This window comes from Thunnus maccoyii, chromosome 8 (genome assembly GCF_910596095.1).
Source record: "Thunnus maccoyii chromosome 8, fThuMac1.1, whole genome shotgun sequence".
NCBI classification, from domain to species: Eukaryota; Metazoa; Chordata; class Actinopteri; order Scombriformes; family Scombridae; genus Thunnus; species Thunnus maccoyii.
In genome coordinates this window covers 6,493,336-6,565,424 of record NC_056540.1, presented here as the reverse complement: position 1 = coordinate 6,565,424, position 72,089 = coordinate 6,493,336, and the positions used below count along the sequence as shown (strand labels likewise).

The window sequence follows — 72,089 nt, the reverse complement described above, 5'->3', positions numbered from 1 at the left end:
AAATTTGTAGTTAATAGAAAAAATGACAAAAGTCATTGAAAACATCTGATAGTAAAGCCTTAAAATCTCCAAAGGGACTAAAAGAATCTAGCTTGAGGGTTAGGTTCACACCTCAAAACACTCACAGAAAAATAAATCCAATCCAACAATTAGAAATAGGTAGTTGCAACTGTTGAACTGGATTTCAAGCTGACCATGTGCCACACACAGCCAACCTGCTATGCTGCTGATGCACTGCCCATTTGAAATCTCAAATCAGCATTATCACAGACCATACCTGTATCATTAGTTTAAAAGTTCTAGGGCTAAAACTACTCAACTTTTTATAACAAAGTGGTCTGGTGCTTATTGTGATGATTATCCAGGCAATAGATATAATATTGAAATATTTCCTGTGTATTATTTCAAAGAATGTGAAAAAATAAAAGGGAAAATAAGGTTCCCATTGGAGTTTTTGAGCAACACTGGGTGGTCTGGAACAATGTTTTTTGGAGTGGGTCCCCATTTTGTTTGTATAGTGCATTCGCATGAGGATGCACAAGTGCAAGCATGTGGTTGACACAAAAATGCATTCCTGACACCTGTTTCCTGCCATTCCCTTGATGGACAGTTGGTGGTGGTTACATGCAGTGAAGCACAGCAACGCACCTGCAAAGGCAGTGAGGAAGAAGACTGCTTACACGCAAACGCACACAAATATTTTTAAAAAATCAACTTTGCAAATGTTTTATGAAGAAGGAAATATATTCAAAACATTTGTTAGACCTCAAAGATGCACATAGTATATTTTGGTGAGAAACACTCAATGTAAACATAACCTTTGTTTGTTTACAAGAAACTCCATGGGGCACCTTTTAAGAAGGTCAAGCACTGCTAAAGTGACCTTTCAACTGCATTCTCACAGTTTTTCTCAGTGGATGAAATTTAAAATTGAATCAAGTGACTGTGAGGAATCAGGGTCTGTTGTTGTGACAAACCACTGATTATATTACAGTAAAACAGATGTCCTCTATATTTTGTACTTTAAAATCTATAAATACAGTATAATATAAATACATAGTAAGTGCATAATATGGATAAACATAATGTGTGTAGAGGCAAATAAACAGAAAGAAATAAAGTCAAATGAAGACTGCAATAGTCTGGGATAGTTTTGTGTCACGTTGCCAGAGCCACTCTATAGACAGACACTGTGTAGAAATCACAAGTTGTTTGTGTATTCCAGTCTGACCTTTGCTGAGTATTTGGCATCTGCAGTGTTTCCACATGCAGAGTGATCAAACAAATCTTTTCCCAGCTTCTGTCCCTGCCTGCCAGCCTGTCTATCTGCCTAGTTCGACAACACTTTAAGTGTCAACACTGCTTCCCAAAAGCAAGGCCAAGTGTTAACTTTTGACAGGGTGAGTCCAACACTGTCTACACAAGAGGCATTTCAGATGTCTTTTTTTGTAAAGAAACAGATTTGTTTCTATTTTATTCAGTATACCTGTGTGCACAGGCATTGACTATAACTTTGTTTTTAGGCTTCAAGTCTATTGACCTAAACAACAGTACTGTGCATGAATGTATCCTGTGTAGACATTGAGGGAGGACTGAAGCTGCTGCACTGCTGACATGCTGCTTTCATTACACAGCCTGTGTAGACGCTGAGTAAGGACACACTGTACTAGCTGTGGCTGTCAGACTGCAATTGTTTTACAGCTGATGGAAGGGTATACAGAAAAATAATTTACAGCATTCTGCAGAAAGTTTTGACAAAGTAAACTATATGATTACTTTAAAAAAGGGAACCTATATGGCCTGTCTGTATGGTCCTGATAAATAAAAGCTGTTCTTTAAATAAACTCATTTTAGAGTGGATCAACAAAAGGTTCAAAAGTCAACAGGAAAATTAAACACATTTTGATAAAATGGAAAGTCTAGGTGGCACCCTCAACAAATTGGTGTTTTTTGGTTGGATCCAATTTATGTAAAGGTGGTAAATACTGCAAGTATTTATTAAGTTGACCATTTGAGGGTAAGTTCCTGTGGGAGTCAATGATGACCTCCCAAATATTCATCCACTATTCATTTAGCTCTCAGTGAGCCTAAATGTATTAATTTAAAGGAGGTAAAGGTTTAGCCCACTAGACTCTGTTGCTAGGATGCTTCTTGCAAAAAGGGTTGTCCTTTAATGGGATCTAATCTATTGTTAAAAACGTGTTTGGTAGGGCTTTCAAATCCAAAAATAAATAGCTTTTAGATCTAAATGTTCTTGAATAATGTAAATTTGCCAATTTCTTAAATTGAACAACAGAAATTACATCTTGGACATTTCAGGTAAGACACATGTATCAATGTCTGAAAACTTGGAAATGTGGGTATGGATAGATAGAATAGAGACAGGATTGTTCCTTGCTGGTTGATAATATTTACAATTTGCAGAATATGGTTTTGGTCGATTGACATCTGGTTTATGGGTCAAGCATGCCTCTTCTGTACCACTCTCTCTAATTCTTATATAGAAGCACCTTTGGAGTACATGCTACATAAAGTAATCTTGCAAAAATATGACAAGTTTGGGAAAAGCTGTTCTTGGTGAGGGAACCCACAGTCAAGCCATAACATGAAACAGTTTTTGGAATTTTCATTGACATTCATTCATAAGTTTTCCCACTTTCTGCTATGGAGGGCAGTGGTGGGAATTGAAACCACACCTCCATTGAAGCTGGAACCTAAATCTATTGACTTTGAACCCATATTAACTCCGGCAGCACCTCACACAACATGGCCACACTACCTCTGCTTCTGAGGGGTAATTTTTTTGACCTGCAGTATTCTCAAGTGAAAAGGCAAAAAAATCAATCTAATGTCAATAGCACCTCTCTGTTCTCCATTGCTGGTTGTAGGGCTAATCTCCACATTCCTTGATCTCAATTATATTCATCATCTGAGCGCTTTGGGAATATATGCTAACTCATGTGAATTTGCAAAATGGAGGACCATGTTGGCAACTGCTCCTTCCAGGTAAACATATTGGGAAACAATGCTCCGAAGTGGAAAAGTTTATATCTGAACCCATGCATCCTGAGAGACCAGAGCCTTAATCCAGCACCTTAGATGACTCAGCCACATTAACTGACAGGAAATTCAATTCCACTGCTGTGGTACAGTCCTGCTATCCAACGCTATAGGGTGCAAAGTGACATAAGTAACTGTTTCACAGATGTCTCTGCTATGATGAACCATATTACTAAATCACAAAAACTCTAACATTCAACTCTAGCAAGTAGGCTAGCATTCCCTTTTGTCAGAGGTAGCGGGGCGTGTTTCCAGAGCGTGAGAGGCAACACCCCGCACTCCTTATTTGGAAGGTCCTGGATCCAAACACTGACATAAGCTGCAAATCTGGGCTTCAAACTGGCTCAAATGCAAACCAATGGGCGACGTGACACCCCGCTACATCCATCTTTATATACAGTCTATGCTCTGGAAAATTCCAGTAACAATGCATTTACATATCTAGAAAGCATAGCAGGAGAGAGAGAGAGAGAGCAAAACAGGATGTAATAAGATCTTGAAGCAGATTCACACCCACATATTGCAACTACCTGCTATGTGCTCTAGCTTGTTCAACTACCAGTAGCCTTCGTTCAGCACTTCTATCTCACAGTATAGTGGACGTGTAGCTGTGGGCGGCTTGCTAACCTTCATTTTCTGTCAACTTCAGTGAGACGAAGACGATGCACAATAGTAGGTGAGCGCAGTGCAAGGATGACTTATACCTGGGAAATGTTTGACAAAGGACACCAAATAAGGTGCTAAATATCGAGGCAGATGCCACAGGCAAAGGAAATGAAACAGGTCCCAACCCTGTTTTGTGCCTGTGTAGCCAGTCTGGCCTGACACTCCATTTTGCTATGAACTCTAGGTTGTGTTAGTGGATGATGAGGAATGAGACAAGGACGACTGCTGTCTTGCCAGCCGGAGGGGATTTATTCTCTCAGGGGCTGTGTAAAACACAATAATATCAGTACAGCAACTTCACATGACTGGGTTTCTACATGCACACTTCTACTCAGCAGGGCCTGCAGCCGACTGACTGTATGACTTGTGTGCCACTACATTTACCACATTCAGTCTTCCTTTAACTCAATAAAACATAATACGTATCATTTTGATCATATAGTTACAATTACAATGTCTGTTTAAAAACTATTTTCCCACCCACCAGCGGCAATATTTGTATTTTATGAATTAATATTAAATTTAAAATGTGAACATGAACATACATAGAAATATACACTATGTGTATGGAAAAATCGAAATGATCAATACAAAACAAATTTACATAACAAAATAACAAAGAGGGAGCTCACATAGCTGTGTAAAACACAATAATATCAGTACAGCAATTTCATATGACAGGGTTTCTACATGCACACATTTAAAGGACACAGAGAGAGACAGATCAGACCGCATGAGAAACCATCTCCACCATCCATCTCCTTGAGATTGGTAAACTAGCATGTTATACAAAAGTGCTGTACACGTTAAAAAATACATATACACACTGAAATAATTATGGCAACAAAGAACAGTATTTGAGACCTGTACAAAGTAAGAATTGCCCCTGTTTAGTGTTTTTACCTTGTTCTAATATGCTACTGACGGGAGCACTCGTATAGTCTTACCGCTCTTCAGCAGGGCCTGCAGCTGACTGAGGAGAATAGTGCGAATCTACAGGACGTAACATTGCCAATATGTAGGAAGTCACGCAACAAAAATACATTTAACAAAATAAAAGTTCTCCAAAAGAAATATACTCGGAAACAGGTATATACAAGGAAAATGATAACAAAATGTGAGCAGAAGTTGATAACGGATTATTGGTGAAATTGGTGCAATCTATATTCAATAAATACTAGCTAATGACTGATATTTGTTGACTGTGAGATGTGTTGATATAACAATGCTTGATTTTTGTTGTGTAGCATTGAAATGCCTTTTATTGTGAGGTGTTCCCCATTTAGTCAGCTCCCTATAAATATCAATATGAATATTTTACATTTCACAGGTATTTATTATTGCACCATTAATAATGGTGATTACCACACACTCACAGTTGTGTATTAATCAACCACTAGTTTTTACACAACCTGCACTACAATCACGGGTGTCTGCTGATACTGTGAAAATGTAATTAAACTCTTATGGCCACAGCTGTGTGTTTATTGGGTGTTATGCAGTTTTGAGCATAATAACTCATACAATCAGAGCAGGACTGCAACTTTTGATTTTATGTAAAACAGAAATTCCAGCAAAGAAAATTATTCAGTAGTTAACAGTCTGCTAATACAATGTGTGTGTGTGTGTATGTGTATGTGTATGTGTATGTGTGTGTGTGGTGTGTGTGTGCGTGTGTGTAAAAGTGTTGGCTGAGCCTTACACGATGATTAAATTAAACAGGACCGACACACACCCACACTCACTCACACACATACACGCACACATATACACACACACACACACACACACAAGCTGTCTTTTCTACATTGTCAGCTGTAACAGACCATTGTTAACATGGTGGAGTTGTTTTCTAATATATCACTCTAGATAAGTCTGTCACTCAGGTTATGAGTTTGGTCTCAAACGAATAACACAGAAATATGCAGCCATGAAATGATTATCTCTGTTCACTAAAGCTTGAGGCTTCTCAGTGTTGTCTACTCAAGCAACTTTCAGCCTGTAGTATATCTAATAGTCCTTTCTCACACAAATGCATGTATGACACAGAATAGAGAGCAGCCAGTGTATGATCATTGATATTAGACTGCTGGTTATTTGTAATGCTGTGCAGATGAGACCTGGGTCTGCAGTTGTACTTCAAGAAATATTGCTTCTAAACCATAGAATTATACCATCAGGACAGGTTCACCATTTTTCAACTCTGTCTTAAAACAACAGTCAGGAGTCCAAATGCACATTGAAATAGGTTTTTCTTGCCATAGGACACACACACACGCACACACACACACACACACACACACACACACACACACACACACACACACACACACACACACACACACACACATTTTTTACTTCTACTCATTACTCCTGCTTGAGTACCACAATCACATGAAATAGTAATTAGCATCTTCAATGGTCATCAACTTAGAAAATGTAAATTTGTAAATCTTGAATGTGTCTCTGCTGTATGCTGGTTGTTGAGTGTTTCCATTAAGGAAACTGAAGCAGTGACTTATTATTTATTGTTAAGCTCCATTACACACAGATCTGTCTCTTTGTTGTACACCTAAACCCCACTCATTGTTATATTTTGTCCCTCTAATGGCCTGTCAATGTTACCTCTTTCTCTTTATAGAATTTGTCTGATTTTTACGCTTAACTTGCTTATTGTTTAAAGCTTCACCGATCCTTTTTTTTAAAATATACGATGAATCGAATGACCATGTGTAAAGTAAAAGGGGCTGCTTGTAGTGACAAAACCACAGAGAATCATCACCCAAATCTGCAGCTCTGTGGAGCTTTTTAGCGTTTTTTAGCTCTTTTTTTAATGGCCCGTCCTCATCAACCATGTGTGTCTGCCAACTTGTTTTTGAGTTCTTCTGCCCCCATGTGGTCAAAAACACCAATTGCTGCAACTTTAATTCTCAACAAATAATCCTCAACAAAATTTTATTTGGGTTTTACACCCAGTTGAAACAGAAAGATGTCAATCAGTTATGTTAAGTAAGTTCATTTTTGTAATGGGATGAAACATGAACAGCAAAGGTGGTATGCCTTAAAATTCTGACAAACAGAACTGTGACCTCTCAGTCCCTAAACCAAAAATAACCAAGTTAGAAAGCGAAGCAATGATGACAAGGAGTGAAGAGTCCATCATAGTAGTTCTTGACATCCACATACCGTTGCTGTCTCTTGCCTTTGAAATTCAACCATATAAAAACCACTTTGAGATGCATTTTAACTACAAGAGGAAATGAGCTCATAAAAATAATTCCAGTCTGACACTTGAAAGCTTTGCTCTGTCATCCAATTACCATATGGTGGGGAATTTCAGTGGAAAGAGGAGGGAAAAGTAGAGAAGCTTTATAAAGAAAAGGCCTGACATGGGGAATTATTTTGGCACATGTAAATAAAAAATGCATTTCTCCATGGGGTTTATTGAGCATTATCCAAAGACTGTGAAGCAGAGCTATTCCTCTCCATTCTCCGTCAGTCTCTTCCTGTCAATCTCTTTTTCCGAGAATAATAAGGCTATGTGTCATGCTTATATTGATGAGCTTGACCTGATGAAGATCCATCATAAATTGTGCTGTTTTTAGGTGTTCAATAAAGATGTGAATGCAGTTTTGACATGCAGGGTCTACGTCAACCTTCAAAATGTCATCACAAGTGACCATTTGATCCAAGCAATGCACTATTTATGTTGAACACACACAGATCTGGTCTTTACTCATCACAGAGTGGAGTTCCTAACATGCTGATGTTAAGCAGGTAATCGGCTATTTAATATGCCAGGTTCACCACCTTACTTTAGCTTGTAAGCATTTGCTAATTAGCACTAAACACAAAGAAGAGTATGTCATTAGTTTTCTGATTGTTTGGTCATAAACCAAATTATTGGATACATTTATCTACTGTAATATACATCTACTGTAATAGATGCCAAGCTGTTTCACTAAATAGCTTTAGTAAAAACTTTGACTTGCCACTTCAGGAAGCAGTCGGAGGACCACCAACATCATTTGAATGTATTTACATATCTGTAGCTAATTTTGTGACAATCCATCCAATAGTTGACAAGATATTTCACTCTGAACCACAAATACCTACCTCATGGTGGCAAACTATAGGCAAAGTCATTGGGATTGATCAGCGTTGCTAAAAAAATGCTTGTAAACCTTTGAATCATCAAAGAGTGGGCTGTATTTATTGAAACACACACATATTCACATGCAATGAGATGAATTAAAAGTTGTATCTGTCCTTGTGAAGATGAACCACCTACATTCTTTAATTCCTCTGATGAATAACAGTTTGCACTGATACATGCACGGCAGCTAAAGAGTTTCATCTATACTGGCCAGAGTCAGCTCAGCTCTATAATTGAATTCCAAACACCAGTTCATTTGATGTTGCACAGCACTCAGTGTTATTCCTCTTCATTCTTCATAGGTTGGATATGACAAGCTTATGCTTTTTAGTATTTCAATTTTGAGAGGACTCCAACTTTCAGAGGACTGAGAATGAAATGAAGCCATTTGTGACACATTACACCAAATCCATGTCTGACATAGTGCCTGTAGCTCACTAAGCATAGCAATTTAGGTATTTGGCTCTGAAAAACCTGCTGAAATAATGTAGCTGCAGCCCCTATTGTGTGACTTCCCAAGAGGCATCATATTGATGCATTCCACTGGCTGTCAAGTGAAAGGGTACAGCATATACAAAACTGAAACACTGAATCACCACATTTATCGACTCAAATATTGAATCATACTCTTTATACTTCTATGCTAAACTTATAGAACCATGCATATGACTGGTGAGGGGCGTGCTTTTGAAGCATATGATGGAACAGGTGTATACTGTAGTCAAACAAGTGGCAGAAAAGTACAATTAGTTGTACCACTTGTCCAACTTTTTTTGCATAATATTCTTGAGTGTTTATGGGCATGGGTAAAGTGCTCTCTCTTACTCTCAAATAAGCTTGTACCACCTCTAACTCTAAACTGCTGTACAAATACCCTAAAATCAAAGCAATACTCTGCAACTTTTTCATATACAGTAAATACTTATACTGCAACTTTGTAAGTTGATTCAATACAACCTTGATTATAACATCTTTTTAAATAGTTTTTGTCTGAGCAGGAAAGCTCATTCTTGGAAATGGGAATGGTAGTTTGACAAAACAGTCTTGACTCTTTTGTAGTGCTTTCAACTATTACTCAAAGTCCTCATGAGTTTAAATTGGAATTCTTGTCTTAAATGGTGCCAGCTGTCTTGAAGACTCTGGATAGATCTCCCAGCCCAGCTACTTTGAGGGAATCGCAGATGGATGCTGAGGTTTGAAAACTCATGTCTTACACTCAACATTATGAAAACTGTGTCAGTTTGCTTTCCTTCCAGGGCTCAGTCCTCATCAGAACACAAAGTTAATGAGTTAAATTTAGAGATTGATGGACAGTGTGTTGAGATTAGCATCAACACTTTTTACAGAAGGTCTAATTTCTTAGGTACACATCAGATAAATCTGTGGGTGACCTACAGAGGTAGTTTAAAGTGTTCAAGCCTATAATTAATGTTCAATTGTAACAATCTGGGAAAAGAACATCATTCTTTCACTGGACTACTTGTAACTGTAGCAATTTGAGATTGACTATGAATGAAAAGTGCAGTACAAATTAAATGTAATTTTTTTTTTATTATATTCTTATTCAACTCATAATCATGTACAGTCTGTGACAAAACAAGAAGGTTGGCAACCATTGCTGCTGCAGGATACATAATTCTAAAGCTCTCTAATAGCCAATATGGGAATATTTTGAGGGCTCAAAAATTTGGCTTCTTCTACATTGGTAAGGACACAAGTTGAATCTGTCAAATTAGCTCTCAGATAAAACATGCTAAGCTTCATGTTTATAAAGTGGAAACTCACAAAACACAAACTGATCATTTACATTATGTAGACCATGGGCTGTGCAAGACTATCAAATATATGTATTACTTAACACAAAGGTTACATACTGTATAAGTCTAAAATACACACTTTCTCCAAGATAGTAAAACTCCTACTTTTGCCAGAGGTAGCATTATAGAGCAGAGAGCTAACAGTAAGTATTTCATACTATGTAGGAAGGAGAAATGAATAAAAACCCTATGTTATAAAAAGAATAAATATTGTCTTCAGACTCAAGCCTCCATCAGTAATTTCAAATAAGCTATTATACTGTTGTGTATTTTTAATATGGGGAAAAATGTACAGTATTTGTATCACCCTAACAAATATAGTTTGGCTGGGTTTGAGCCTTGTATTATAGGGAATGTTGGAGCTCTTTCATCCAAAGCCAGTAGTGAATTGGGAAGGAGAAGAGAACAGAGGAAAGCTGAGGGTACAGTGAATATTGCCTTTAAAGCCTGAAACATGAATCACTCTAAAAAGGCCCACCGAGACACAAAGAAATCGCTGCAACACCAGCGTGGACACACACACACACACTCAGAGTATTGGTGGGTGAAATGGTACCATAGAAGAAAAGAATGATTGTAAAAAAACAGCTAGGTTCTTTTTCCTTGTTTTCTTTATCTCTCTTCTGTACTTTCATTGTTCCTTGCCTTCTTCTTCTCTCCTCCTTATTCTCTTTTTTATTTCCTTTGCTCTGCCTTTCTCTTTCTCTCTCTAGTTCTCTGTATCACTTTGTATTTCACACACCTCATACATTCCCCAGATATCAGTACAGAGCGCTGAGCAGGATCTAATCAGAGTCGTATTTAATAAATAAGGAGTGACGTCTTTAGGAACACACTGACACACAGGAGGTGGGGTAGGTGAGGTTGTGAAGGGAGGAGGGAGCCGGGGGGGGGGGGGGGGGGGGGGGGTAGTACAGGAAGACAGGAAATTGTGGTACAAGCAGAGAGTAGAGAGTAGCTGGTGCTAACAAGCATTTCATGCCACATATCTTTAAGTCCAGCTAAAACTAAATTAAACTTTTTTTGTCTGGCTCCGTAAATCAGCTCTGTAAATCAGTGCTCAAAGAGGGCTGGTACTCACTTACCAGCAGTTCTCACAAGCTGTCGGTACTTGATTTTGTGCCGCACCACTAGTCTGACAGTTGCTAACGAGAAGGCTAGCATTGAACAAAGCATAGCTTCCAAACCCCATGCCATAAATAGCACATATTTTGTTCTATGGAGGATGGTGGAATACACAAATGGACTACACAGCAGGGACAACAATTGGTGAGTGAAACATCCATAATTAGTCTTTATTAACTTAAACCTGCAGTAAGGAACTTTTAAATATAAATGAAGCCATGAGAGTGTGCTCTATGCCTGTGTCAGGCAATCACAGCCAGGCGCCCCCCCTTTACTCTCACTTCCAGAAGGGGAGACAAAAGTCCCACACTCCAGCTTTAAATTTTGATTATGAAGAAATCAGTCAGAATATTAGATTGATCTGTTTAGCTCCATGCTTACCGCATCTTAGCACCTGTCTGTGTCACTGCCTGTAGTGTTTTATTTGAATAGGCCCTGTAATGTTGTAGACCACCATATCTATTTTATGCTTATGATATTCCTGTGTAAGAAAGACATGGTACTGAGACAGTGCACCCGGCCTGTTGCTGTCTGTTGGTGGTGGTGCTGAACCGTTCATCAGTTGATGCACGTAGCTGTCCTCGGTGCTGAAACATTTGAACACGACTGGTAACTTGTTTTCTTTTTTTGTTCTTCAGAATAAGCTTATCTGATGAAGTGGCTTCAGTGTAAGTTTTCTTAGACATAGGCTTGCTTGGCTCAGTAAGTGACAATTTGTATTTATGGATAGGATAGGATATATCAGCTATTTTACAGTTGTGGATTTTAAAATGACTTTATCAGCAGAACCCCTTGAGAATGCTCTGCCCCCTCTGTGCTGAGAGTCTAGCTCTGTCCCTGCCTAGTATCTTTTTTCACTGTATAAATTGTAATACTTAATGATTTGCTGATACTGACAGATACACACGCCAACATGTGAATAAGGCAGAGTACTGGTACCTCCACTTTTTTCCACTTCAAGCACTGCTGTAAATCACTTGTCTATCTAATCAATCAGATTTGACTAAACAATGCAAACTCAGTGAAGAGTTAGTAGTAGACCTTTAGGGCAAGTGTACCTTAGATTATTTCCAAAGTCAACAATGAGCTTTCATACTTAACTTTTACACCAACATGGACAATAAGACATAAAAGTGCTATAGAATGAATCATCTTTCATGTCATCAGATTCATCTCCATGACAAGACATTTCATTTGGTTGAAAGCACCGGAAAAAGCTTGTAAGTGGAGTTTGTGTTGTGGTTCTTTGGTCAAACTACTATTTCTAAGATCAGAAATGAACTTTGATGCTTAACATAAATGTTGACATGCATGCATATTTGTGAGGCCACACCTCATCTGTTCAAGGAGTTTTGGAAACACAAATTCTAGTGATTTGAAGTTTATATTGCAAGCCAAACATGCCATTTGTTGTACATAAATTGACCAGTAGGACATCAAGACTACAGGCTGGTTTAACATTCTGCCTCGTTGGACAATTTTTTTTCCCTGAATTCCTTTCTCTACTTTGGACAATTTTTTTATGTTATCCATTGCTATATTTTGCTGCATAAATGTGATCCCTGCTACTTTTGGCTGTGTTTTGTTTGTTCCTGGCTACTTTTTGCTGCATCTCTGTCTAAGAGAATCAAAGCATAGCATTAAAGCTCCTGAGCGTAGTGACAAGAGAGGCCTGGTATAATGCCCCCCATGCCGTAAACCATTATGCTGTCTAGTGGATTACTACTGTGCAAGCTTTGTTATAAACCTCTAAGACACACACAGAAAACACACACTGATCCAATAATAAGTGAGTGAGAGCCTACAAGACCCCAACATAGACAGAGAGGGATTGAAAAGTAAGCACTGAGGGAGGATGAGGGAGAGAGAGAGAGAGGAGGTTCATTAGCAATCTGTGTTTGTACATAACAAATACTTACATGTCCTGTTCGAAAATCCCAGAGAGAGAAAGAGGAAACAGAACCAGATAGATTAGCCTTAAAATCTATGAAGAACTAATAGCAGCTCAATGGTAAACCAGCAGGATTTTCACAGGGAGTTGGTTTTATGGAGCTGAACAGGTGTCTGCTCATGTTTTCTGCTGGGACACAAAAACTCGAGTGCCATTTTGTGCTTAGCGAGGAGGTAATGCTGTGCAGCCAGGCCAATACTCAATAGGAGCGGGGTCTAGTTTTCTGCAGAAACAAGTCAAGCATAAACTAAAAAAAATTTTTGCTTGTGACAAGGCCAAGGCCAAAATGACCATAATGTCCTCCAGGTCTTTTTGCTATAATTTAATCATTTCATGGCCTATAACTTTCTAGATACAGCATTTGTGAATGTGTATGTGAATGTATGTGGGGTGCAATAGAGTGAAGCGGGGTATGTAGCTACAGCTTTGTAAATCAACTTTGTGATAGGGAACATTAGGCCTCATTCACCAATAATAAATGCAGAATTTTTCAAATGTGTTCTTATAATGATGAATCCCATTGTCCTCCTAAGTTAAACAGAAATTGAAAAGAAAAGTTGAAAGAAGTCAAGAATGCCAAAATGAAAGTCTAAAGCAGGTGTAGTACCGGACTCCAAACATAAAAACCCTCAGTAGTGCTGAAGTGGAGGTACTGATGCAGGAAGTGAACACCAAATGAGCTGTCATATGTACTAGCGTCAGTAGTGGATATAAAATAACAAAAAAAAATTTGCATGGGATGCTATTACTCATTCAGTGAACGTTGGGCACACAGCTGATGTAGTAACACAAAATGGTTTGATCGCAAATCTGAGGCCAAACCAAATATTGCCAAACAAAGAAGAGAGCAGAGGAGCCATTACTGAAAAGACAGCAGTCTCGGGTGTGCCATAAGCTGAGCATGGGGACACAGACTTGGGCCCCATGTCAGTGGTTTCATCTCCTCGGCCATCTTCTATCTCAGTATCAGAAGTTAAGCTGGCATTTCACAATTAATACAGTTTGATAGTACATTTTATCCAAAAGCTGTAGTTGTAAAACCATGGAACATGTGATACATTTAACATGCAAACAGCGGTGTGTAAATCGTAAAAGCAGGTGATTATTTTTGTGAGTGTTTTTTTCTTTAACGTGTGTTTAAAAATTGTTACCTAAGTGCTTAATTTGTATTCAAAATTTAAACATTTGCTTCTGGAGTATAGACCAAAATTGCATAATTGAATCCCCCAAACATAAAAGGTCAGTACAATGGTTTGATTTTTATCATTTATTTACAGATGATCTCCCACTGAGGCAACCACCCTCTCAGGAGTACTGTGAGGTGAGTGAATGCAGAGGCACAGTGTGAGGGTGAGGGCGTCTTTCTATTTCACTGGCAAAAATACAGTCCAACAAACACAGAGCTGTGATGCACATAACCAGTCATTAACAAAATTTCCAATAGCCCTCTCTATAGTTAAAAACAAATTTAGGTTTCAAACACAACATCACATCAACCATGATTTTCCCTCATCACGGGTGGTCACAAAACTGTAATTTACATGTAAGAGAAAGGTAATGGGATTTGGTCTACAGGGTCATGTATATGCTCTGAACACCACATTTTTATTCCACCATGGTAATTTTTAAACCACTTAATGATGGATAAATGTTGGCTCAATTATAAGACTGGAGGTTGCGTTTGGAAAAGGAGAGGTCATATAGGCATTTATATATTCACAAAGGCAGCTATTCTTTTTTAATGGAGTGAAGAATACCAGTATAACACCAGCTCCCACAGAAAGTGTTGCATCGTGTGTTTTCTTTTAGTTAGCCTTAATGTTGCTAGGCTAATGTAATGCTTTTAGGGTGTTAGCCAAACCTACAGGAGTTTCTGACAGCCTGCGTAACTTGTCTTGGAAGAAATACATTTGTGACGAATGAAAAACGAGTCAAAATCATCCCTGGACATCTTTACTACAGAAACAGACCAGGGAACAACATCATCTGTCAAACAGCCAAGAATTACTTCTGTCACAGAAAGTCATGATAAGGAGCTCAAAAAGACAGCCTGAAAAATGCTAACTGTCAGAGAAAATCATCCTGACCACTTCCAAGAGCCAAACAGGAGAGTGTGTGAGTATGTGACTGATGGGCAAGCTGCAAAAGAGTGAGATTTACATTATGCTGAAGTATTTCATGTGTCACTTGAAAGAGAAAGGGTTCCCAAGATAACAACATTCACATCTTCAAAACATATTCCAAAAAAACCCCCAAAAACCAACAACTACAACAACAAAAAAGTGTTTTCACCAGCTAGTTGCTAACTTTGTCTGTTTGCTGTTTGGTGCTGGAAAGGTAGTGTTCAGGCAGAGTTCAACTGCAGAGTTGGTAATGGTTATCTGTGGACTCATCACATTTGACCCATTGTTCATATATAGATATTAATTAGTGCATTAATTACTGGCACTGTAGCTACCTAGCCAGCCAAAGTCAGCTTGCTATCCAGCTAGATAAAACCTTTAATACAGTAGCATTGTTTTAAACTGTAGAAAAAGAAAGTACTTGGTCAGCTCCATGATAATGTAAAAAGTTAAAAAAAAATCATGAGACATATGTGATGTGATGGTAAATGAATAGAAATGTTGTGTTTCCATGTGCTATGAGAGAACTTTGAGAAAAGTCTTTTTTCTCTTTATGCATTTATTTCACTCTGAGCTGTAATTTTGAGACCTCAGAGTGAAGTACAGAGCTTAAATGATGGTTAAATTGGTGGTAAACCATCATGTACCTCCTACTGAATACTTATTCTTGTTCAGAGCTCACTGACACTTCACTTTGACCTGAAAACTGAAAATTATATGAACACCAGTAGCTATAAGTGGCAAATCCTGCTTACAAGGTAATGTTAACTTTTTTTGAGACTGTCAAAAAAAAAGTTAAAATACAATACGACGAAACAGGCCACGAAAGCAAGCAGGAAATTCCCACTGCTTGACCGCACAAACATCTATAACAAGAACTTTACACAGAGGCAATATTCTTAACATTTTTTAGATCTGGTGATCAATACCAATCACCAAACAATTATTTGGCAAGGTGTTCAAATGTCTGGCTTTGCTCACATGTAGGTCTCAAATTGATCCAGCATGTGCTCTGTTTCCAAACACAGAGTTTCTTTGTTATTGCCAAGGTACAACTTGGGACCCAGGTCAATTGTTGGTTTGAGGAATGATCCCTCAGATTACTTCCTTAGTATCCAACAGTTTATACTGTATGAATGCATGGTTGGCTGCACCTTTCAGTTGCCTTTACCCTCTGTCTGAGTGCAGTATTCTCACCAGCACCACTGACATTGATGGCTATACATAACCTTTACTAAGGAGGAGAAAGATGTTCACCCACACCCAGTGCTTCACAACCTTGAAAGGAAAGGAAAGGTGGGGAATGTGAGGAAATAAATCAGAGGCACCTTTGGGAAAGGGAAATCAAACAGAGAGAGGAGTGAGAGTGACTAAAGGAGGAGATATTTCAAAGACTTAATCCAGTGTCTGGACATCTACCCTCAAAAAGAAGAGTAGTGAAGTAACATTAAATAAAATAGAGTGGCAGTTGTTTCAAGAACTGGCTGGATATTCTGGACATCCTGGGCAACCTTGTGCAAATGGAAATGTGCTGACGCCTGAAGTGGGTTTGAATGAGTCTTTTACTATTCTATCCTCGACATACTCAGCTATAGCTGTAGACCTCATTGTCTTTGACCTACAGAAAGTTAAGATAAGTCTCCCAGCCTAACTATCTAACTCTCTGGGCCTCTCAAATTCCCCTGCTTCCAGTTTTTGAAGGCCCCTCCACATCCACAGTTGAGGAGTTCTCCCAAATCCTAAGATGTAAGTAACAGAAGTAGTAATTCTTGTCTGTAACATTCCTGGCCAGCATCTCTAAGATCCAAAACTGCCTACAAGTTATACAACAAATATGTTGGCTAAAAAGAGACGCTTGAGCTGCCTGATGGTCTGATCCAATCAGCATTGATATATAAGACATAAACCATTGTTGTAATGAGGCTGTTAATTAAGCTACTTGATGTTTTAATAAGAAAAAAATCTGTTTCACTTAGCACATGTGGAGTACCAATATAAGCCTCCTATCTGGGAGCATTAATGACTTCAAGTAGTTTCAGTAAAATCATTCTATCCTCAGTAATAAACTCATTTATGCACGGCAGTGCCCCATAGTGTACAGTATATCAGATGATCTCCACTACGTGGTACCTGCAGTGTAAGGATGAAGCTTCTGTCATTTATTATCTGTCTGACTTACTGGTTGTATTCACAAGAATGTGTCAACAAAGACAGAGAGATGTCACCATGGCTCTATAGGAGAGAGAGAAAGAAAGAAAATACTATAACTCAACATATAAGTTAAGTTTTATCATGTAGGTGTGTGACTGAGGAAGTTCTCATCATTTAAAAGGAGAAAACTCTAAAGGGAGAAGAGACGTGAAAACCACAAATCTTTGTTAAGAGGCTGCTATCTCCAGTGTGCCTTACATAACTGGGACTATTTTTTATTGTCAAAGTTAAAGGAATACTCCACCAAAAATCTATATTTTAAGTATTAAAGGATAAGCCTAGTTATATTATATTCTTTTTTTCCCATGGAATCCTGTGCACACACCAAAAGTTATTTATCCTTTTTTGAGAAAATGAAACTATATATTTGTGATCTGCAGTAGGAACGAATGGGCTCGATGTTGCAGGTCAGGGAAGTGGCAATCAATATGTCAAGAAGTCCATTGAAACATGCATTTGACTAGCGATGTTACATTTGAAGGAGAGTACTTGACCTTTCACACAAAAGTATCGCAACAAGATGTTTCATTGCCTTGCTTCAACACACCAAAAATTACACTTGTATAAGAGAGGTGCCAGACATGTTTTGAATGTGAGGTGTGCTTCTCAATCTGCCACAGTATGTAAAAACAGAGTTATAGACTCTTTTAAAGTGATCAGTTTTAATAGTGTAGACTTTATTGAAGAAAGTATCAATAATAAAAGCAGCACGACTACTTATAATCTAACTGTTTCATCACAGTCTCAGATTTAGTCCATCCATGAAAATGCAAAACCTATAATTGCTAAGCAGATGTCCCCATTTTGACTGTATCAATTGCTTCATACTGGTTTAGTGCTTCAGAAAGATTTGTTTCCCCATCACTAACTCATAGTCAAGAATGTGTAACATGCAAAAAAATGTGACAAAAAGTCCATAGAAACTTCATCACAGTGCAATGTTGTAGTGACTTTGGTGCTGGCCTGTGCCCTCTAGAGTACATTACCAGTACCAAAGTTTGGTCACACCTTCCCATTCCCTTGAATGAGAAAGTGTGTCCGAACTTTTAACTAGTACTGTAGGTTGCGCACTCCACAAACACACAGTACTTACCTGCAAGTCTATAATTTATTCTGTCCAGCCAGCAATATATAGGCTATTGGTTCTCCTACTTGTGTAGCTAAGCTAAATTACCATCATTGCACCAATTTGTAGCCTATAGCCTCTGAGGCTAAGGTATGTAAACATAGTTTAAAACAGAGCACATTAGGCATGCTAACTGGCTAACAATTAATTTCAATCAAGTACTGAACCCACACCCACACACTACTGATCCCAACCAACCACACACACACACACACACACACACACACTGGTGGAGTTCAGTTTGGTTAGTTGGTCTGGTGGCATTGACTTGCTGGTTGAAGGAGAAAATTGGCGAAATTTGATGGCCAAAGTGGGAAAGGTTAATCAAGTGTAAAGTGGTGGAGAAAGCCAAGAAGACAGGTGAAGGGCCCTTTGTGAGAGGTGTTATATATGGTATCCCAGCAGAGGAAAAGTTAGAGGTTTTGAGGTCAAGCATAAGAGGTGGTTAAGTTATTGGCATTAAACATTTGCAAGCAAGAAGGGGTGGAGAGAGGATTGATAGTTTATAAGTGTTGCTGGGTTTCCAAGAGAGGGCGTTGCCCGATAAAGTGACAGTGGGATATACAAATTACAATGTAAGAGCGTATATCACGCCACCTTCGAAATGTTTCAAATGCCAAAAATATGGACATATGCAGCAGGGTGTAAAGGGAAACAAAAGTGTGGAAGGTGTTGAGGTGATCATGAATATGGGAATTGTGAGGACAGGGCAGAGATGAAATGTGTTGCTTGTAGAGGTGCACATAGTGTGGCCTATAGTGGCTGTGAAGAGAGAAAAAAGACAGTGGAAGTCCAGAAGCTAAGAGTAAAAATGGATATATCTTATGTAGAAGCAGTAACGGTGGTTCAGACGGAGCGTAGAGTGGAGAGGAGAGAAAAAGAAATATCAGAGAAGAACCAGTCAACTGAACAACTTGTGTCCAAAAGTCAGATGGGAGATGGAAATATATTGCTGGTAAATAAGGAGAATGTTATGTATTTCATGGCTGAAGTAATTAACTGCATGTTCCAAACAAGGGGGAGATCTGAGATGATTGAAATAATTGTAAAGAGTGCAGCAAGATATTTAAATATTCAAGGAATATCTGGGATAGATGGCTTAAAAAACAGGAACAGTTAAAGAATCATGTTCACAGGATTAGTTTGACTCATGTTAGTTCTTCAGTGTTATGCAAGGAGTCTGCTGTTGAATGGCCAAGGGGTTAGAATGTAAACTTGATATAATATATGTAGAAGAGACATGGCTAAAACCTAATTTAGATTTTGTGATTTAAGGATATGTGTGCATAAGAAGGAATGGAGAAGGGGGTAAAGCTAAAAGGAAGTATTGGAGAACATTTTGTGACTCCATAGGGAGAAACACTCTGATTAACCAAGTTTGGGGAATGATAAAGAAAATGAGGAGAGTAAGACGGGAGTGGGGGTACCCAGTATTGGAAAATGGTGAGGTGGTGGCTAGTGAAGATGAAGCAAATGTTAGCTAAGGCATTGGTTGAGGTTCATAAATGGAAATACGTCAGAAGAGGGGACAAGAGGAGGACAAAAAACAAGTGAAGGAAATAAAGAATTGCTGGAAGGAGAGGAAGAGAGGGATGATGCAATTAATGCTCCCTTCACAATAGAGGAAATGAAACTGGCTATATGTAAATCAGGGCTAACTGCTCCAGGAAAAGATCAAATCTGCTATACCATGTTGAGCCATCTGTCTGATGTAGCATTAGAGGTCATGTTACATTTATATAACAAGGTTTGATAGGAAGGAAAATTACCACAAAGTTGGAAACAAGCAGTTATAGTACCCATAAGGAAACCAGGAAAGGATCCCACCAATCCATCTAACTACAGACCGAGTGCACTGATATCCCACATGTTAAAATTATGGACTGTATGATCGTATTATTTGGAAGTAAGGAATTTTAGATCAAACATCAAAGTGAATTTAGAAAAGGAAGGGGAAGAATGGATCTGATTTTATGCCTAAAGTCAGATCGCACAAGTGAATGAGTGAATAAGGAGGTAGGGTAGCAGTATTTTTTGATGTGGAAAAAGCGTATGATTTATTGTGGAAAAAGAGGGCTTGTTAATTAAAATCAAAAAATTGAGAACATCAGGTAAAATGTTCAGATGGGTGAAGGAATTTTTGTATGGACGCTCTATAAAAGTGAGAGTGGGAAGAATTTTTTCAGCAAGCTATGTTGTGGATAATGGAACGCCAGAAGGAAGTGTTTATAAGTCCTTTGTTGTTTTCAATAATGATTGTTGATGTGTATGATAATATTGGGCAAGGTATAGGGATATCTTGGTTTGCAGGATTTAAATTTAATTTAAATTTTTGGTACACTTCTCGTCACAACTAAGAAAATTGGAGCAGAGGTCCAATTGTGTTTATATGGCAAGGAGCTGAAAAGGATAGACTCATTTAGACAAATTTTGTCTAAAAAAAGTGTGGTTTGATGTTAGGCTCACTTGGAAAGTACATATTGATAAAATTATGAATAAGTTTAAAACGGTTTTAAATGTGATGAGATGTTTAGTGGGAACAGGGGAAGCTGACAGGTCTGCTTTGAAAGCTATATACAGACGGATGACAAATTAAAGGAAAAACCGGTACAGGTCTGAATGCTTGACCCCTACAGTGAGGGGATGTAATGGCTCTGTTATGCTTGGGGAGGCATTTTGCTGGCATGGTTTGGGTCCACTTGTCCCCTTAGAGGGAAGGGTCACTGCAAATCAATACAAAGTTGTTCTGAATGATCACCTTTATCCCATGATGAAACATTTCTATCCTGATGGCAGTGGTCTTTTCCAGGATGACAATGCCCCAATTCACAGGACATGAGGGGTCACTGAATAGTTTGATGAGTATGAATATGATGTGAATCATATGTTATGGCCTTCGCAGTCACCAGATCTCAACCCAGTTGAACACCTATGGGAGATTTTGGACTGACATGTTGGGCAGCGCTCTCCACCACCATCATCAAAACACCAAATGAGGGAACATCTTTTTGAAGAGACAGCAGCAGCAGTAGTAATCCCTGAGTTTAATGTTGAGTGTGGGAAGAGACTTACTGATGATATATCTGTTTTTGCATGTGGGATGATGGCCATGGTTATTGCCTTGCAATGGGTAGAGGACGTCAGGCCACAGAGAGTGGTAATTGCATCAGATTCGTGTGCAGCATTAATGAGTTTTGCAACTCCAGGTGTAGAGAGGATTTATTGTCTGAAGTACTGCAGTCATTATTCAGAATTCACCAAATGTGATTGTCTGTTAGTTTTGTGTGGGTTCTTGCTCATATTGGAAAAGATGGGAATGGGAAGGCGGAATAAGCAGCAAAAAGGGCTTGAAGAGTGGGAGTAGTCACATTAAAGTAATTATTAGTAAGTTAGAAGCTAAAGTGGTGATTAAGGGGCTAATCAAAAAGAGGTGACAGAGTGAATAGAAGAAAGTAAAGGAAGATGTATTTTCAAAAATAAACCATTAGTTGGGAGTGCAGGGTCTGGAGGAGAATTATTAATATTAGTTATATATTTTATTTTCATGTAGTTCCCTTTTATTTATTTAATTGACTATTTTGTTTATTGTTTTGATTGTTATTTTTTGTTTGGTAGAAATAATATCTTTGTGTTTCAGAATGTTGGATGTAAAAAAACATGCAAAGTAAAGATGTCACCGTAGTGATGGGAAAATAAAACTTTCTGAAGCACTGAATCACTATGTAGCAATTGTGTTGAAAATGTTTCATAGCTTGGACACGTGTGATACAGTCAGCATGGTGACATCGGGGTCACCATTGATATAGCTTTTGTTTGAAAGCATTCAGAGCAAGACGTCATTAAAAGGTCATCTATGATATTTGAAATATAGGTTTATATATAACAAAAACCATGTCTGTACATCAACATACAAAGATGCATCAACTCCTGATCAATGAGCAACAGTAAACTCTGTTGTATGGGCTGTTAATGATGGTGGTTTATGTTTTATATTGTGCTACAATATAAGAATAGACAAGTATGTGCAGGGAGTTCAAATATTTTTTAAAACAAAATCATTTCAAAGATTTACACTTCAGACTTCTCCTCTTCCTGCTCAGTAGCTCTCCAGCTTTGGAGAAGACCTGTTTGCATGGCACTGACATAGCTGGCATGTGAAGATACCTTGTAGCCAGTTTACAAAGATTTGGGTACACTGTTGCCCATGTTGCCCAGTCATTTAATGAGTCTTCTCCTTTGGAGAGGTAGGGCTCTGCCAAATATCTGGACTTCCACCATGGCTTCAGCTGTGGTATCTGTAATCCTTTGTGTTGAGCCTGCATGGGACCACAAAAGAGAGAAGTTATAAAATTGTGGGCTCTTTTTTCCTTGAATTGTTTCTGTAAGCCTGTGCAGCTTACCAACTCAACTGTCCAACAGGTTCCACAGGTTGTCAGATGCCTCTTCCCTTGAAAGCCCAAGTGCTTCCTCTGTTGAAGGTGACTGAAAAAACAACTTTTAAGTAACTCAGATGTTTGATATAGCCTTTAAATGAACAACAGAGATCTAACAAAGGCACCTGTGACATAAATTTGGTGGTCTGTTCCACTCTTATGGATCCAGCACATTCTGTTGTTACCTTGGCGGCCACATCTTGTGCATGTGTTTGATTACCAAAGGTGAGAGTTTGAAATTTAGGGTCAACAATTGTTGTCAGTGCAAGGACACTGCATCTGGCATTTAGGTAGTGCTGCAGGTTTTGGCCCAGAAGAATCACTATTGGTTGTGTCAGGGCTGAACATTTAACTGAAAGCTTATCTTGGACTATTCATATTATGGGAATGACCTTTGAGGTGGACACCTTCTTTTCCTCTGATTGCTTGGTTGATGCTCAAATGAAGGGTCCTAGAACCTTGAGGTACTCTGTGATGGTGTCATAGTCAGCACTGCTTAGAGGCATGTTAGCAATGCTACTGCTGCTCCCACTGGCTCATGCTGTTCATGTCTTCATGCTGCTCATGTTACAATCTGTTGTAACATCATGTATGGTGAGTTCCATCATGTTTCTACCTCCTGAATGAGTTTGTGTGGAGCTTTCCCCAGCTATTCCTGAATCTGACAGTTCCTCCTTGGCTATCTCTTCCAGCTCTAGGGTTTGTTCCAGTGCCTTTCCTACAACTAGATTCAAATTGTGAACAAACCAAGGTACATTTCTTACTTTGAGTAACATAGCTCACACCATCATATTTGCTACGTTCTCCGTGATGAGACAGTGGATTTTCTGTTCGAAGCCCTATTCATTAATCAGAAGCTCCTTTGCATCCCTCAAGTTTTCTTGTAACATTTCTGAATCCAGTAATGTGAAACCAAAAGCAAACCTCGTAAGGGCAACAGTAACAGGCAAAAAGTTCTTTACTTGGTAACAAGCAGAGGTCAGCAACAGGCAATCAGTCAGTGATGGCAAACAGAAAAGGCTGGCAGGAACAGGCTGGGGTAAATAACAGGGAGGAAGAAAACAGCAATGTCTGCTGGAATGCTATGACTAAAAAGTACATAAGTTGATCTAGCAAACTACTGATGGAAAGGGGCTGGTGTATGTACTGAGGAAGTGATGAGGGAATGGGGAGCAGGTCTGCATGTGGGTGGGGCAGTCAGGTGATGGAAATGGCAGGAAATGGCAGGTTAGTGGTGGAGAAAATGGAAAATTTGTAATGCTAAGAGAATTGATGAAAGCTGAAGTTCCTGATTTATATAATGCCAAGTGATGTCCACATGTCTGCTGTCAAGTGCCTCACTCTTTTTCAGCTCTGCTATGTCCTTCTCTTTGGCTTCATTATATTTTTTCTCTACCATAGTCTTCAAGGTTTGTGTATACAGTGTATACAGTGCCAGTCAAAAGTTTGGACACACCTTCCCATTCCCTTGAATGAGGCACAGCTTGTTGAAAAAAGGCTTTGAAGCCTTTATCAACCACCACAGAAAATAGCTGGGCATCCAAATAATCAAATCAACCAAGGCTTTATCCAGCCCAGCTTGCCATCCTTAAGAAAATATGGAAAAACTATGCATACATACACATCTTTTTCTATTTGTTATCTTTGTTATGTATATTTTAAGTATGTACCTGTGTTTAGTAATATATACCTAAGATATATACATATTAATATTTAGGCCTACCTTGTCAAATTAGGCTGCATTCAGACCGAAAACATTAATGCAAACGTTTTTTTGCTTTTTGCTGCAGAGCTGATGTCTGTCTGAGTGGCGCCTTACTCCACCAGCAGCAGTAATGTCGGCAGCAAGAGCAGCTGTGTTGGGTGTAATCTCAGGGTGCTTTGAGCGCAGGTACCTCAGCATTGAAGAGGTATTGTTACTGAAGGGCAGATCTTGAGCGCAGATCAGACACTTGCCTTTTGGGGACTAATTAAGTTAAAGTGCTCCCACACATATAATCATGCTCTTTTTTGGTGGCATGGCCTCCATTCTCGTCTACTCACTCACTGATACATACAGCATATACACACTCAATCTTTCAGTCACTCTCACACAGTATTAAACTTTCAACCATCAACCATCAACAAACTGATTCTCTTTAACTCAGTTATCTATTCTGTTAACTAATCTGTAAACTAAGTCTATCTGTTGATCTATCTCTGTATGTGTACATTATATGTGAGCATCTCTGTCAATCAATGTGTAGGCTGTCTATCTTTAGTATGTAAATGTGCATAATCTAACACTAACTTTACCTAAATCAAACTCTCCCTGGATATCTCTCAATGAAAATTTTGCATATGCCCTCTTTTAAGCATTGTGGGAGACTTATGAGACTGTCCTGTATTCAAAACCAGCCCAAATTGTGACATAGCAAAGCCTCATGTGGGGCGGTCACATGACTATTTTTTGCACAGTAAAGCAAGGTATCAAAACATTTTGCCACGATACTTCTGCTTTGACAGGTCTGTGTACTGTGTAGGGTGCTTTAACATCATTGGCACGGACAATTTTTCACTATTGTCTAATATTTCATAGACCAATCCATTAACGGGAAATAAACAATCAGGAAAATAATGGACAGATTTATTGGTAATAAGAATAAGTGAGTTGGTTTATTAAAAGGGCTGAAAAATGGTGTACAAATACAGGAGTGGTTTGAGAAGTTTCTATGGATAATACAGGAAGACATCCATCAGAACAAGTAAAGATTTCTCCTGCAACAAGACCCTCAGCTGACCAGAATTCGATACAGCCACAGGATATCTTGGTTTGAGTTGAGGAAGTAATGGTAAGAGAAAGTGGACATAACAAAAAAGGTAAATTGCACCATTTCATCACAAAATTGCTATTTAAGTGCATCGAACATTACAGATTGATGTTCTATAACTTCTATATCTTCTGGTCGAATTTTCCTCCTGCCTGCAAGGCCGACCACCAGGCCAGTTTCATCAAAACGTGTCCTAATCCTTCAGTGAAAGCTCCCAGCTTTGATATTCTTGTTTCTCTCATTGCATCTCCCATAGTGGTCGACAGCCCAAAGCAAAACACAGGCTGTGCTTGTGAGCGCGGAGTTGGTGAAGGTTAGATGTTGATTCATGGATCTGCTCGATATGATGCCTGCTCATCTAAAAGTATGTGATATCGACTGTTTGTTCTCCTACACTGTCTGACTGGTAAACCTAGCAGATGATGTGGTGTGACTGCATGAAAGCTTTATTACTGTGGGTGTGGAATGTACTGGTGTTTGTGAGTCTGTTTGTAAGTCGTTTGTGTGTGTGTGTGTGTGTGTGTGTGTGTGTGTGTGTGTGAGATCATTTTGAAACATACAGAGCCACAGGACACTAGTTTCACACAAACCTCCAAACTCTGCACCTAATCTTGATTCAAGACTTTATCACGTTAGAATCTGGCAATATCCTGAAGAAATAAAGATGCAAGTTAACATATGGACTTTCCTCTCACTTCTCTCTTTGCTCCATGCATCCATCATCCATTTATTGCCCAATCACTCTCTCTCTCCCCACCGATCTATCCATCACTCCATGCATTTATTCCGTTGTTCATAGGAGAGAAATAAAACTTTGCGGCCCCCTGAAATTCACTCGATCCCGCCATCCAACTGTCCGACCATTCTCTCTGCCTCATCCCTGAGGATAAATTACAAGCAGGGTATATATATTCCCTTCATCATGGAGGATTTAGGAGACCATCTCAAGTTAATGAGGGGTTTTAAAAGTTAAGAGAAAAAGAGAGCAGACGATGATAGAAGAGTTATTTAAGAGGAAGAAAGTGTGCGCAAGTACAGAAGAAGATTGGGGTTGATGCATCGTTACACACCGTGACTTTTCAAACGGAAATCAGAAGTTGGCCAGATGTCTCACTTGTATTCCCATACTGTAAGTGATACTTATCCATTAATGGAACATTACAGTGCGTCAGGCAGCCAGAAAAATATGTTCTATATGCTAAATCTATATTCTCATCTATATTCTCATCATTCAACTAAGTGGTCAATATAAACACACATGGTGCTCATTCCTTCTCCATACTCCACTGATCAATCTGCCTCAAAACTCCTGCATCATCTGCTATTTTGCCTCCTAGCACCCTCTCTCACATCAGCATCTATGCGTGGTTTCAGCAGATTTATGTCTACATGTTCATGTTCATTCAGTGTGGTGTATCTCTGCTAGCCCTGCTGGGGGTGTGTGAGCTCAGGGGACAGTCAGTGTCTGGCTTGCTTTCGATTTGTTCCAAAGCATAACATGAGCAGATCAGTACCACTAAATTGAAATGTGTATCATGTTGGAATAAGAGTCTAAACACTGAGTGTCCTGTCAGAAAAAAAAAAAAAATTGTAAGGGAATAATTGGATAAAGTCTAAAAAACAGCAATAGTAAAGCAGGAGAATGATAAAATAGTGGATTTGACTGTGTATTTTAAATATAGAGTATATTAAAGAGAGGAGAGAAGATGACATTTTTTTAATCTTGTGCTCACAACGTAATATAAGTTCTACATTATTATCTTGTGTGTACAAGATTAGGAAAAATCCTTTTAGTGACAAGTGATAATGGAGAGAATCAGAAAATGTAAGGGGAGAGAGGTGGGAGATGTCATGTGACGTTGCAATTACATGATCTCTTTGCATATTTTATGTATTATATAATATTAAATTTTTGCATTTTAATTATTGTGCATGTACATATACTGTACATTAGGGCTGGGCCGTATGGCAAAAAATATGATCATGATAATTTTTTCCATATTGATCAATATTGATATTTATCACGATATATAATTTGATTATGCTGCCAGTTTGAAGATTATCCTGATAATGACTGAAGCCTGAAGAAACCAGAGGGTTCATTTGTTAAAGTTTAGAATAGTTCATTAACATTAAAAAATAGAGTAACATAATGTAAACATTTAACCTAACTGCTTTGTCTGCCTAATAAAACAATACAAGTTAGCATGCCTTGCAACTTATTTAAATAATGTAAATAAAACTAAAAGCTGTGACTACTATCACATCAAATTCCTTTGGCCATCTCTCAATCAAAAAAAAACAGAATCTGAGTAAAAAGTGCAAAATTGTAAACCAGCCATTATGCTACATCTTTATTTATATAGTTGCCTCAGCTGAACTTTGAAATCTATTTTAGCAGGGACTGAAGACTGCAGATTTGGTCTTCCATCTCTTACAGTGGACATGTGCTAGGAAATGATTGTTTCAAGGCCAGTATGAGCAGGTGAAACATTACAATAATTATATTTATAACAATAACTCTTTTAATGTACATATGACCATGTGGATATTGTATTAAGGTAGACTGTGGAGAATCTGAACACATCCTTTACTGTTCTATCTTGTTTGTGTGTACAGTCTTTATTGTGATGAAGCTGGGATGTAATAGTTGCACATTGTCCCTGCTATGTTTGAAATATAATTACACTAAAAACAGAAAAGCTTTTGGTATTTAGGGCTGATGATGCGTGAGAGGTTTATGGAAATATGATTCAAGCTTCCAGTGTTTAATTTTAGCTTTCGGATGTTTCCATAATTACACCATATTGATGCTTATTTCAGGTTAATGATGCACTGAAAATCTGGCTTAGACTTATTTTGGCGCTGGCACTTGGAAACGCACGATTGTCTCTAGAGAGAAATGATTGGACAGGTCTACAGAGAGAGAGAGAGAGAGAGAGAGAGAGACAGAGGAGGGAGAGATCTCCCAATTGGGCGAGACAACAAAGTCATACAGAGGAATAATTTTGGTCGGGCCAGAGAAAAGAGGAAATAAATCAGTGCCAATATCTACAGATGGTTATAAATGTCATTTTTGTGAGACAGTCATTGATTTAGAGTCTGGTCAGTTCTGTTTTCCATGTTAGTGATGCTGTCCTGCTCAGTGGCTATGCTCAGTGACTGGTGATTGTCTTCAAATTTGAACAGACTCTTTTTGTTTTGGCTTTGAATTCGACAAAAGCATGTTGTGGTGCAGCTGTCAGGCCTCAGTAGATTATAGAGACAGTCAATCAATGCTTGCCCCAGCAGCTACAGATGCAGATTAGTGTATTTAACATGATCCACATTTGTAAAATGATTCTTTACTCTTAGAGATCTGCCAGATTATGCATCACTGTAGTGACAACAATTCTGCAAAGTGAACACAAAGTCAATAAATGCAAAAATAAGGCAGACAGGATGCAGAGACAGCAATATTACAGGGAGCAATGAATACAGATTTGATCCTTTCAATTCTGTAAAACACTCACAAATAAAGTATGCCTCTGAATGAAATATAAATACATTAAATTATGTTTATAAAAAAATACAATAAAAGCGGTGTCTGCCTGTTTATTTGTGCATGTTTAAACCCCAGGTATCAACACTGGCTACTGTTGATGAGAAAAGAAACAGTCGAATTTAAGTGGAAAATTGAAGCATCTGGACAAAGACAAACAGTATTGAATAGATATTCACTCAGTCTGTGTGAGTGTTAGTCAAAGAGTAGTAATGATTACCTAATGTTGATCAGAACATGAGGATACTCCACTTTACAGACCTCTCTCCTGACAGCACAGACAGACATAGTTGAAGGGTGTGGTAGACAAGGGTGTAGTGGACAAGCAGAAGTGCCAAAATAGAAGAAGCAACCAGATTTACAGTATCTAACTTAAATGGCTTATTCTCAAAATTACAGATCAATTCTCTTACAACATGGTTGTTGCATGTCCTATGTAAGGGTAATCAACAAGTAACAATGGAATTATTTTAAACAAGTTTCAAAATGCAAACAATAAAGAAAATATACCAGCTGCTCATTTAAAAAAGCGATAACTGATTTTTTTGGCCACTTGGGGGCAGCAGAAACAAGTTGATTCTTTTAAGTTGATATGACAAACTTATTAGCAAGCAAAGTTGCTTATTTACACATCCAGCAGTTATGGGGCAACATTATCATTCCCACACATTAGCTAGTCACTAACTGTGTCTGTCTGCTGTTTGGTGCTCGGTAATGTGTGGGTCTTTAGAGCTTTTCTGCTGAAAACAGCTGCCTGCTGCTAGTGAAAGTGAACCAAAACAGTAAGTTTGCAGCCGGACAGCTAAACATTGAGCTGAAACTCAATATAAAGCTCCGTAACGCTGAGGGGAGCTGCAGGGTCATTGATAATTCTCTGTAGGTTTTTCACCATGAAATCAGCTCTTCATATTTCTACCACTCTGTATCAGGCTTTATTCTTTGTTCGATAAAGACAATCTAACTTCTGTTACACTGCGCCTTTAAAGTAAGCTATTTCTTTTTTTTCCTGAACAGCAGTCACTGTGGCCACATGTAGTTACAGGATGATGATAATGTACCAATGACTTTTCATATGCTCAAAAACCAACACATCCGCATAATTAAACGACCACATAGGTTGATTGTACCAGCACTCCAGAACGACCCATAGGAGCATTTTCTAATATGCTAGCTCTATCAGTGCTTTCCAAAACTGTTATAAATCACTGTTAAAAAATAATGATGTTTTATCGTGTGACAACACTGTGGTTAAGGTCTGGTTAGGTTTAGGCACAAAAGACACTTGTTAGGAAAAGATCATGGTTTGGGTTAAAATGATCACTTGAAACGTGGTGTGGGTTACTACTTCCTTAAAGTGACTGTTGTCATGGCAACAGTACATGACAATGACATGACAACATGACAATTGTAGTTACGTTTTTTTAAAAACTGTCCCGACTCATGGTTGGAAACCGGAGGTGAACATTGGTTTCACAGTGGTCCACTTTTTGCCATCTATCTAGCCATCCACCCAACCCATGTCCTAATATGGACATCTGTCACTTTATATATATTTCATCTTAACTGCGTCACTTCTCTGGGTCATAATTAGTACTATGGAGGCTAGATCTATGACTCAAACGTAACTATGGATTGTTTTTGCCGGATGAATTTTTTACTTATACTGTCGTTTTTCTTGTGAGGACGGGCTGTCAAAAACACAGGTGTGCACTTTCATTAAAAGGGGGCGCTTGTATACCAGTCAACAAGATTTCCAACAAACAGTAACCATAGCAACATTATATAGTATATGTATGTATGTATTTTTATGTAAACGGAAATGTGAAACAGGGGTTTATTGGCACTAAAACATGAAGGCAAGTCCTAACCAGCAGCTGATTTTGGTGAAATCAGTATTAGTTCTTGTATGCACTGAAATGACTAAACACTGTAGGTCATTGTCGCCAAGTGCTTGCTCATGGGGGAATTGTTGGGCCTCTGTAAATTAAAGAGTTCAGTCTAGACCTTAGATGACTTTTGTTGTGATTTGGTGCTATATAGATAAAATTGAATTGAATTAACATTTATTCTGCATTAGATATGTCATTTTTTACTGTTTACAGATGGTTTAAAAGAATGGTTTAAGATAATAAAAGTCAGACATAAGAATAAATTCAGTAATATGACAATAATGTTCATACTTCTTTTTTGTGTTTGCATTCAGAGAGCAGCTATGAAATAAATAAATGCCTCTAGTGTTTTCCCCATATACTCCTCTTCTCAGAGTGTAGTAGAAAAGCCTGTGATAGTGCATTAAGAACATTCACCTCTGGAACCAGTATTAATGGTATTGTTTTGAGTAGAATGGCCACTGCTTTATATTCAGGGAAATATTCCACTTCAGCGTTTTAAATTGCAGATCTCTGACAATGACTAATCTCTTCCTGGGAGTGCCCTTTGCAGCTTCTCACAGCCTATGTGGAGTTTAGGAGAGTAATGCAGGCTGAGATTTAGAAGAAGTGGAAAAGTTATTATTCCTCTTCCAACAATTGTAGATAAAAATTGGTCTCACCAGTGTGACTCCAAATTTAAGGTCAGAGAACTCAGACCTCTTAGTTACTCTTATGTCCGTCTCGCTGCAGCCGAACTATAGAGTGGTAGCCACAAAAGTTACCCAAAAAGTTCTCTTAAGAGAGATACATCTCTCCATTTATCCTCTTCAGGAGTGCAGGTGGCTGGAAAGTATCCCAGGATGCATTGGGTGACAGCTGGGCCTGGACAGGTTCACCACTCTATTACAGGGCCAAGTGAGACATGATGAATGATGGCTTAAGCTGAGATTCCATTGGGTACTTTTCAATAGTATATCAGATAATTCTTACTCAGGTAACCGCTGTTTTAAACTGTTTTTAAATATACTACACAGACTATACACATACACATTTTGTGTTACTCAAGTCCAAGCTCCTATAAATTCTGTAAAGTATTCATTTTGTGGGAAAACTGCAAAATGCACTGTTTATATAAAATTCTACACACAGCACCTTTATAAAATAATATGACATATATTAATTCATTCATTTTTAGCAAGAAAGAAAGCCTGTCAGTGAAAGCCACATGTTCTACATCCTGAATTACACTGGACTACAATGAGGTCATTGTTTAGACAGAGAGGACCCTGGACCTTATGCACAAAAAATACACCGGGTGACTCTGTTAGGACTAAATTGAAACAAAAAGAGATGATAAATGTGCCAGCAGCCACAGATGGAAATTAGTATCTTTGGTCTGAGCCCAGGCTGAAAACCATCCAGCTCTCCTTACAGACATTTGCCAGACTCCATAGCAGTTAGTACATTTCAGCCTCCCACATAGGGGGACATTTTAAAACTTGGAAGCAAACATTGACTTTTTTTTTGTAATTTGTAATACTCTTTAAGCACTACAGCCTTGGTCATGACTAACTCCTGTTAACCTGAGTAGGCAGCACGCAGATGAGCTTCCTCTCTGACATATACACTGTGTCCAAATCACTCCTTCATTTACTCATTCTCTGTTCCATACTTAATAAACGCTCAATAGTTTATTATACAGCAAGCAGTCAAATGTGATTTTCGATATTATCATCTCGTGCCACCACTGACAAGACAGTTTCACTGAACTGTAATTTACACACCTGTCATCAAGGAAGCAAGATGAAGCATTGTATTATGGGATTTTAACATAAATGGCAATTGTGGGGATTAATGCTGAAGCCCCCAGGAACAGCGCCAGGCTATGGAGCTATTTTGCGCAGTCGCCAAACTGGATCATTTCATCTTCCAGGTCTGTCAGGTGACATGCACTGTCTGAAAAAGCATTTTTTTCCCATACACAATTATTGGAAAGGGAGCAACTTTAAAATGGTGAATAAATACTATTTGGAAAGTCTTAAAGAGCCACATGATTAAATTAGTTTACCACATTCATGTGAGCGGGGAGCCAACAGTTAAGACAGTCAGAAGTCTTGGACGCACATGCTCTGAACTGGCTTCTTTGGCTTCATGCACTGCTAAGCAATTTGGATAGGAATTAATGGGCGTAATTTTCGAATGTGGTATTCAGTTCTCTGTAATACATCCATGACAGTGATGCTTCATGTAGTGATGCTACAACATTTTCCAGTAGCTTTGTTGTAGCATATTTTCAATATCATTCAACATTTCCATGAGGAGCTATCAGTAACATATTGTGTACATACACCTTTTCATTATTTTAATCAGATTGATGTTATAAAATCATTTAACCAACACAGAGAGAACTTTTATCAGTCTCTGACAACCAGATTCCTGTAATTAGTTTACAGTGTAATTAGTTAAACCACAAAATAAAGACTGAGTTTGTTTTTGATGTTAACAATAGAAGTTTCTTGATGTGAAATAGCTTCTGTAATCTTGCTGTAGCTTAACTACTTCCAATTAAGAGTAAGTAGTGTGTGACTTCAATGTCTTCAGTTTCACAGTAGCTTCTCCAAAACTGATAATTACTTTGTGAGAATGTATTTTTTGGCAACATATAGTGTATTAATTTACAATTCAAATGTATGCACTATATATAAAATGTGTATACAAAATATAATGTAATAGGTAAAAAAAAAAAGTCAAACACAACTAAGGTATCGCCACCAGCTGATTTGCTCTATCTTGAATCAGTGCATCAGGGATTTTCATTTAAGAGTGGTGATGGAGTTAAGGGCACTTGGTCCCGTGGTCGATCAGTTGGAGAGGAGCTAAGGAAAAGTGTCTGATAAATAGTATAACAGTCATATGCTGCCTATTTTAGTGCATACCATGTGACACTTTTGGACAAACCTTCAATTTTACTTTTTCAGAGCAGACATCTTGTTGGAAGACTGTTTATTCTTCAGACTTAAATGATCTATTTTCTCTTCCCTCTCTGTAGCATACACAAAACATACTACTAGCTGTTGGCACAGATGTCCGTGTATTTTCTGCTCTGTAAAGTCTTGACAGCATTACATTTCCTTTGTCTTTGTTAAGCAGTTCAGACACACAGCACAGTCTGGCCAGTGTACGTGTTGGAGTTTAAAGGGGGCCTATTATACTAATTTCCAGCTCTATGTTTTTAATCTTTGACACCACTAGGGTAGCTTTGCATGATTCGCAGTTAAAAAAAAACTTATTTATCTTATTTATTTGAGACTTTATGTGCCCCATCAGTTCACCCTCTTTCTAACACAGTCTGCTGTAGCTCCCTCCTCATTCTTGCCCCCCTCGTCACAGGTCGGCAGCCAGTGCTGCTGAGCACCGCCTCCTCCTCTTGCTGTTGTGGAAGTTCAAAACACAAACAGTAAACATACCAACTAACATAATTTCTTGTTCTTGATTGGAAATGTCAACTTCTCAAATCCAACTGTACATGTTGAAGCCTGAATCTGATCCGGAAAATGAGACTGGACAGTACAAAAATCTGCAGGGACATCTGTATTTGGTAAATATTATGCTCATTACCTGCCCATTATGTGTGACATAATGGTGGATTTATTTTTTTTAATCACAAGTCGTATATACAAATTTTCAAATATATTCCCCTGTTACTAGGTGTGTGTGTAGGAAATGCGCTAAAATGCCACCTGTAGTGGAAAACATCTGCTGTCAGGAAATATCAAAGGTATGTAGCTAGTAAACTGTCATTCTGCTGTCGCCAAACAACTGTATAGTATCTCTCGGTTATTTTGATGCTGGAGCACCTTAAGTTTCACAGGCTTTTGGTTTGCAATATCTTTGCTTGAGCATCACTGCTCTTGGTATTACAAAAATTATAGTTTATTGCTTTTTACTTGAAAGATGTTCATTGTAAATATGAGCATGCATCATCTTTCCCACAGTCTTTATGAATTTACCAATTCTCCATGTTAGAAATGTTATTTCTAACATGGACAAATGGACAAATATTTACTTGAAAGTGTCACTAATATACAATAATATCTACAGCTGAAAGTATGCTGAAATATTATATTTAATTTTGTAAAACCCTGACAAATTCTATATATTTAAAATAGAAGATATATATCTTGAAGCTAATATAACATAATGTTTTTGTTTTGTTTTTTTGTTTCTACAACTTGTCTGGAAATGTGCCATTTCACTCTTAATTTATTATATGAATTATAGTATCTGTATAATTATATCCTCTATATGTACAAACCAAATTTCAAAACAATAATCACTCAACTCAATAAAAATAGTTTTTTTATATACAAGAGATAAAGTGCACACTGTATTCATAATAATATTGAATAAATATACAAACAAATGTCAATATCAGCGTTAGTATCCTTTTATAGTCAATATCCTGTCCATTTATAATTGTCACTGGATTCAGCAAAATCTATGTAATCACAGAAAATGCAGCTGACAAGTCATACAGTGAATATTTTCTGTTATGTCTTCTTCTCTCTCTTTCAGATGTTACAGGTACCTTGTACCCAGTTTTGTCAGTTGTTAGTTGTTGGTGTTGGGGATACCTCGGTCACCCTACAGGTCAGGGTTGTCATCCTGTGTGTTGTTGTGCCAGATACACCAGGAGTTTCCCGATCCTGCTGGCAGCTATGTTGAGTTCTGGCCGTCCCAACGTGACACATGTATGGCGATGACCTCCTCCTTTGACGGTCTCTCAAACTGTGCATACAGGTCCTCTGGGGATTTGTTTGAGTTCCTCACTGTGTCTGGTGGGTTCCTCAAAAACATCCTCAAAAAGAAGCCTCATCAAGTCCCTTACATATTATGAAAAACATATTTACATTGTTAATAGAAGGATTTACTGTTATTTATGACCGATGACAGTAACGTTTGAATATAAGAGACGTTTACACTATGTTAAATGATAAATAATGTAATGCCTCCTTTTTGTATATAAAGTAGAATGACTATGCCAAAAGTTGTTTTCGTCATAGCCAAATGTTACACTTGTTGTTTTACATTTGTATACTTGATTATTTAACAGGCTTACTTAACAGGCTTTACTGTGCATTTTCCCTTCTACGACTTTGGGAACATTGTCCTGTGGACAGCTTTGCCCTCGGAAGTTGTTGCTTGGTCTTGCTCAGCATCCTTGTCGAAATGTATGGGAGCCAGGTACAGCCTGAAAAATAAAGTAAAAGCCTGTGTCTGTAATTCAAAATATAAATTATTTTTAAAAGTACTTCTCTTAAAAGACTGAAAAAGGACACTGCATAAATTTATAGCAGTATCAAATTTTAAACATGAGGCTTTTTGTTGTACATGCCAGCCAGCAGATGCCATAGGATATTTTAATGCTATTCATCCAAACAATTATTACCTGCACAGCATTCCAATGTAAGGGAAAACCACATTCTTCAGTGCAAAGCATAGAATGACACTGTGTAAGTCCTCCAATGATGAAGTTTGGTGGTCATGACTGAGTTTTTCCACGTCGTGGAGAGCTCATTTGTTCCGTAGGAGTTTCTCCACTTTGTAAAGGGCCATGGAACCTGGAATGAAAGACAGATAAAATTGAAATGTCTAAGCGCTACTTGAATTTGTCCTATAACAGATACTTTTATTTTATAGGTATTCTATATTATTATTATAATTTGATTTGATCATGTCCTCATAGAAGCAGTTATTTCTGGTGAAAAATAGCTAATACAAACCTGGTTATAACCACTTGCTGGGGTCCCTGGAGACTCTGTCAGGATGAGCACACTTGAGGAAGAGCAAATGATCGTGTGTGAATATTCTGAATGTGGTTTATAAGGGACTTCCATTTTGCAGCCTTCTCTGGTCCAGCCAATCCTATTTCTTTATTTTCACCCCTACCCCTCTTTTTCAAGTGCCTCTCACCCCTTGGAGCAGAATTTCAAGGGGCATGGTTGAAATATTCCCCTATGAAATGGGACAATCCTTCAAGACCCTGATATGTCATCAATAGTCGGTGATGGCATTGTTAACAGACGTGACAAGTTTGTTGATGGGACATCTCACAATGTCGTCTTCAGCTGTGGTGATTTCTCTTGTGTGGGCTATAGGCATCCTTTTGCGGTTGTCAGCAGCAAATCAGAAAAACGTAAGAAAAAGATATCTTTGATGCTTGGGAATGCTGGTGAATCAGTTTGAGGTATATAGGATAGACCGCTAACAAGTTTTGTTGTAGTTAGCCAAACATTAGCAACACAACATTCTAGCAAGCTAGTATAGTGGTAACTAATGTTAATGTTGAGGCTGAATTACAACATGCCCATCCTATGTTTGTGGTTTAAGGTGGAGGCCAAGCTGAAGCAGGACTTCTGCCTCATCAGAAAAGCCATGCATGGTCTGCAGAGGCTCCTACAGAGGGAACAGGACCATGGCTGGGGTAATCAGCTGGAAGTCTTGATCTATGTTTACTAGCTGGCTCGTGGACTGTCCTATCAGGTTGTATCCAGCATCGTCAATGTGCCAAAATCCACAGTCCACCACATTATCCACAAAGTTGCACAACACATATGGCTCAACCTGAAGCGTGCCATCTGTTGTTCACACAAGCAGGAGAGCTTCAAGCAGTTGGGCAAGGATTTGTCCAACTATCAGGAAGCCCTACCTTCAACAACGTTGTGGGTGCAATAGATGGCTACCACATCAGGATCAAACCTCCACAGCACTGAGTAGACTATTTGAACTACTAAGGATTCTTTTCAATAGCACAATAAATATGCAGGCAATATGTGATTCTAATGGAAGATTCCTTGATATCTTTGCTGGTTACCCAGGGTCGGTTCATGACACCTGCATGATGAAGAATAGTAGCTTTTACGGGGCAAGACGGTACCCTTCCACAGATTACATCCTTCTGGGTGATGGTGGCTGCCCTTGTTTGGACACACCAATCTGGCTTATCACATCTTACAAGGAGTCTGTTTATGGACACATACAGGTGTGCCTCAATTATTATCATTCCAGGGGGCACAGCATAATTGAAAGGGCTTTTGAAATGGTGAAGACCAGATGGAGATCTACTCATTTCAGAACCTTGGAGGTTAAACCCACATTTGCACCTCTGGTTTTTGTGTCCTGTGCCTTTTTACACAAAGTGTTACTGGATAATGGGGATGCAGATGTTGCACAGGACATCCTTGACCCCCAACGTCCCTGTGAACCCCTAGCAGATAATGAAAGCTCTGGGAATGCTGCAAGGGATGGACTGGCTGCCTTGGTCTCAGGCCATGTGCAAGCTCCATAGTGATGATGCTGTCTATGAACAGAAATGGATAAGTGTGTATATGGCTTGTATTTTAGCTATGTTGAAACTGTTTAAAACCATTTATTTGCCATGTTACAATTTCTGTTTGATGCACACAGATGCTGCTTATAGCTTATCTCATGGATGTGTACAAGTATTCTTCCCCAAATAATTTCTAATAAATCTTTTCATACTAAAATATCTGTCTCAGGAATTTACTGTTTAAAAAACAGAAAAAAGAAAAAACACATTGGTTTGTCAATGACAACATCACATTTACTAACCATGTATCCATTCCCATATAAAAAGACCAACAATCAATAAAATTCCAGGCTACATAGCATTTTTAAAACAAATACTATTGCATTACTTGGTAAATGTGATTGTAGCTAATCTTAAAACCTTACTGAAAGAATTGTTGTTGGATCAGCATCAAGACCAAAAGATGTGACCACAACAGGAGGGTCCATTGAAGGCCTGGCACTCAACACCTCATGCATGTCTCCAAAAAACTGCCAGGTGGCATGTGTGACTTCACTGCCATCTGTTCCAGACCCCGTTTTGGGAATTTTTAGGTAGCAATGAACACACACACACACACACACACACACACACACACACACACACACTGTAATAACTCAATACTACAAATAATGACAAGAATTACAAATAATGCTTTAAGGCCTTTTTTACAGTATACCTTGAGTAATTGTGACAGAAAATAGGTTAAAGATTACATAGTCAAATGAATTTAACGCCTTAAATTAGAACCACATTTCTGTGATTACTTCATCATTTTTCTTCAGATTTTCCCACTTTTGGGAGACCTGCTGGGAGGTGATTTTTCCCTCAAGGCCAAGTTCTTTGATCAATGTCCTGTATCATAACAAAAATTAAGAGTAATGTTAACGGAAAAACAAAAACAAAACACAGATGTTTATATGCAGTCAAGCAATTTTAAAACAAATGACTCACTCCAAAAGTGGTTCGGCAGCACCTTTTTGATTTCTGGAAACGCTGCTCATTATCTGCTTGGAACCATATCAGCTGTCTGGTTTGCTGAGGAGTCCATGCAATGTTGGAACACAGTGATATCATTGTAACATTGGTCACATTCAAAGAAACCAATGCTATTGCTTGCAATTACTATTGACTATACGGGTGACAAACCCAGATTATTCAAATAACAGGTATGTTTTGCTGGGCATGACAGGACAGGTCAATCAATGAATGAATCAATCAGGCTTTACTTTTATAGCGCTTTTCATACAAGGACAATGTAAAGCTGTGTGTCATTAACATAGCTATGGAAATTAATGCCAATTCTCCTGATGACGTTTCCGAGTGGCAGCACGTAAAGATTAAAAAGAGTAGGACCTAAAATTGAACCTTGAGGAACACCACAATTCATTTGATAGCTTTTAGATGAACATTCATCAATGCTTACAAGAATTTTGTTTCCATTAGATACAATTTAAACCAGTTACAAACAGTACCAGAGAGGCCAATCACATTGTGAAGTCTGTCTAAAAGAATTGAGTGGCCTACTGTATCAAAGGCTGCACTTAAGTCAAGTAATACTAATATGGAGGGTTTTCATTCTCCATATTGGACCTGAGATCATTTATAATCTTAACTAGTGCTGTCTCCGTAGTGTGATTGGTCTGAAAACCAGATTGATATTTTTCAAAAGTATTGTGAGAGTTCATTAAGTCATTTAACTGGTTAAAAACAAGCTTCTCTAAAATTTTGTTTAAAAATGGTAAGTTGGATACTGGTCTGTAGCTATTAAGTATTGAGGCATCCAAATTGCTTCCCTTCAGAAGAGATTTAACTTTGGCAGTCTTAAGAGCAGTAAGGAAGACACTCATCTGAAGAGAATAATTTACAATGTTAAGCAAATCTTCATAAAAAAAGTTATAAAGTGTTTTAAAAAAGGATGTGGGAATAGGATCTAAAAAGCAGGTTGCCAGTTTTAATTGGGAAATAACTTTGCCAAGCATTTCAGCATCAGTCAGGATGAATTTCTCCAGTGTTTCCTCATGTAAAAACAAAGATTCTGGGGTGTAAAAATGTATACACTGACCCAGAGGCAGATTTGATCTAATAGTCTATTTTACTTCTGCAGTGGACTGCAAAATCTTCACATTTGGAGTTGGTAGACATACTGCTAGACTTTGTAAAAACAGGGTGAATTAGATGGTCAATGGTTGAGAAGGGGATCTTGGGGTTGTTCCAGTTGTCGGTTATTAATTTTGAGGAGTGAGCTTGTGTTGTCTGTTTGATTGCCTTATTGTAAATAGTCAGCTGTTCATTTGCTGTGCATTGATTGTCCACATGCAAGTTAAAATCACCAAAAACAATCATTTTGTTGTAGTTGGTGTGGATAACTAATAGTAATTCTGAAAAATCTGAAATAAAAACATTTTCAAGGCTTGTGTTTGTGTGTGTGTGTGTCTTTAACCATATGCATATACAGTGTAAATATATATGCTGTACATTTTACACTGTATAGTGTTTGTGCATGCATGCTCAAATCAAGACACATATCAAGGATAATTAAAGCAAACAGGATGCACCTGACCACAATTTGGAATGCCACAGCAAAGGGTCTGAATTCTATAGTATGAGAGATTTCAGTTTTTGATTTTTAATACATTTGCAAAAAATTCTAAAAAACCTGTTTTCAGTCTCGTTATGGGTGATTGAGTGTAGTCTGATGGGCAAAAATTGCAATTTTGTCCATTTAAAACTAAATCTACAACACAATAGTGTGCACAAAGTGAATACTTTCTGAATTCTGTGTGTGTCCTGGGTCAGCAGTTACTGCCTGATAAAGGGTGAAATCTATTATACTGTTGTAAAGAACCAGAGTACCCTACATTTCATATGGTCAAGTAACTGGGGTGTAAAATAAGCAAATAAACGTGAAAATTCACTCATACATGTTTGTGTACGTGTGTAGGATAGTGCAGTTAGTAGACTGGCCCTGTTGGTTCTGTTCCTGGTACAAAGCCACTGGCGAAAAATGTAAGTTCCTCAACTGTTGATGAGATAGACTAAGAAATAAGTTCTGGAAGCTGAATAATGCACCATACGGTGTTATGTAATGTCATCTTTATGGACTACGTATAGAGTTGGGCAACAACTTTAGCCAGTTTCCACTGGTTGAAAAGCTGTTGAATTCACCTTGTTTGGCAACATGCTGGTGCCAGTTTGGAAAACCTTGCTCATATAGAAAATGACAAGTCAGAATGTAACAGTTAAATCCAAAAATGTCTCCTTATCAATGGTGAGTGGATTTGGTAGGAGATGGTAAGAGTGTGTGTATGTACTTATCTCTTCACTTAACTAATTTGAAGCCACTTACATTCATACAAATTGAATATGAATGAGGTCAACGGACTCACTAACTGAACTGTCTGACATGCCTTTTTGTCCTTGTTCACTCTGTGGCTGAGCAGCTTGATGTTAGTTAGCAGGGACAGGGGAGTCTGGAGTATTGGCAATTAAAGAAAAATATGGTCGTGTTTATGTAGTAGAAGTTGAAGAAAGAAAGAAAGAAAGTGGTACAGCTGTCTATGTCTCCAGGTTGGCTGAACAAAACATGAACTGGAGTTAGTGGCAAAATTCCAGATTCATTTTTCTGATCGTAATTACTTTTTCATTCTACGCAATCCAATTTTTCATGCCAGTATTATCTTACTGAGAAAGTTGAATGTTATGTGTGTGACTGTGGTTGTGTGTGAGAGAGAGGGGGGTGCAGTAGTATGTATGTTTATGGTTTATATGTTATATGTATATTTGCATCCAATTATTTGTAACCTCAGCAACAACTCTGCCTGGAGTCCATATTAAAAATACATAAAGTATGAACTACAAATGCTTGCACTTGAACTAAATACATAAAATGTTTGCAGAAATAACCTTAATCAAAGCAATATTACTTTATGCCAAACACAATAAACCAAACACACACATATTAATATACAAAACAGAAAACAGAACACAAACCAGAGAACCTTTTTCATAAAAATGTTTCCTAACAGATGCATCATTGTTTTCAGTGATAATGAAGCTGTACTGCACATGTTTGAATGTTATTCCCTTCTCTCTCTTTCACCCAGGTCTCTTGAGTCTTCTCCACTGCAGAATGTTTATTAAAGGCAAAATGCCAAGGAAAAGAAAGCATCTAGTTATCCCACTGCTTCTCACAACAAATGCACATTTTTGGCTAGTCCAGAGAAAGCTGGACTCCCCATCTCTTTTCTCTTCTCCCATCCTCTGTGGTGTCTTTTGGTAAAAAGCATCTCATACTGGCCGAATTTGCAAACATCAGTGAGCCAAGTATAATTTAATGATGTCACCTCATGGGAATTCTGGGATTTGAAGTTCAAACGATTTCAAACTGTTGCCAGCTGCTGCCATTTTTATGGGGCCACAACAGCAACAGTTCAATTTTGGCATAGAAAATTAAAATTTGGCACTGAAAATAAAACCTGAACTGAAAAAGGAAACATTAGCACTGAAACACTTGTATTGGAAAAAGTTGTACTGGCACTGAAACAAGTTCCTCTGAAAAATAAAGCATAGGCATAAAAAAAAAAATTACAATCTTACAATCTTATTATCTTATTTTATCTTGATATTTTTTGCATTCTTATGTGTTTTTCAGCATCAATCCTCAGATTTATTTCTTCATGTCTGTCTTTTTTCAGTGACAGATTTTTTTTTTATGCTCATTTTTTTTCAGTGTCACTGCTTTTCAGTTTCAACTTTCTGTTTTTTTTTCCCAATATGTGGCCAGTTTATCCAAATGACACCTGTTTATGAATCTGCTGCAATGTTTTCAGAGATGTGAAGAGCTGCTGGCAGGGTGAGACCAGCGTCATCTCGCAGCTGCAGCCTGACTCCTGCGTCGTCATCCTGGGGAGAACATGATCCGATGAACTGATCTGTGTAGCTCTATGGTGATTTACAATTTGCTCTAATGTCTCCATAGCATTTTGATATGTGGTATAATTCCTTTTGGAAGATAAATGTTGGTCTCACAGATGAAATCTAACAGCTGTAGCTGCCACATTAGTTTGTCTGAATGTAAAGTGAAGCTTCATGTTTTTACAGCAATATCTCTCTGGGGCTCTATATGTACAGATATCACCACATTTATCAGTCATTGAAAAGCACATAATAATGCAAAAAATATCAACATAAAATAAGATAATAAGATTGTAATTTTCTTAATGCCCATGTTTTATTTTTCAGTAGAACTTTTTTCTTATAGTGTCAGTACACTATAAGTGTTTCAGTGCCAGTGTTTCCTTTTTCAGTTCAGGTTTTATTTTCAAAGCCAAATTTTATTTTTCGATGCCAAAATGTAACGTTGCTGTTCTGGCCCCATACACATTTGGCACCGCTAATGTACTTAGTTGCCAAGTTTTAAATTTGTACATTGGCAAATTTGCTCATCTCATATTCAGAAAAATCTATACAACATCAGCATGAATGTAGGCTCTATATTATCTCCTCAGTTTTTTCTCTGAAGGTTGTTTTAGTGGGCGTTTGTGTGTGTGTGTGTGTGTGTGTGTGTGTGTGTGTGTGTGTGTGTGGCTGAGGCCTCTGCAATTCGCATTCCAGCCCACATGTAGTCATTCTGTCTCGCTGATTGAGCCTGTTGTCTAAATGAGGAGCAGTTAATTACCTCCTCACAGCGGCACTGTTCACCGTGCAGCCTACCCACCAAGACCACAGAACAGAACACAACACGACACCTCTGGTTAACAAATTAGACAGAGAGGTGAAGAGAGGCAGGGAGACGGAGACACCAGAGCAACCAAAGAGTGTTAAACAAATGAGAAGAAAAGAAAAGAAAGAAGGGAGAAAGAAAAGGAGATAAGATTAAAGAACTGGACACTGCCCACTGGCAAATGAAAGTGAGGAAAGGGGGTGAGTGGGGGAGAAAGAAAAAGAGGAGGAAGAGTAGTGGGGAAACACACAGAAATGATGTGAAAGACGGAGAAAGAAAACCACAGGAAGCTGGTGAATAAATGAGGCCAAAACAAGACGGCAAGAAGTTAGAACAGATGACAAAGAGAGGTTAAATCAAATGAGAGGGAGACACTCATACAAATGGGATGAGGAGAAGGAAATAGAAAGAGAGAAAGAAAGAGGTGGAGAGGAAACTAAACTGACACCAAAACCGCAGGAAGCTGCTTTAACAAATGGGGCCGTGCCACAGCCTACCAGCACTGTGCTGTGATACGGCCCATTTTTCATTAATGCTGTGATTTATCAACACAGTGCCGAGAGGATCGTAGCGGGGGCTTTTGATTAAGGCCATTAGATATTAGACATTAGCCGTGAGATTACTCACACTGCTGGGGTGTGTTTGATTTTTTTTTTTTATGCCTGGGCTTGCCAAGGGGCAGCCTTTGTACCTGCTGACTGCTCTTTTTGAGGCAGCCCTTGACAATTATGGGGTCTCCCCAGTGGCTCAGCGGGTGAAGGAGCATACCATAGGTTAAGTACACTGTGCTGAGTTTGACCTTTGTCATGCATTTCTTACTTCTCCCTCTGCTTTTTTTTCTATCTTGTCTATCACTTGCTGTCTACTTTCCTCTTGAATCCTTTTTATATATGGCTGTAAATTTCTGAATACACTAAATATGCTTGACTTTCTGTTTCATCATGTTTATAATAAAGAAAAAGTCACATTTAAAGCTGCATAAATCAGCATTTTTATGTTGAAAATGAATGAAATGACTGTGCAATTGAAAGTTACCGCATGTACTGACAAACCCACAGAAAATTAACACCCAACTCTGCAGTTCCCCTCAGCTCTACAGACATTTTGGTGACTTTGTTTTGGTTCTCTTGCCCATGACTTTACTGTTTCAGTTCAGTCTCAGTGCTTTGATCAAATGTTTTCAGCAGCAGCAGCAGCAGACAGCTGTTTTCATAAAAACAGCTTGGATAAACCAACACATTATCTGCCCGGCACTAACAATAAATAGACAAAGTTAACAAAGAGCCTGATATTTTTCTTAGCCGTTAGTGGAGACCAAAGCAGAGCTACAACAGAACAGACAACAAACACAACTCTAAATGAATTGTATGTAATGTTATAAATACTGTTTGCTAACACATTCACCAACAACTTTACAAGGTTGTAATGTGTCAGTGTTGTGTTTTTAGCTTGTTCTGCTGCTCCAAAGTGGCCAGAAAAAAAAAAAAGCTGCAGCTTTATTCTACATGAAAGTCTGCATGTGTTGGATCTGTTTTGCCCTCCTGTAAATACCAAATCTAATGAAACCTTCTACTTTGGTTACCAATGTGGACCACTATGGTAGAAGGATAGTGAGAGTGTTGTTTGTTGTATAGGTTTAACATTGATGAACTACTGTAAAGTGGCTTTGTCTATATTAAAACTAGACTAAAATGACTTTGTCTGAAATTAAATAGTTGTCTAAAGCTGGAGCAGACCACCACTTTTTTATTAAATAAATGCATGACTCTTACATGATGTGTCTAATATAGTCTTATATGATTATCAGTCATTTTGGTCTAAAGTATCTCACAAAGGATATTCATACCACTGTTCCTTATCGACACCCTCACTGAAGTCATCAGTCTCATTGGGCTGCTTACATTTTGAGACATTTGGTTGAACCCATTTCTTATATTGTTTTTAAATAAATGAATGAGGATAATCATCTCTTGTTATTTTTCTGTTTATTTTCCATTGTGTGATATCATCCAAACAGAACTTTGCATTTAAATTGTTAAATAATAAAACAGAGATGCTATTCATCAGCTTCCACTCTCGCTGTCCCTCCATACATTAACTCTCCAAGCCATGAAGACAAAGAGCAAATAACTGAACTGTGGTACTGCTGAAGTAGTGGAAACTAAAACCCTAGAGAATATGAGTGCAGCACTTGAGTTGAACAGAAGGACAAACTTCATAGCAACAGACTGAAGTAAAAGTTTGTTCGGCTTGAAACATTTTATTCTCAAAGATGCAGTCTGATTTTTCTGTTTGTTAACACCTGTTTCAGTCCGAATGAGGAGCTGACAAACTGTCTGTTTGGGTCTTCCAGCTGACTGGAGTACCTTTGCTCTTGACTTTGAAAAAAATATTGATGTCTTGCCTGTGTTTAGACAGCTGTTTTCTGCTGAGGGAGTAATAATTACCTCACTCAACAATCTCCTTGCCACCGGTTTGTGTAGCATGTTGGTGCTCAAAATGAACCACATCAGTTCAGTTCCAGTCTATTGGAGATAAATGTTTTGCTCATGTTTAAGGGTGCTTAGACATTACTTGTTGAATTATGCCCAAAATTAAAATATTGACACCCTGTTGAGGAAATAGTCAGCAGAGTCGACTAATGTAGATGGTAGCTGACATCACTGCAATTATCTCCCATTAGTCAAAATCATCCTACTGTTGATGGAAGTTGACTGCATACTGAGACAAGATTGTTCAAGTGTATGAAAACAAGATATTTTTTATTTAATTCCCATGTCTGGCTTTTTGTGCAGTGCTGCCTGCCTGTTCTTGAATGGCCCCCAATAAGTTCTACCAATCAAACAGATCCCTTCAGGTCATATTGAGGACCACGTTCATAGTTTGTCTGCTAATTCCATTTCAGGGGGTTTCATTACACAACCCAAGAGAAAGGCAACTCAGGGCAAATGTTTTCTTTCTTTGCTCGCTATTGCTCTTTTGCTATGAGTGTATGTCAGCCTTAAATGGAAACAAACACTGGCAGCATCACTATTGTGACTACTTCTATCATAGATGTGAAAACCTGCTTATTTTGTGTATGTTTTGGTTTGGTGTGGTGGAAATTTAAGATGAATTTACAGAGAGCAAGTTGTCTTTCAGAGATTTATTGCAATATCCAGAATAATATCTCCCAGTTTGCTAGGCTGAAGAGATGCTGTATGAAGTTCAGTGTTAGTATTTGTTCATATAAGTGTCTCATCATATTCGTCATCCCAACAGGTGTCTTTTAATTAATGCACACTGTTCCTTCTATTCATTTATAGTCTTATCTATGTTTCTTCCGTAGGGAGTTTTCTTCTCTCACTCTGTTTACTGAGGAGTAGAAGCTGAAGGCCGAATCTCAGCTTGCTTTAATTAACTGATCCACACCTGTTGGGAGCCAGCAATGACACATGTTCACATAACAAATTATTAATTTGTTAACTTAGCTGTAAGACAGTATAACATAAAACAATACAACATAATCTTAAGACAATAAACATAAGAGTAAAAATATCCATTTTGCAATCACAAACTACAAGCTGTAACAAATCTAGAAACTATTTTTAAAAACTTTTTTAAAACTGTTTTTACAGTATAACCGTATTAACACTAAAACGTTGAAAAGGAAGATCCGTGAGCTGCCAGTCAAAATGGCATCTGATCTGACCAGTCCTCAAAAGTTCAGTGTTGCTCTTTCAGCGGAGACATGGCTCATATTTGCAGTGTTGCCAGTTCGCTGTTGGTGCACGCAGCTTACTACTGTGTCTCCTTCCCTCAGCATGTTGTTGTTGCTGTTCAGCTTCAGGTGAGGCGGAAGTCTCACTGGGAGGAAATCTGGGGGCAGTTATATATAGCCCACACAGACCATACAACTTTCAAAAATTCCTCCACTTATCGCTTTTATGGCTCATCAACCACCAGCGTTGTTGGCCTGGTTGGTCCACGTCTCATTAGGTCTGTTTCCAAGTTTTATGTCACAGTTAATATAGCACCACTACACACAGTATGGAAATGTGAACATAATCGCAGCAAACATGCACTGTTGTGTCTCTCAATAGAGCTGCATAGTGGGAGGAGCTATTTCGGGCACCCCTGGTTCTGGAAGTAAAAATCCCATTCATTTTTTCCCATAGATAATGTTATGTGAGTCACAGTTTGAGCATTTCTACAGCTTGGGTGAAGCTCTCCGGGTTAAATCATTAGTGTTAAAGATGAATAACTGTTAGAAAATATCTGGTTCTTTGGTAAAAAGCCAAAGGTACAAGACTGTGTGCATTAAAATTTCGGCGTAGAGGTTAATTACTACTCCCAAGGTGCATTTCAGCAAGAAACAGTCAATTACTGAGCCCAACTGTGAAAGTGAGAGGAGAAAAAATGGATCCAAATCATAGTCTTTAGAGAGATGCTCATGAGATACAGTAGTAGGGGGTTTAGAAATGTTATAAAATTACTGCATGCAATAATTTAAAATGTGGCTCTGTAACTATGACTGTAACAACTGCGGGATTGTATGTGATCTTGTGCCGTGACTGACAGACTGTTATCGTATAACTTTTCCCTTTCAGCAGGCCTCTATGTCACCTTTTCATTCTAAGGCTGCATGGATATTCAGCCTGCATCCATGCAGATAAAACACAGCAGCTTTTATTTCGCTACTGATCAGACCGTAACAGACATCTCGATTCTTTCATCAGCATGATGAGTGGGTTTGATAACCGCTATCTTCTCAAGAGGCGGACAGAGCTGTTGCCATAACGATAACCCTGTAATAAACAGAATAATGATGCCAAACTCCAGCCAACGCTGCCGCAAAAAGCTGGCATAGCTAAGAGTTGGCAAATACAGTGGTTATCAGAGGTGAGTCTATTAGTGAACATTTCTCACTCACATGACTTTTTGCCCTCTTCCTCTGAATACTCCTGACTCTCACTCACAACCAGTCGGAGGAATATTGTTTCTTTCTCTCACAAACAGCCTCTTCTGTTTCTCCCTCCTGCTCCCTCTTGCCTTGCCACTAATTCAATTACTCCTTTGTCTTATCTGCCTCTTCACTGCTCTCTCCAGCTAATCTGATTATAAAGGAGAGCTGGCAATTAAAACACAGATATGAGGGAGATCTAACCTTCATACTCGATGCCTTAATGAGATCCAGCTTCATGCCTCTCACGCAGCTAAAGTTCAATTAGGTGATACACTCAAGTGAGGAGGATGGTGTCCTTGTTGAGTGCATACAGTACCGTGGCCTCTCCAGGATTTGATTGGCTGTTTGGGTTCTGCACATCTGCATCTGGCCTGTAACATCTTGCAGAAATATTGACTAAAATATATTTTACAAGTTTGATATTAGCAAGAATTTTGCATCAAAAATGTATCAATCTTAATCAGCTTTCTTTCTTTTTTAAAAAACAAGCTTTAGCTTTGTTGCATTTATATGATTAAACACTGATTTGATATATAGTATAAAATCAAAAGCAAGTTTTTGGGGGTTTTTTGCATACTCACAACACTACCAGCTAACTACATACTATTGGACTTCAACAGCATCCCTAAGTGACCCAATAAAGCATGCCTGTCTCTGTCTATTTCTGCCTGTGTCTCTCTCTGACTCACTGTCTGAATAACAGGCCCTCTAGCTTGGGCTTCTAATTAAATTTTGTAATAATAAATAATTCTTGTAATTTGAAAACAGATGACTTTGTCTGATGGTAATATTCTTTACCCTACAATCATGGTTATTAATTTAGAGCAATAAAGCTGCTTCGCTCTGGTGAGTTAGCCAATGGGCTAACAATGGATTGAAGGTCTTTGTCCAAAGCATGATGACGCTCACAGAGACTAAGATCAGCTCTATGGGTGTGTGTGTAACTGGCTGATGTGTGTGCTATACCTAGTTTAATATATCCAAACAAAAATGATTTTCTGAGTGAAGCAACATCGTTGCCCAAATAACACTTTCTAGATAAGTGATATATTCAGCAGGTATGCTCTAGAATCACCTAATAGTAGGAGATGTATTTTTTTCTGTATCCTAAATGTGTTTTTTCTTTAACTCCTAAACTTTAGCAGTGGAATATGACACATTTTGGTTTCATCATCTGCTTGTGCATTTAGTGGAAAGACTAGTCTGGTACATGCTGGCTTGGTGCAGGGGTTATAGGTGTGGGGACACAGTTAGCTGCCACCAAAAGAGGAGAGATGTGGTTATGTTAAGCTAGCTGTTGATGGTCTGTAAATATCTCCAAACTGTTGGCTGGCTGCTTGTTCAACTGAAACGTCTCCTTTTCTTCACACAAAGTAAGTAGTAATATGTGATGTCGATGATTCAATTTTTCAAGTAACTTGCTCGACACTGTTCATCAGTGCTAACCAGGTGTGTTTGGTAAAGTATTTAATTTAAACCCCCATTTATTGATTTTTGGGCAACATAGGGGCATTGCAACAAGCTAATAAACACAAAATCACTAACTTGATATAGTGAACCTGTTAGCAAACAGTTTCCTATTAGCAGACACGGAACAACATCAGCATTCATTTAGAGTCATGTTTCTGGCTACCTGACAAATTAAAGTCTACTATCCACTCTCCTTTTAGCTTTGTTTTGGTCTCTTTAGCTGCTAAAATGTTCCAGTGTGCTCACCAGCTAGTTGCTAACTTTATCTTTTGCCTTTTGGTGCTTGGGAAGTTAGCTTTAACAGAGCTTTTTTGTTGAAAATGTCTGCCTGTTGCTGCTGTAAATGAGATTAAAAGGCTGGAAAACCAGAACTATTGGCTGGGAGATGCTTAAATGCTCTGTATTGCTGATAATTCTGTGTGAGTTGGTCACTGCAACCTACAACTTTCAAACTGCATCATCATTTTATCCATTTTTCATATAAAAATATTATATTAGACCAGCTATAAATTGTAATATAGATACGCGTAAAAAGTAAAAAATAAAAAGTCCAACTGTAAATGACAAGTAGACCACATCTGATATAAAAGTTCTTCTTTAAATTGTTGATGACTGGGTCTGCAGTATTTACAGGGTTCAGGATTTCTGAAGCATCTTGTAGAGGGCTGCAGGCCCTCTTGGACCCTCTGGAATTCATTGCTGGCGTAGCCTGTTGGCTTTTTGCAGCTTTTTGCCTATCTGTAATATATTTTTTCACAGCTGATATTTACTCATCTGGCATGGCTGGCTCTGTGTGTGAATGTCGTGGTGTGTACATGTTTGTGATATTTACTCATTTGGCTGGTTGTGCCCTTCATATTTATGCGTGAGCACCATCGTGCGCGTATGTGTGTTATTTGCTCAACTGGTCATGTAGGCCCTGTGTGTATGTGTGTGTGAGTGTGTGAGTGTGTGTGAGTGTGTGTGTGTGGGGGGTGGGCTGGGGGGTTTGTGAAGTTAAAGTTTGCTATGTGGTTCATTAGCTCTTGTTTGTTTCTATAATCTGAACACATGATTACAGTTTGACATCATACCTTAAATTACTGTAATAGTATCCTCACACACATACACCTCACACTAGGGGGCTTACATTAGTCAAACAAGCCCACCGCCCACCAGCCTTCATGCAAACTCCCTTCCTCTGGCCCTGTTTGTTTTTGTCCACATCTTGGTTCATGACTCTCTTCTCACAATATGTTTCACTAAGTTCTTGTTTGTCTAGAGTACAGAGGAATATATTTAACCTGAGAGAAACCAAAGGCACCTAATTTCATACCAAGAAATTCCCTTCCATGTGCATAGTTTTAGATCCTCAGCAGTTAAAGGATTGTGTGTCATACCTTGTAAAAATCTCAAATATTTGATGACTTTCTTAAAAATGCCACCTTAATAAGTTTCAGTCTTTAATATTCATGTAAAATGTGTGATGCTGTTCAGCTTTGGCCCAAGGTCAAGGAACTAGAAACCTTTACTGCACATGATGAAACCTGACTAAATAATACATTAATAATGTATAACTGCAGTTAAACATACATAAGTTGCAAATGTTTATTAACAGAGGAGAAAGACTGCAGAAAAAACTGACTAATCAGAGTCACTAGCAAGGGAATGTGTGACTCAAGGTTTAAATTGATGTCAAGGCACCAAATATCCCCATATTTTGTTGAATATCTTGTTTTTACTGAAGAATAGCATTTCTAAAGCAGCTCTGCTAACTCAGTGATAACCACATTTCATTTCCTATAACTTTTTCACAATAAAAGCCTCCGCTGGTTCGTTGGTGGGAAGCTTTTAATGAGAAGCAGCAGCAGCAGAAAATGTCAGGTTTCGTTGTCTGATCTGCTTCAATTTACTCTGTTAATTTTTTGTGACTGCATTACTGGTAATTACAGTAATCCGCACCAGAGACTTCCTCTGGTCAAGCTGGCTAACTTCTGGTTAGCCCTCTGCTAACTTGAATGGGTATAAAATAATGTAATCATGCAGCTCTTCTAGACTTTCCAAATGTTATTGGACCAAATGGATCAAAATCTGATAGTGAAACGAGTCATTTCACAACAGTTGTGTGTGTTTTGTTACATTAGTAACGTAATGAGAGCCCAAGAGGCTGCTCCTGCAACAGTGGCAGGGGGTTGGTGACCGTGGACGAGACTGTGGAGGTTTGTGTCACGGTTTTGGTTTTGGTTTCAGAACCCCTATGAGTTAGAGGGTATAAAAGTACTGAGAGATGAATGCAGCTTGTGAGATTGTAAGGACCACAGCAGCACAGCTCAACACAGCTATCCCCTGCTGTGATGCTGTAGTGGAAAGGCATATCATCATAGCGCAGCTGGAGCAGTCCATGGAACAATAACAATAAATATAGGTACTCCAATGACTTAAACACAAACTCTAAACCCTTTACCGGTACAAACAAGATACATCAAGACCCATCCTTTCCCATCTGAAATGAGATAAATATGGCATGAAACCCCCTCTCTGCAGTCTGCCTGAATGTGTGTCTTGGAAGATTAGCTCATCATTGGATGGGACAAAAAATCTTTACACCAAAATCTCTGTATGGATCTGGGCAGGTCACACAGAACACCCTCTCATACAACTACCTTTGAAAGTGGTAATATGAACCTGCTTAGTTGCGTTAATACAAAAGTATTATACAATATATACATATCTACTCATCAAAACAAATAAAAAGACCAGCATGCAGCTTTGCTCCGAGCATGCTTATCAAAAATGAATTAACAAGATACCCCTGACAGGGGAACAAACAAGTGAGAGGTTTACTTTTCAATTTTAAAAGATAAAATTATTACGTGGAAGTGACATCAGGGATCAGAACCAACATCATCCCAGTATCCCAAAGCTGATAAAACATTGATTTGGAACACACTAAATAACATTTGGGATGCATTCTGGATGATTAGACTGAGTAGTGCACAAATGATACAAATTAGAAATACATCAAAACGATCAGTCTACAACATTTGGTGGAATGATTATGACGCCTTTCTCAGCAGAGAGAGACACTTAACACATTAACACCCATCTTGCTTGAGCATAACTTTGATATAATCCTCACAAAAGAGCAGTTTGTTGAAAAGTGTGGAAAAAAAGGTGTGGAAAAGTTTCATTATGGGGAAATAAATCATCTTTGAGGCCTGAATGTGTTCTGGGAGACATTTTAGTGTAAAGTATACAGAGTGTGTGAGGCAGGCAGGGAGGAGAGAGACAGGGACAGAGCAATAGGTGATAAAGACACAGGGAGCTGGAGATCATTGCTCCTTAAGTGTATTCACACCCTAAGTATCAAGCCATCTGCTATGCTAATGCAACCTTCTCATCTACAAGAGCAACTTGTAGGCACACACAGATGTTTAATTCATGCTAAACTAATGACTGTAAACGAGGCTAAACTCCAAAAGAAAACATTAACCTGTTTAGAACATCAAAATAATGATGAAACAGATGCTCAGGCCCACTGATGACTTATTTGCTTCTACCTTTTGTTCAGCTTTTTCCTTTCCTCCCACTTTTTTGCCTGTGTGACCCTGTATTTATGTTACCATATGTCCCTCGCTTGTCTAAATGCGAGCAGAGCACCAAACACAGGCGTCTTTTTCAATATGTGTACACTTACACATGGCATGTATCCACAGCCGTACACAATACTTCACTTTTGAAACCATATGATGCTTTGAGGGTCGGTATACAACCATAGATGCGGTGCAGAGAAAATAAGTCACATCTGACAATCACAGTGAAGAATAAGAAAGGAACCAAATCAGGAACTCAGGAACCTTTTGTGACTTTAGACAAGAGGAACTAGGGTCTAAATGTAGTTCCTAGTGCCAAAGAAGTCCCTTGTCTGAGGGTACTACCCTCTTGCCCAGGAACTATCTGAAAGTTGATGCCGGGTGACACTAGTATCAATAATATGACAAGGGATAGATATCTCTTGTAATGTTTATCAATGTTTAAAAAAGCAAAGTTATGTAGCCTGCTTTCTGACCAGTTTAAAAAGAGCGAAATAAGAGGGTAAAGATAGTGTGCCACTGAAAGAAAACTTATTATGCAGTTACATAAAACTTAGGCTGCTGATATACTTGCTTTTTACCAACGAGTACACATCATTACTCACAACTTTGTGCATACGTAGAGGATTAAAAAGTATATCCACAAGGTGGCAGATTAGGGCCTAATCATCCCAGGCTGACCCTGCAATACTACGCTCAACATCAACAGAAACCATGGCGACACTTGAGGAGGTTACCATATTGATTATGTTAAGATGAGGGCAGAAGAAGCAGCAGAAAGGAGACATCATATAAATGTGGGTAGTTGTACACAAGCTCAATGATTTTCTAAAAGAAACTTTCCATCAGTGCTGTGCTGATGAGTCTGCTGCTAAACTTATTTCGTGATACTGCCCCCATCGGTCATGTGGTGACTTGCATCTCATGAACACATAGGATTAATTTCTGATGACGTGTGCAACTAATGGCATGATGCACATCTCAGTGAGACTACCTGGTTAAATCATTCTAAATAAAGTTACACAAATAAATATATTGATAAGTAGGACAATTTTGCCATCTTGTCTGGGGTCTCATTAATTCATTCAAGTAGCACTCACTACAAGCACTACAAGACCTGTTTATTGTGCTGTAAGACATTTGCATGAAAAAAGAAGTATAAAACACTGGTGCAAGTTTTTCAGTGGTTACTGCACATGGTCTTATGCCCATGTCCATCTGTGTTAACAAATATATTTCTGCAAGAAAAAAACATACAGGCCATCATAAGAAATAGAAACTAGGACCAAAGGCTTTGTTTGCCACCACAACACTGCAGGGTCAAAGCTTTTAAAAGAGCCATGATGAGGTCATGAAAGGTCATCGGTTAGCCTCATTGGACAGAGATTCCTGTACAGAGAGATGTTTTTTATTTTACAGACCACGTGATTGTAACTGAAAATGTGTAACAAAACAAATTCTATAGTTTATGTTGTTTACTGCTTTTGATTCTTATTTTTTATCACCAGTGTTATTCTATGATATATAAATTAATAATATTTCAAATCTGGATTTTGGTCTTGTTTGAAGCACAAAGGAAGGTTCGATTTGCTCAAGAATGAGCTTGACTGCACTGATGCAGCTCTCTACACAATGCATTTGATTTCTTCGGCCCACATGGACAGCTGTGTACATTCTGCATGGTCATCATAACTGGGCAGCGTGAAGATGTCCTCATCAGAGAGGTGAATTTGCCATGAAGGAGATAAGACAGTGTGTCAATGAAGGTGAGTTCCCTGCTGTTCTCTTCAACACTTGCATGAACCAGGTTGAGCTCCCCAGTGGTAACAGTCTTTTAAATATAAGCTTACACTTCAGTCTGTCTGCTGTATGTCAACCACCTCATCTGGACAAAATGAATATGCTGGTCACTCACCCTTGTTCCTTAAGAAAGATGATAACTAAACACTTCAAAGTCACCATCATTATGCTAATTATCCATCCATCAGAACAACAAAACAGGAGCAAAATAATGCATAAAGCTCAATGATATCACTTTCTGTAGAGCAGCAGAACAGCCAGCCAATTAGGAGTCTGTTTGATTCAGAGCCATTATTTGAATTTGATTTGATTGGCTCATGATCAGAAATGTGCTGCTGCTCTTCAGAATCTCAGCCAGCAGCTGTCCAGAGCTGCTTTTAGCAGCTGGCACTGAAGAAAGAAAGGACTGCCGCAGTGAATCATCCAATCTTGGCCCCAGCATACAGTAGTGTCAACAGCACTGAGTTTAGGATCTGTGTCTTGGTCAGAGCTGGATCCAGTAGTTCAAATTAACTTAATTAGCCCACAACATATCCAGAATATTCAAATAAGACACATATTTTTGTGTTGTGTTTAAATGACACAGCCTATATTTAGGACTTGTGATGCCAGCTTTGTTCTACCTTTAAGTTATGATTATGATCACAATCTATGTTCTATTTTTAGCCATGCTAGCTATATGGCACTAGAAATGACAAAGTCAGTAAATTGGTCTACCTCTTTGGTCCAGACTGAAATAGCTCAGCAGCTATGGATTGGTCCAGACATTCATGTCCCCATCAGGATGAATTATAATCAGTTTAGCGATCCCTTTACTTTTTATCTAGTGCCATCATCAGCTCAAAATTTCAGTGTGGCCAATACTAGCATGCTGACGTTAGCATTTAGCTCAAAGCACTACTTTGCCTAAGTGCAGCTTCAAAAACTGATAGCATGGCAGTCAACTCATCTTGTTTATATTTAGTTTAACTTAACTTGCCAATTGACCATGACACTTACTGATAAAATGATTTGGGACCTTTTTTAATTTACAACACAATGTAAGCCCCAATATATTCTGGGACCCTCTCCAAGCTTGGTGTGCCTAAATCAAAGAATAATGAAGGGGGTATCTTTAAGGGGTCTAGTACCAGTTCCCCATTAGGAACCACCTTAACTGATTTCTTCATATTAAGCTACATATTTCAAGTTAAAGACCAAGTCTGTTGCTTTTGAAGAGGACTGCCATACATGATCTCAGGAAGCTGCATGTCAGGAAAACATAAAAATCATTTAGCCTTTTAGGACAAATCACCAATACTGTTGTTTTTCTGTCTAAACCTGGGAGCTTTTCACTGAGGCTTCTCTGGGGTTCTTACCACCATCAAATGGGGCAGCTGTGGCTCAAGAGGTGGAGCCGGACTGCTAACCACAGGGTTGGCAGCTCGATCCCTGGCTCCTCCTGTCTGTGTATTGAAGTGTCCTCAGGCAAGATACTGAACCCCAAATTGTTCCAGATGGTCAGACCAGCACGTTGCATGGTAGCTTGCTGCCATTGGTGTGTGTGTGTGTGTGATTGAGTGGCAAAAACACTGCTGCCATTTACCAAGTCTAATACATCTCGAGCCTCACTGTAACTGATAAACCTGGGTGACAGTCAGCTTTTAAATAGATTGCTGTCCCTTTCCCTGAAGAGCTACAGCTGTTTTCACAGATGTATGTCATTAAAATGATTATGTTTTCATATTTTCATACATGCCTACATAACACCAGCCCACACAGAAAACAAATGCACTGATGAAAGCAAAGAGACGAATATATCGCATTTCCAGTTATTTAGACCCTTCATCACATTGTGATCACAGTCACAAATTTACTCTGCTGTTTGAGCTGACCTCTTTTGAAAGAAGGTGCATAACATGGAAAAATCTCGGCTTAGGACATATATAGCTCTAGTTTCTGGTTTCACTGAATATGATGCAGGTTATATTATATATATATATATACATGCAGGTAAATGTTGGAAAACTTCTCATTCAGCTACTTTGCTGAAGTAACTTTTAAAAACCTTGCAGCCTATCATCTCTGCAGTATGTGGAGGTGGGTACTGTGACAGAGTCAGTACATTCAGGTTTTTTAACCCTCCTCCTACCACCATATTTAACATACAAGGACTACCGACTGGGGTCGGACCCCCAGAAAAAACTACTGTAAGAAACAACCATCATAGCAAAATTTTAACTTATTTCTTCTCAAAAAAAAAAAAAAAGTTATGTAATTAATGTCATCTGAAAAATGAATGTCATCTGAAAAAAAAAAACATATTATTAGTTTTAGGACAGTTGCAGTTCATTTGCACATTGTGTACAATGAAAATATATACTTTTCTTTAATACAAATTTCAGCTTTTATCCCAAGTACAATCTCTCCACAAGGCCTTCAAAATGACTGACTTTAAATTAGGACCCATGGCAAACATTAATTCAATAAATAGTTCCATCTATCAAAACTGCATAGGTGGAAGTGGGTGGTTTTGACTGGGCTCCCCAAGGACCCCAATACATTAGATATTTCAAAAGCACTCATTAAAACAGAAACAGAAAACAATGATATGAAATCATTAGGAACAAATTGATTGACAAAGTCATGAAAAATTGGAATGATAGAATAAAGCACCTCTGAAATATGACAAAAAGTTTACCTCTGGGGTCTGCGGGTACCCCAGTAAGTAGGATTAAGGTTAAAGGTATTTCCACCCAGAAGAATACGTCCTGGCTGACCATGAATGGTTAATGTGCCAGGGGAAGGTCAAACTCCCACTTCCAGCCTTCACTAAATGAAGAAATGTCTGAGGAAGACTCCACCAGCACAACTGCCAGAGTGCAAGTTCATGTACAAATTGGAGCTCATTAAAGGCACAATGTATTTTTTCAGAATTGCTGTTGCATTGTGTATCTGTTTAGGAAATGCAATGTTGGGGAATTAGTAAAACATATTTAGTGGTGCTAAAATTTAGTAAAAATTGGTCTATGGAGCAAGATATGGACATATTATAATAATAGTGCTATTTAGACATCAGACGAGTTTTAAATGTTGAAGAAACAGAAACTACCACAGTGAGTTTTTTAGATGAACACGTGCAGGCGAAAGGTTCTAGCTGCAGTTTGTGTGAACCAGCACAAACATGTCATCATGGTAAACCTACAGCTTTTTCTATGGTGACCTGTGGGAAAACATTCCCAGTGCTTCAAAACAGCTTCACTGACTACAGTTGCTTACAGCCCAGAATTTCTCCACCCCTACTGAAAACTAAACAGCTGGATCCAAAAACCATCAATAAGTGAGCATCACATTAATATATTTGCTATGATATTACATAGTGTATTTCCTTCATAGTTCCTCCACAGTATTGCAAATTTTAAGGCTACTAATCATTTTTAAGGCACAGATGTGTTCATGTAAACCTCACAAAAATGTCAATTTTACTTTTAAACAAACATGATGAGTTTAATTATTATGCACTATGCTGCCACTAATAGCCAAATTGATGTGGTTCCACCCACAAAACTACAGGACCTATGACTTTGTCAAGCCTATTGCACAACTGGGAAACAGTCCTTAGCCTGTGATGGGTTATACCACAGGATAACAAAGCAACAAGAGAGGCCAAACACCCATATTGGGGCAGCTCAAATAATAAATTCACATATAGCACATAACTATTGGATCACTGTTGGCGCCATTGTTGCTTGACCTCTCTCTCTCAATCTTTCTCCACTATCAGTTAAAAGCAAAGAAGCAAACCATCATCCATTTTCACTGCAAGGACCATATATAACACAGATTGTGACCATCAGTATAGCATATTTTCTGAAAAATAGGAAAAGGGCAACTTGCAGCTTTAAGGTTCATTCTCAGAACACAGCACTATTTCACCTCCTGTAGCTCTCCCCTCCAGGCTTGATAACATCTGCGGGCCAAAACCCTCTGGCCCTCACACAAAGCTGTGGGCTATCTTTACTCGACATCCCTGGATGGTGCAGCCGGGAGCCGTCGTCTACCTCCGCAAAATCAAAACAGCTTTCGTCTCTCTGCAGGACCTTTCCAGCTGTGCACAAACAATCATTTGTAAGTCCTCCACTGGAAACCAGCAGCTCCTATCTGCCTCCATCTGCGCAGATCTGCTCGGATGGCAGATGGTGCCTCAATATTTGTGCCTGTTGCATAAAAACAAGGTGTTTAACAGACTTTGACAAAATGATTCTAGGCTAAATATGCCTCCAAAGAGCAAAGCTTGTGCCCTTCTTCTAGCCTTCTATCTCATTTTGAAAATCAAATGCAATCAGAAATTAATTACATGCAGATACATGAATATATCATTAGCACTTAATTGTGAAGAGATTTCCATGGTGAAATACAACATATATATTTTAACGAATGAGTATTTTCCCCTTGAAAGAATCCATCCTTTGCAGTGTGCTAATTGCTTGCATCCTCTTAAGTTGATATGTGCTTCAATAACCTACCTCATTTGAAACCATTTACTAATGGTCTTTGAAATGTATATACTGTATATGCATATACGTAATTGACTTCCCATTGGCAAAGAGAAGGAACAGAAATAGAAAAAGATAATGACCAACTGGAATAAGGATGACTGTGAAGAACATAGCACAGCAGGGAATTAAATTAATTTCCATACTTTATTCTATTCACTCAGCCTAGCAGTCCTCTTTTAGACAGTTTGGCTGACCCACAGGGACAAGGTTCTAGGTCATGGGGAACCAGTAGCAATGCTTGAAGGGAGAAAAGTGAGTACACTGGTTAGCTAAAAAGCATGTTTTCCTTTCAGTAAAGGAAAGTATTTGTATGTTTAACCTAGTTGAATTGATATTTTGGCCACTTTGGGGCCATAGAACAAAGTGTAAACACATTTACATATTATCACCATATAAAGTTGTTAAGGTGAACTTGTTAGCAAACAGTTGCCTATTTACACATCGAGCAGACAGAGAGCAACATTAGCATTCATTTGCAGTTATGTTTCTGGTCACCTGACAAATCTAAGTCCAGTATTCAGTCTCATTTTAGCTCCGGTTTGGTCTCCACCAAAAAAGGTGTAGCTTCCATCTGTAGCTGTGGTTTCAGCTGGCTGCTGCTGCTAGACTAATGACAGCAAAGAAATTGAACCAAAACAGTGAAGTTGTGGGCCATAAAAACAAAACAATGAGCTGAAAGGAGCTAAAAGGCTTTGTAGAACTGATGTGGGCTGTAGTCGAACGATAATTCTGTATGGCTTCATCACTATGAGCGACACTTTCCATATTACATGTACTCATTTGTCCCATTGTTAATATAAAATATTCATCAGTGCAGCTTTAAGGATTGCAGAAATCACTATGTTGAGAAAAGAGGTGAAATACATTTGTGTGACCAGTAAAGTAGATATCCAGATATTCAGCTTGAACTCAAGATTATGAAAATGAAAACGAAAGCACAGCACTCTGAAATGATGAAAAGACATTGGCTAATGTGTTACATTTATTGGTCATTATAGACTCATTGACTATGACATGGTTTGAGCCCAACTTTACCAACAAAGCTCTCAAATTGATAAAATATGTCAAAATAAGTCTATAGAATATACTGTATGTTAATGTTTTAGAAAAGCTTCCCCTGTTCACACCAACAGGCAATTATTATGGACCTATATGTCACACTTTTCATCTTCTGTTGCCTCTTAATGCATCTACTGTATTGTAACTCACATTACACTGCTCTAATGTGCAAAATAAGTACACTGGTAAAACAGCTGGTAGTACCTCTACCTACAATTCCCAAGAGTGTGACAAAGATTCCAAGATCCATCTTTGTTACTAAGCTACAATTTCTTTAAGGTCAAGGTAGAGTTACTCAGACCTATATTACTATGTCCTTATTTCATGAATTGGTTTAAGTCTTGTTGACAGCTTCTTTTCTTTCCTTTTTTGTCCATTTCACTCTTCCAGAGAGACAAGGTGAAGATTTCTTGTCACATGGAGCCTTTGGAAATGAAGCGCATATCTGCACATCTTAATCTGGAATGTCACATTTCAATGTTTTAGGGCAGTGAGGAATGAGGTTTGGCTGTTTAAATGTCAGTCATATTTGTATGAAGCATAGTACATATTGATCTATTCTGCTTTGAATATATGGTTTTCAAAATAAGACTTCAACCACACCAGTTTCAGTTTTCAGCTTCTAAATTTTAAGCTGCACTAATCCTCTGCACGTTGTGCCTAACAACGCCCATCAGCTGTTCTGAAATCACTGTAAACCGCAGCCTCTTGTGGCTTATTGCTTTAATAAACAATGGCTCAGAGGTCAGCCGTGGTAAAACCCACAGAGAATTATCACCCAACTGTGACGTTCCCCTCGGTTGCTCTCTTGAGCATTTTGGCTTGCTGTTATGGAGTTTTTCCCACAAGTGACCAAAATAAATAAATAAATAAATAAAGATTAGTGATGCTTTAAAGCTGGTTCAAGCATTAATTTGCGCCTTTACCACACAATCATATTTTGGGTGGCAGTAAGAAGGAGTCTGTCTGCTGTTAGTTTTATTTTCCTTAACCTTGAAGATTGAAGTGAAGATTGATAGATAGAATCTATCTTGGATGGAAGTTCAATGATCATTTGGTGCTCCCTCTGTGTAAATTAAAAAAAAAAAAAATATTTTGATGGTTCTTTGATTTAGTGGAATCTTTAAAACTATAATAATAATTCCTTCCAGCTGGAGAAGTATTTTAAAGCAAAAAGTTTAGTTTTTCCAACATAATGTTTTAGACAGTGTTTTTTTCAGTACCTGAAGTCATGAAAGGCCCTCTGCCAGCAGGGTTGTGTCCTGAGGAATGCCTTGAGGAGACGATAGATCTCTTCCATATCCACTATTCTCTCTCATAAAATATATTTTTGATTCTAGTACTTTATTTTACAGTTTCATGATGACAGTGGGCTTGAGTTAGGTGATATTCAATGATAGGAGATTTTGGGGCATGCTCTGTCTTGTACTTTCATTTGGAAACTTTAAACAGTGCATTTTTCAGTTTAAAATCTATGCAGACATCTACCTCTAGAATGGCCTTCAGTTTGAGAAAATATTAAAAGCTGTTCATACATTTTATCATTAGTTTAAAAATACCTATCATGTTAACTACAGTAGTGGTTGATGGGAATTTTATTATTATTATAATCATTATTATATGACAGAGCCATACCAATAAAAAGGATACACTCTGATTGTCTTTTTCTGTCTTCAGATTGAGTTATTAATAGCTGCTGAGGGATGAGGCCTGGTGAAGTGCGTTTGAAATCAGCAGAATATCAACTTTTGCTGATATTGATTATTATCATTTTATTAAGTGACAACAATATTGGGACACATATCACATACCTTGACTAAAGTGAGCAAACTGCCACTGGTTCACTGGGATGATAAATTAACCTCACAAGCTGCTCTCGATAGGCCTTTCTCAGGGCCGACATCTGACTTGTCTTTGCAGGTAAAGCACAGGTGTTGCTAATAACATTAACAATTGCTCTGTTTTATTCAAGTGCCCAAGTAAGTCATGATAGTGTGACTGACAGCCAGCATGCAAAATACCAGGACCCTGAAGCAGCTAAATGGAATTCCGCCAGTGTTGATATTTACACCTGTGCTTTTCCTGCTGTCTCTTATCAAATTGTCTGATTTGAAATATAGATATACATTTTGCCTAATTATTAGTCTAATCAATGTATTTACTGGATGAAATGTTAAAATTCTAGTTAAACATAATAATATTTTGCTGGGTAGTTTGATTGTTTTTTTTCAATGTTTGTGCTTGCCAAAAAATTGCATTAATTTATCAGTCTATTAGTCACTCTTCAACTCATTAAGTTTGTTACAGGGAGAACTTATATGAACCAGAACTATGAACCACACACTGTATTCAATCGTCTAAGTGACTTATAGGTTAGGAAAGAAAAATTGTATGCAAGTGCAGGTACAAAGATAAATTACAACAATGCTATTGAATAAAATTCTGCTGCCCCTTTGAGGGAGAGACTGTGTTTGTGCCTTTTGTCCTTTACTTACTGTAGTTTTGCTCTGCACTAGGAAGTTCAGAAGCTGGCTGTAGTTTTGTCCTGTTTTTCTTTTAGTCCCTAAAGCAGTGGTTCCCAAACTTTTTTAGACCATGGCACCCCTTCCAAGGAAATTTTTAGTCATGACACCCCATGCCACCCAACCCCCAATATAACTTTTACAGCCTATACATGTACACAGAAGCTTATGGGTTTTAACAATTTCATATTATATTGTATTATATTAGGCTATATTATATCAATATTGAGTTGAATAATATACATAGGTTAATAGAGGGCCTTTTGCAGTTTTCGCAAGCCACCTTGGTTCTGCTACACGGTTGGAAGGGGAAGGGGAAGGGGAGGGGGAGGGGTATTTGGTTGGCTGCAATCTGCAACCTCACCGCTAGATGCCACTAAATCCTACACACTGGTCCTTTAATATCCAAGTGGCACTGAGCACACAGCACTCCAGTCAGTGAGTGAAAAAGATTGCCTTTTACAGTTCATATCGACTTTGTTAGATTATGTTTTTTTTTTCACTTTGCACCTTCCTTTTTTTTTACCTGGGTTTTAAGTCACGAAAAACACCCACCATCTCATAAGAGTGTACATTCTACGTTCTCTGTATAACAGAATTTATGAGTCACTGAGTGAGTGAAATGTCCAGGATGATATATAGTATGACAGTCCTGGATCAGGGTTAAATTGATTGATTCAGTCCAGACACTCTCAAAATATTATACTCATATGTTATGTTACTTAAAAAAATCCAACTCCAACTGCAGGTACTGCAACTAGAGGTAACACTAACTAAAACTAAAGATTTATATGAGCATTATATAAACAGCTTTTACAACTTTATTGTTGAAGTCAAAATGGAAAACTACATAAAAATAAAGTCTCATCAAAAATCTGATCCGATACTTGTTGCCAGTTTTTAGTGAAATATTGTGGTGAAGAACATAAAAATCACAAGTTGTCTTTCGCTCCTCACTTTGCTTTTTTGCTCTCCCACTATGCATTTATGCAAATGTGTGTGTGTGTGAAAGACTGATGTCACTGAATATATTTGTTCTAATCATCTTTCCATTCCTCTCTCACCATGTTCCCTCAACTCCATCTTATTCTGTTTCTCGAGTGTGTCCATGCATACTGTGACACATCTGCATGAATTAATGAATAAGGTGAGAGAGGAAATTGATCATATATTATTCCATCACACCCTCTCTGTCTCCTTGTTTCTGTCATTTCTGTCAAGGGAATCTATGCGGATTCATGATTTGAGAATTCCTTTCATTTTCATCTTTATCTTGCTAACCCCTTCTCTCGCCCGAGCTCCTTCACTCTTCATATAATGTGCTTATATGTGCATCTATGATCAGATAATTGTCTTTCGTCATGCCGCCTTGGCTGTTACTGCATGTGTAACTGTGCATGAAATAATGGTTGGAGCGAACTATCCAATAACTGACTGACTGACTGACTTCATTCTTTGTGTGTTGAATGTGCTGCTGCCTCTGCAATAAGAAAATAATTGATATGTTTTGACACATGCAGTAGCTTCCCAACTTAATGTTATTGTAGCTTTACTCAAAAAAAAAAAATGTTAATAGAGAGACTTCTGATGCTTATCTGTTTATTGCTCCAGCTCCTCAGGAAATAACACACATAAAAGCATGTGTGATGTTTTATGCTGTTTAATTCTGCTGAAAGGTGGGATAAAACACACACATACAAAAAACACACATTCTGCTTCTGCCTGTGTCATCTGTAAAAGGCTGAATGAACACACACTCACGTTCTTTTCATCTACTCTCAGAAGAAAGACATTAAATTTAAATGCTGCTGTTGGTGTTTGATTTTTATGAACTGCCACTTGCTCGTTCAGTGAGCCATTTTTAAGTGCAAATACGTGGAACATGTCCGCATCCACAGATGCCAAAATGTACCATAGATCCTGTCTATAGGCTGTCCATGACCGCTACTTGTCCCTGGCAATTTTTTTGAGTATATTAGGGCTTCACAATCAGCAGCTCAACTCACATTCTCAGCCAGAATCTGACAGCTGGTCAAACAGTAGCATATTGAGCTCGATTTTAAGGTTAAAAAAATAATAATAAAAAGATTAAAAAGCTGGGGGGAAACAAACAGGATTTTGAAAAGGGGGGGGGGGGATCATCCCCAAACATCAAGCGGGGATGATCATGATTGACGATTGCGTAATGTCATTTCAAGAGACTGCAAATCGACAGCAACACGACATTGATTTTATCCCTGTCGTTCCCTCTCCTCACTCTAGCTAGCTGCTTCCTCAAGTGAGGACGGTCCTTTGCAAACGTAAACGGACTGGGATGGATGTGGAAAGTTGAAATTGTGAATTGAGTTAACTTAATGCAAATCTGCCAACCTTGGGAAAATATTTAACGTTACTAACCTTAGCCTAATGTTACGTAATTTGCAAGCTAGCTTGCTGGTTCACCAGGCATTTAAAGTTGGCAAAGTAACGTTAAGTTATATTGTCCGTGTGACGCAGATTGTTAAATGTGACTTTTCACAGTATTGTATTCTTAATTATTATTGCAGCCAAACCCGTGGCTTGCTAGGTGTGTGTTTGTGTGTGTATGTGTGTAGGTAGTAGAGTATAGTCTATTAGTGTACTCTAGGGAAATTTCAAGGAAAGGAAATACCCCTCATTGCAAATTAAGTCCAATATGTAAGGAGGGATGTGATGACTTTTACAGTTTCAACAGCTATGTTCATATTCAGCCTGTATTGTTATTAGGTCATTATACCATTAAGTAATAGCCTACCTATAATGAGAACAGTTGTATTAACCAGCTCTAAAATATTTGTTTCACCATAGCCACAAAATAGTCTGTTTAGGCTGGTTAGGGTTTTACAGCTACACTGTCTTCATCTTTTCAAGTTTACTAAAAATCATATTTTCAAAACTCTAATCGGCTTAAAGTATGATTGTTGTGGACGTGTAAACAATAGAAACTGTATAAATGCAGCATGATATGTATGGGCATCTGCAGATATTTTTGTAAACAATCTGTTATTGGTGTCAAGAATTTTCATATCAGTGAATCTTTCACTTTTTGTCTGTTTGACTGCTGCATGTATGCAAATGATGTACTGTTATGCGTATGTATGCAAATTATGTACGATAATTCATTGTGCCAACAGCAATGATTTGCATTTGACACATGTAGGTCACCGAAGTGGTACTCAAAAAATTTGTCCAGGGGTGGCAGGTCTGCATCTTATAATTTAAATTCTCGTTCCAGCCACTGTAATTTCCCTCAAAGACTGCAGCCAATGAGCAGGAAGATTTTATAGTCAAGGTTGTGGGCTTTAAGAAAGAAAATGAAACAATACAGTTGATGAGAAGAAAAAAAGTTGCAAAAATTGTAAACTTTTTGCAGGTTGATGAATTAAAATTACAAAACCTTATAACTGAGGTGTGTTCCATGATTTGATATGTAAAGTATGGAGGTTCTTGTGGAAGCAGTACTTAGGTTTTCACTGCAAACAGAGTCAGAGATGCAGCCCAATATCCATAGAAATTACAGTATGTTCATATTGGGTGGTTCTGTACCTTATGATTTACTTCCAGTGACAACATTCAGTGCTAAATGTAGGAAGCAGTGTGCCCTTTATGTAGAGAGGAGGAAATGATGGTGTGGACATCGGGATGGTAGATCATGGATGTATTAATAGATGGATGGATAAAGTGCCTTCAGTCAGCCCAACATACTGCAACGAAAAAATCCCCTACTGCCCAAAAAGTATTTTCCCCATAGACCACGATTATAAAAGAGAAGGAGAGAGTCAGTAAAACTTTGATAGGACACGTCCAACTTCAAACAATGTCAGTTATTACATTACAGTTATACATTATTAATAAACAGACTATTCACAAAACTTTTCCAAAGCCTAGAAAAGCAAGTTTTTGCACATGAAGTCATCCCTAAGTAAAGAATGGATGGAGCGGGATCAACATTTTATCATTGACACTGAAAATTAAAAAAGTAATCCAGGGTTTGTAGAAACATCCAATTTTGTTCTTGTTTGGCCAGCCAATATAATTTATTTAAATTAAAAAAAACATCAATAACACAAGAACCAACAATACAATCAAATCAGCCTTGCTAACTGGAGACTACAGATGAAAATTAATCTTTCTGGCTAAGTCTGGCATATTTTCAGAAATGTTATCAATATGCAGTGTCCCTGTCAAAGTAATAAAATAAAAATTAAAAAAAAACAACTGCTACTACTGACTGTTAAATATCTAATATCTCTAATATCTTTTAAAAATGCCATATAAATATGCTATTAATCATGGTAAATGGACTGCACTCACTCATCTATTCACACACACTGCCACACTGATGGCAGTGAGCTACTATGCCTAACCACCGAGAGCAACTAGGGTTCAGAGTCTTACTCAAGCACTCTTTAACAGGTTGACAGGTGGAGGTGGGGATCAAACTCTGCTTTTAATGGATGACCCGCTTCACCTGCTGAACCACAAGGTCCATGAAAACACAGTCCACAGTCAATCTCTCACTCAGAGTCTACTTAATGTGGTTCAATATTTAATATTAACTGATAACTCAGTGTTGACCCTCCACTTGGCCATATTTTCTTCAGTCACCATCTCTCTCAACTTGCAGACTACTGTGGGAATGTAGCTTTTCTCTTTGCTCTTCATCTGCTGCTCCCTGTCTATTGCACAGTTCATTGCCCTTCCTCTATCATCCTCAGCACCATTGCAGCTATCATCATCATCATCATCATTATAACCATCATCATTATCATCATGCTCTGGCTCCCTGGACTCATTGCTTACCTGCTGCTTATTGGACACTCCCCACTACCCCTGTCCCTCTGTGTGACAACAACTCCCTCTGACTCCATCTCTCCCCACCTCTTCCTCCATTGGTCCAACAGGTGTATGTACGGCAGGTACCAAGCAAACAATCACTGTAGGTGGTGTGCATCCTCTTGTAGCTGATTAATGCAGAAAAATGTGCAGAAAAACATCCAAAAAGGAATGACCTAAAACACAAATAAGTCATCACTTTTTGGGGTTTTTTTTACAGGGAGAAAGCAGCCATAGTTGCCAAATGAATCCTTGACTTTCACTGCTGATTAACCTTTTTTTCCATTATGGACTAAGAAACAAAATCTAGTTAAATTCGGCAACCATCTTGCCCTCTCCGCTCAGTCACAAACTATTTACCTCATGTGACATGACCAATGGCCAGGGGGGAGGGAATAGTCAGTTTAGAAAGAGGGAGGTTGAAAGTGGCCACAATATACTCAGTCACCCCCTCACACACACACACACACACGCATACTATGAGTAAACCTTCCCCTCCCTAACCTCTGTCACAAACATACACTAGTTACTACCTACATGCACACTACTGTACACTGCTACACACACCTGCACACACATTCACAAAGGCTATTAGGGGTCCCTACCTGCTCTCAACTTCAGGAATGATTGATAGAGCCTTCACTGCAACACACAGGCTGTTTAGTCATACAGATTGCCTTGTGTGTGTGTGTGTGTGTGTGTGTGTGTGTGTGTGTGTGTGTGTGTGTGTGTGTGTGTGTGTGTGTGTGTGTGTATGTGTTTGTGTGCAATTGTTCCATGTGTTTTTTTCCTAATGGCTACTGCGGGAGGGGAGCTGTGCATCTCTTTAGTATCAGTGTTTCATAAAGTAAATGTGTGTGTTTAAGAGACTTTTAAAAACTGCAGTGTGTGTTGCAATATTGCATGTGCAACTGTGTGTGTGTGTGTGTGTGTGTGTGTGTGTGTGTGTGTGTGTAATGTATTTGTGCTTCTTTCGGACTCAAATAATATTATTTACGGTTAAAGTTGCAATGTCACATTTGAATGATGACTTGTGCCACTCTGTCACTTCAGGGTGTGCACAAAGTCACAGAGAACACACACACACAGACACACACACACACACACACACTCACACACACACACACACACACACACACACACACACAAAGAAAGAGTCTCATCTCCCAGACACCAACCTCTCCACACATGGCTGAATGGAAATACTGTGAAAGAACAGAGAGGAAGGTAGAGAGACAGAGGGTGAAAGAAGAAAAGTTAGACAGAGAGAAGGAGGTGCAAGAGAGACAAATGATGATCGACAGAATTAGAGGGTTTGTTTGTATTTCCATCTTTATTTAAAACTAGTTTTGAAAAATGAAGTAAGAATACAAATTCACAATCTTCCTGAAAGTCAAAGTAACACATTTCAAACCTCATAACTCACAACACTTTATTGGGCGGGTTGTTACATTTTGTGTTTGTTAATGTTGAAATATTTCATATTTTCATTCTAGGACAACAGCAAAGAAACGCAATGGGTAATATCATATAAACAAGGTTTTTAATTCAGTTTTTCTCATACAGTGTTGGTTGGCTGAGCATTATGGTCTTTTACAGTAATGCCCTGTTCAAATAAAAAATGATGTAATGAAACAACAGACACAGACAAAACAAACTGATAAACTGAATTCAGGTTCAGGTGTGGGGTGATTATTGAGAATGGTCTGGAGGGGTAGAAGTGATAACATTTGGTCCAGACCACCGGTCCCAGAGCAGCAAAGATGAGATATAGAGTGGCAATTTTCTGAGGTAATTTCTGGGAGGTCACATGTCACATTTTAAACCTCCAAAGCAACTTTTCAATTGCTGTACAATTAGATGGAATCATTAAAGGAACAGTTGGACATTTTGGGAACACACTTGTTTGTTTTCTTTCCAAGAGTGACGTGAGTGTGAAGTAAGGAGCTAAAGCCTGAAGGCAATTAGCCTAGCTTAGCATTAAATCACTCTACCAACAATTCAGAAACTATGTCAAGAAACTCTGACAGCACATAACTGTGTAAAATCACAGACTGTACCACCAGTGTGTACACATGAAACAGCTTTAGAGTAGTTTCCCACTGACATTAATGTCTCATCTGCAGTAACTCAAAAGCAAATATTTGATTTTTCAAAAAGATGAACTATTCATTTAAGAGGTAATTCTGGTTTATTACAAATTGGGTCATGTTTCCATAACAGTGACCATTGTTTCTATCATTTATGTTTGATGTTTAACTTTACACTCATTCACAAGTTAATTGATGACATTGCTATGAATTGGTAAGGAATTGCAATAAAGTCCAATGGGTCAAACAAGCCATCAGTTTGGCCAAATTATATACTGTGAATGTTTTTATTTTGAGCTAAAATCCAGTAGTGAATGAACCCAAAATGACAATAATGGTTCCTTATTGTGGAATAAATCTGTGTGCTCACAACTACAGCAACAGTTGGGATAATAAGTTTAGAGTTTTTTTTTCCCTCAGATAAGTTTGACTAACCTGAAGTTTTGTTTAAAACCTGCACGATCAAATGACAGAGTGTGTTTCCACATCTGACTTATTTTTTGACAATCTCTCCTCATTGATCTGCAGTTAACTTGTTGAGTACAGTATTTTCAGGGCCAAAATAATGAAAATTAGAACCGTTATCTTTTATGTTCTGAATTCTGTATTATGCATTTATATAAAAATTTTTTTTATTTATTTGTGATGTATTCAACAGATGTTATCATCCGGCTTTACGTCTCCTTCTGTTCCCCCAAAACATGACAACTGTTTCACTCTCTACTGTACCCTCTCTGTCCATTATCAACCTGATTAGTACACAAAAATAGCAAAAGAGCATCTTTAATAATCCCTGTCTCTTGACTTCTCTCTCTGCCACTCTTCCTCTTGGTTTTTGGTGTATTAAATAATGAATTCAGTGAGTTCCTCTCTTCTCTCAGTCTCTTCAGTCTCTCTCTGTACCTGGCTGGTGACTGCAGGTGTCTGACAGACTCACAGGTTGAATAATTCACTCAGTCCAAATGAGATCTCCCTGGCCTTAATGAAGCCATTAATGAGACTCCATGGATTCAGACTGCTGCCTCACACTTACACTGACACATTCCCCCCTCACACACACATGGACACAGGCAAACACAAAGGGCTCACACACATGAATGTTGGCATGTATGGAAAAAAAACCCAACAACAACAACATGCATACACAGTGATACATGCGGAAAAACACACATGAGCACATGCAAACACCCAAAAGGCTGGCTTTAGATACATGCAAACAAACGCTGGCATCACTCAGACACAAGTACACACATTC

General features: G+C 38.3%; 1 protein-coding gene across 3 annotated transcripts; it reads left to right on the top strand.

Moving 5' to 3' along the window:
* The first annotated feature begins 14,051 nt into the window (after window positions 1–14,051).
* On the top strand, window positions 14,052–38,376 carry LOC121901691 (protein ALP1-like). 3 transcript variants are annotated; one of them, XM_042418607.1, is made up of 3 exons: window positions 36,098–36,134; window positions 37,281–37,374; window positions 37,769–38,376. In XM_042418607.1, exons 1-3 carry the CDS (start codon window positions 36,120–36,122, stop codon window positions 38,236–38,238), a joined length of 579 nt encoding a protein of 192 aa, XP_042274541.1. In that variant the 5' UTR covers window positions 36,098–36,119; the 3' UTR covers window positions 38,239–38,376. The 3 variants fall into 3 exon arrangements, 2 of the variants coding, with proteins under 2 accessions (XP_042274541.1, XP_042274540.1); XM_042418606.1 differs by lacking the exon at window positions 36,098–36,134 and adding an exon at window positions 36,852–37,086; XR_006097354.1 differs by lacking the exon at window positions 36,098–36,134 and adding an exon at window positions 14,052–14,096 and having other exon boundaries at window positions 37,281–38,376.
* Window positions 38,377–72,089: the final 33,713 nt, after the last annotated feature.

Bases quoted from the DNA above. Each gene is read 5' to 3' on its own strand.
- LOC121901691 (XM_042418606.1), top strand. From the start codon at position 36,958: ATGGCATTGTTAACAGACGTGACAAGTTTGTTGATGGGACATCTCACA. The intron at 37,087-37,280 runs GTAAGAAAAAGA...TTGTGGTTTAAG, and splicing joins CAGCAGCAAATCAGAAAAAC to GTGGAGGCCAAGCTGAAGCA. The intron at 37,375-37,768 runs GTAATCAGCTGG...CTGGTTACCCAG, and splicing joins GGAACAGGACCATGGCTGGG to GGTCGGTTCATGACACCTGC.